At 36.7% G+C, this 70,940-nt stretch overlaps 1 protein-coding gene and 1 pseudogene across 1 annotated transcript; one reads left to right on the top strand and one right to left on the bottom strand.

The window, feature by feature from the left end:
• Positions 1 to 10,412: 10,412 nt before the first annotated feature.
• On the bottom strand, positions 10,413 to 37,261 carry LOC129900021 (uncharacterized; annotated as a pseudogene).
• A 20,290-nt stretch (positions 37,262 to 57,551) lies between these two features.
• LOC129901192 (chlorophyllase-2-like) lies at positions 57,552 to 59,158 on the top strand. Its single transcript, XM_055976313.1, has 2 exons — positions 57,552 to 57,876; positions 58,283 to 59,158. The coding sequence occupies exons 1-2, from the start codon at positions 57,613 to 57,615 to the stop codon at positions 58,967 to 58,969; spliced, it is 951 nt and encodes a 316-aa protein (XP_055832288.1). The 5' UTR covers positions 57,552 to 57,612; the 3' UTR covers positions 58,970 to 59,158.
• The last annotated feature ends 11,782 nt before the right edge of the window (positions 59,159 to 70,940 follow it).

Genomic DNA, 70,940 nt, shown 5'->3' with positions numbered 1-70,940 from the left:
ATGGGAAGCGGAAGCGGATATAATTAAGAGATACCCTCATCTTTTCCCCTCTACCCAAACCTAAGGTATTAAGTTGTCCTTGCTCAATTACATGAAATCTTTACATCTCAACTTTTCTTGTCATATGCTTGCAAAATTATGAAATATGTTTTAAACGGTATTTTAAATTACACTGTTGCATTAATGATAGGTTATTTGTTAACACTCTACTCTACTCAAGCTAAGTCTTTTCTCATTCGAGGACGAATTTTCCCAAGGGGGAGATAATGTAACATCCCCTAAAAATGTTGTATACGATATTTCAATTTTCGCCTAAATATGATACAGCCTCTGTAGTTTGGGCATAACTTTTCATAAGAATATCCAAATTGAGTGATTAAAATTTCTGAGTAACCACAAGATCATTACCTACAACTTTTATGAAGACCATATTTTAATATTCGGAGGTTAAGTAGGTCAAATAAATTAAGTTTTGTAAGGTAGGATGTAGTGACGGAAATGAGTGTTTATAGAAGAAAATTCATATCTCACTATAGATTTATCCAAATTGGTTGATTCTTGAACGATATGAAACTAGACTTCCATATCTACAATACTTATGAAGACACCAAATCCTAATAAGGAATTTATCTTATTCAAACGCAGCTCACAAAAAGAGTATTCTGTCAAAAAATAACTCATTTCACCTACCATAGAAAGATCTAGATACATTTGACATCACTCATGACATAAATTGTCCTCCATTTAACATCATCCATGACATCAATATATTCCACTAAATTTTCAGATTTTTTTTATAATTATTTTATTTATTGTTAGGTCCCTCTTTCTCACCTATAAATACCCACCTTATTTCCTCATTTTATTCATCAAGCTTTCTCAAGCAAATCTTCTCTCTATACACTTCTTTACACATTCTAAAATATAGTTTTAGTTCTTAGTAGTGAAGAAATACTATTCAGGTGATTCATATACTCCGGATAGTACACAAAACGTTCCGGCAAGGAGAGAAGCTAGGACTCAAGAGTGTTTATTAAGTCTTTCGGTACCAACTAAAGCTTCGGTTTCCAGGTATGTAAGGCTTCAATGAGAGTATTCCTTCCACTCTCATGCCTAAATTATTTTGATTATATGATAAATTATGTTTATTTTCTTTAAGCTTTACTCTAAGTTATGTGGGTGTTTATCCATGGGTTCTTCCACCCATGTAGTCCAAAAACTCTTTCAATTAAGTCTTTTGATTTCAAGTAATATTTTCTTATGGTAATTCTTAATTTTACTTAATAGTATGAATCATGGTTAAACTAATGATTATTGCTCTATTTTGATGCAACATAATTTCATATTTATGAATTGATGGTTTACAAGTAATTCCTCTATTTATCTATTTAAAGGCTCTTGAAATTCATGGTGAGTTGTTTAAAGCATAATTTTTAATTAATGGATTTCAAAGTATTTATGAATATTTATTTACATACATATTTGCAAGTTGAAATGATTTTAACCCACCTAGTTTTACTATATTTTTAATAAAATTTGACTTGAAAGCTTTGACTCCAAATAAATGTTTATGAAAGCAATATCTATGATCAAAAAGGGAGTCTTATGAAATGAAAGAATGATGAAATGATATGAATGATGGATTCTTTATGCAATAAGGACAATTCTTGCATATTTGAATTATCAAATGTTTTAATGAGCTATTCTACCGAATATGATGTTTGAATTCTCAAGTTATATGCTATGAATATTTTGAAGTATTAAACTATTCTGTGGGATTGACTTAGCACCGAATGAGGCATTGAGGTGGGATTCGGTAAGGGAATCCTAGTAGCAACCCTTGTCTCATTAACTATGTGCCAACATAGGAGCCCTTGTAGGCTTAGGCTAATGGATCCATAAATAGCCCTTAAAGTTAAAGTTAAAGAAATGAATGAAGTTGACGGAGTTCTACCCGGCAAGTAGTCTCCCCGGCCAACGTAGGGGGTTATGTTGGATTCCATGTAATAGCTCGCATGGTCTTAAATGTCGGTTATGGTTATTTTCCCATAAAATGAATGTTTTAAAGGATATCCATATGATTTATTATGCATGTATTACATTATGTTCCATATTGCATAAATGTTATAATATTTCCTCAATGTTCATGCATCCTTACATACTTAGTACATTCAAAGTACTAACGCATACTCTTTTGCCTACATGATATCACCATGTAGGGATCAGTGCTCCTCCTCGTTCTCCTCCACGTGGCTAGTTGATATTCCATTAAAGACTACTTTTGGTGAGTTCCCATGTTCCGGGAACAATACTCCTTTATCTTTCTAGCTTATGATATGTTAAGATATTTTATTATGGCATTTCTTCTATTATGATTGAGGGTGAGCTAGGGACTTGTCTTAGCCCCGTTAAATCTAATAGTTAGAGGTATTGTTGGACATATGTAAGTTGAAGATTTACTATAATGATTTCCGCTTGTTTATTTATCGTCATTACCTATGAAAGGCTAAAAGAATGCTAAGAGGCTTGTTTGAGGTACTTTCGGGTTCCTCATTCGCCATGTAACATCTAGGCCCTAGGATTGGGTCATGACAAACTTGGTATCAGAGCCCGTGGTTTTGAATGATCCTTGGAAGTCCAACATGCCGCGTCGAATAGGTTCTTGTTCATGGTTGTGAAGCACGCCACAATTATGAATAAGAGACTATGAGGCGTTTAGGAAAATTTTCACTTCTTTCAAATTCATGTCGTGCCTTAGAGTGTCCTAAGCTTTCCTTTAACTAACGACCCATTTTGTGTTCTCTAGATAATGACTCGTGGAAGACCACCTCGAAGAGCAAGGGTTGACGATGAGGACAAAACTCCTCCGATTCCTAATGCCCAACATCATGAGTATGGGGTAACCCATGCCGAGTTTCGCAGTGTTATTACTTTGTTAGCTCAAGTCGAAGCTAACCAAGGGAATCTAGGTGTTCCTCCTCCCCAAATGCAAAATCTAGCCTCTAGAATTCGGGATTTCCAAAGGCTGAATCCACCTGAGTTTGATGGTTCTGAACTAGATGAGGACCCTATGGAGTTCATTAATGAGGTGTACCGGATTGTGGCTATCATGGGTGTGCCACCAAATCAGAAGGCCGAGCTAGTGGCCTATCAACTCAAAGGTGTAGCTCGAGTGTGGTACGAACAATGGGTTGTTGAGAGGGATGAAGAAATAGGATCGATAGGATGGGAAGAGTTCAAAGGTGCCTTCCTAGACCGCTTTTTCCCATTAGAGCTAAGGGAGGCCAAAATCCAAGAGTTCATCAACCTCCATCAAGGGAGTATGAGCGTGAGGGAGTATGCTCTCAAATTCACTAAGTTGTCAAAGTATGCTTCTTTTATGGTCTCCGACCCAAGAGCTAGGATGAGCAAGTTTATTTCCGGTGTCTCAAGCTTGGTGTCCAAGGAGTGCAAAACGGCCATGTTGGTCAAGGAGATGGACATCTCTCGGTTAATGACTTATGCAGAACAAATCGAAGAAGAGAAGCTTAGAGAGAGATCAAGGGGGTTCAAAAAGGCTAGAATGGATGGTGGAGGGTTTAACCCTCAAAGGTCCGATCATGGTAACAATGGCAAAGGTCAAGGTGGGCAACGATTTGTGGGAAAAGGTTCCACCAATACTCCTCCTCCAAAGTTCAACAAGGACAAAAGTGGTAAACCAATGATTCCAAGAGAGAATGTTGCTACTCAAACTTTCCCCACTTGCAAGAAGTATGGAAGGACTCACAAAGGGGAATGCTTAGCCGGATCCAATGCATGCTTTAAGTGTGGCAAGCTGGGCCACCATGCTAAGGATTGTAGAGATGGTGATGGTAGGACTCAAGGACAAATTGCTCATGGTCAACAAGTCCAAGGAGGTGTCCAACGCACCAACCGCTTTTATGCCTTGCATGGGAGACAAGAGGTTGAGGATGCACCCAATGTCATTACCGGTATGTTAAAGGACTTTTCTTTTGATGTGTATGCACTATTAGATCCGGGTGCAAATTTATCTTTTGTTACTCCATTCCTTGCTAATAGATTTGATGTTTTACCTGAAATGTTATTAGTGCCTTATTTGGTGTCTATCCCTGTTGGTGAGTCAGTTATTGCTAGAAAGGTCTATAGGGGTTGCCTTGTGTCTATCTTGCATAAAGTTATTCCTTGTGATCTCATTGAGCTTGATATGATAGATTTCGATGTCATTCTTGGGATAGATTGGTTACATGCATCTTATGCTTCCATAGATTGTAGGAATCGTCGAGTCAAGTTCCAATTTCCAAATGAGCCTGTTATTGAATGGCAGGGTTGTGATTCGGTGGTTAAGGGTCAATTTATTTCTTATCTTAAGGCTCGCAAAATGATTTCTAAGGGATGCATTATCCATATTGTGAGGGTTAGGGATGTCAACTCCAAAAGTCCTTCTCTTGAGTCAGTTCCTATAGTCAATGAATTCCCCGATGTCTTTCCTGATGACCTTCCCGGTGTCCCTCCTGAAAGGGAAGTTGATTTTGGTATTGATCTCCTTCCTGATACCCAACCTATCTCTATTCCTCCTTACCGCATGGCCCCAGCAGAATTGAAAGAGCTGAAGGAACAATTAAAGGACTTGTTAAAGAAGGGGTTCATAAGACCAAGTATTTCGCCATGGGGTGCTCCCGTTCTATTTGTAAGAAAGAAGGATGGGTCACTTCGAATGTGCATAGACTACCGACAATTAAATAAGATGACCATTAAGAACAAGTACCCACTCCCTAGAATAGATGACTTATTTGATCAATTACAAGGGGCAAGTCACTTCTCCAAGATCGACCTTCGGTCCGGCTACCACCAACTACGGGTAAGGGAGTGTGACATTCCCAAAACAGCCTTCTGAACAAGGTATGGTCACTATGAGTTTGTGGTGATGAGTTTTGGATTGACGAATGCACCGGCGGTGTTTATGGACTTGATGAATAGGGTGTTCAAACCTTACCTTGATACCTTTATAGTAATCTTCATTGATGATATTTTAATTTACTCTCGGGGTGAGGAAAAACATAAAAATCACTTGAGAGTTGTGCTTCAAACATTGAGGGATAAACAATTATTTGCAAAATTTAGTAAGTGTGAATTTTGGTTAAAGGAGGTAGCATTTCTTGGTTACGTAGTGTCCGGTGATGGAATCAAGGTTGATTCTAAGAAAATAGAGGCAGTCAAAAATTGGCCTAGATCCTTATCTCCTTTAGACATTAGGAGCTTCTTAGGTCTAGCTGGGTACTATAGACGGTTCGTCAAAGGCTTTTCTTCCATCTCATCTCCTATGACAAAATTGACCCAAAAGAAATCCAAATTCATATGGACAGATGAGTGTGAGAAGAGTTTCCAGACCTTAAAAGATCGATTTACCTCTGCTCCTATTTTGACTCTCCCAGAAGGATTAGAAGGGTTTGTAGTTTATTGTGATGCTTCAAAGATTGGTTTAGGTTGTGTCTTAATGCAAAAAGACAAGGTAATAGCCTATGCTTCTAGGCAATTAAAGGTGCATGAGCGCAACTACCCTACCCATGACCTTGAATTGGCGGCCGTTGTTTTTGCTCTGAAGATTTGGAGGCATTATCTCTATGGGGTGCATGTGGATGTGTATACTGATCATAAGAGTCTTCAATATGTGTTCACCCAAAAGGACCTTAATCTAAGGCAAAGGAGGTAGCTAGAACTCCTTAAGGACTATGACATGAGTGTGCACTATCATCCAGGTAAAGCCAATGTGGTTGCTGATGCACTTAGTAGAATGTCTATGGGGAGTGTGGCCCATGTGGATGAAAGGAAGAGGGAGTTGGTGAAAGATGTTCACCGATTGGCTAGATTAAGGGTGAAGTTGGGTAGTACTAATGATGGGGGTATGGTTGTTCAAAATAGGTCTGAATCCTCTTTGGTGGTGGATGTTAAATCAAAGCAAGATCTTGACCCAAAGTTTATCGAGTTAAAGTAGTTGGTAAAGGAAAATAAGATAGAAGTCTTTTCCCAAGAAGGAGATGGGGTTCTATACTACCAAGGTCGGATATGTGTTCCAGATGTTGATGGCCTAAGGAGTTTGATCTTGATGGAGGCTCATAATTCTAGATACTCCATTCATCTCGGTTCAACAAAAATGTACCAAGACTTAAAGGAGTTGTATTAGTGGGGTGGCATGAAGAAGGACATAGCAAGGTTTGTGTCCGAATGTACAAATTGCCAACAAGTGAAGGCCGAACATCAAAGACCGGGTGGCCTAGCCCAAGACATTGAAATCCCAACTTGGAAGTGGGAAGATGTGAATATGGATTTTGTAGTGGGTTTGCCTCATACCCGGAAACGTCATGACTCAATTTGGGTAATTGTTGATAGAATGACTAAGTCAGCTCACTTCCTACCGGTTAAAACTTCCTATAGTGCCGAAGACTATGCCAAGTTGTATATTCAGGAGTTGGTGAGGTTGCATGGTGTGCCATTATCCATTATTTCGGATCGTGGTACCCAATTCACTTCTCACTTCTGGAGATCATTTCAAAAAGGTCTCGGTACTAAGGTAAAGTTGAGCACAGCATTCCATCCTCAAACGGATGGGCAAGCCGAAAGGACGATTCAAACACTAGAGGATATGTTAAGGGCTTGTGTGTTGGAGTTTAAAGGGAATTGGGATGATCATCTACCTCTCATCGAGTTTGCCTATAATAATAGTTACCACTCAAGTATTGAGATGGCGCCATTTGAGGCTTTGTATGGGAGACGATGTAGATCACCGGTTGGTTGGTTCGAAGTAGGTGAGATGACCTTGTTGGGCCCCGATTTGGTACTTGATGCTTTAGAGAAGGTGAAGATCATTAGAGAAAGGTTGAAGACGGCTCAAAGTCGTCAAAATTCCTATTCTGACACTAGAAGAAGGTATTTTGAGTTTAATGTGGATGATTGGGCCTTATAGAATCGTGAGACGTGTTGGTAAGGTTGCATATGAGTTGGAATTACCATTGGAAATGGCCATGGTTCATCCGGTGTTTCACGTGTCTATGTTGAAAAAAAGTGTGGGTGATCCTAGTTCCATTGTACCTATGGGAGTAGTGAATATTGAAGAAAACTTGACCTATGAAGAAGTTCCTGTGGAAATTTTGGATCGGCAAGTTAAGAGATTGAGGAACAAAGAAGTTGCATCTGTTAAAGTCCTTTGGAGGAATCAACAAATAGAAAGTGCAACATGGGAAGCGGAAACGGATATAATTAAGAGATACCCTCATCTTTTCCCCTCTACCCAAACCTAAGGTATTAAGTTGTCCTTGCTCAATTACATGAAATCTTTACATCTCAACTTTTCTTGTCATATGCTTGCAAAATTATGAAATATGTTTTAAACGGTATTTTAAATTACACTGTTGCATTAATGATAGGTTGTTTGTTAACACTCTAATCTACTCAAGCTAAGTCTTTTCTCATTCAAGGACGAATTTTCCCAAGGGAGAGATAATGTAACATCCCCTAAAAACGTTGTATACGATATTTCAATTTTCGCCTAAATATGATACAGCCTCTGTAGTTTGGGCATAACTTTTCATAGGAATATCCAAATTGAGTGATTAAAATTTCTGAGTAACCACAAGATCATTACCTACAACTTTTATGAAGACAATATTTTAATTGTCACGACCCAAGTCTAGGGCCTAGATGTGACACGGCGAATGAGATACCCGAAGGTACCTCACCCAAGCCTCTTAGCATTTATTAAGCATTTCATAGGTAATGGTAAATAATAATAAGCGGAAATAAAAACATTTATCCATTTATGTCCAAACATACCTCTACTAATAGACTTGGCGGGGGCTAAGACATGTCCCTAGCTCACCCTCAATATAAGTGTCACGAAATGCTTTAAATAAAGTCTTACTATTCCACATAACTAAAGCTTAGAATAAAAGGGATGTTGTTCACGAAACATGGGAACTCACCACTAGCAAATCTTCAACTAATACGAGTTAGCCACGTGGAGGAGATCGAGGGGCGGCGTCGGTTCCTACATAGTGACATCATATAGGCAAAAGTATGCGTTAGTACTTTGAATGTACTAAGTATGTGAGTATGCTATGAAATGAAGAACATAAGAGGGACATGAGAAATCAATATGCATAAGTGAATGCATGCATTAGACATCATCATAGGAAACCTTAAAATATTCATTTTTGTGGGGAAGTGACCATAACCGATATTTAAGACCATGCGAGCTATTACATGGAATCCAACATAACCCCCTACGTTGGCACGGGGGAGACTACTTGCCGGGTAGAACTCCATTCAATTTACATTCATTCATTTAACATTTGGTGGCTACAAGGGCCTAGCCGACAAGGGCTCCTATGGTGGCACATAGTTAATGCAATATGAGACTTTACTTAAGTACTCCTTAGGTCGAGTCCCCATCTACATGCTACATTCGGTGCTAGGTCAAATCCCACGGAATAATATTTATATATCATAATAACATAAGCATTGTATAACTTTAGACATCAAATCATCATCGGTGGAATAGCTCATTAAAACCTTTGGTTTATAATATCATCATGACTACCATGCCCTATTTACCGTTCTACTAATGAACCTTGATTTATAAGAAAATTAGGTCTACAATCAGTGATGGCATTCCGGGTACCATGCTAATCGGACCTTTCATTTTGGGAAAAATGTTCAAAAGCATTGACGGCCTATAGGGAGGTCAAACATGTCATATCATAACCTTAAACATTTCATTTGATTCAATGTGAGAATTATACTTTCACATTGAAACCTCACTTTGGCTAAGAAGCCCTTTTATCGATCAAGCATTCAATCATTTCACAAGACTCCCTTAAACATAGGCATTTGCTTCATAAACTTTCATTTCAACTTCATTTCAACATAAGAAAACTAGGTGGGTTCATTTCATATAACTTTCAAATACATTTAAAGAATACTTGTATGCATGATATGAATGCATCTAATCAAACATCTTAAAATAACCCACCATATGCACTTTAAAACTATTTTCAAACCTTCATACAAGTACCTTGATAAACTATCCATTTCATGTAAATATGAATCAACATAAGTCAATATAGGTAATAAACTTCAAATATTCAAGAATTTATACATTTGAAATCGTAGTATGAAAATCCCTAAAAACTCATCACTTGAAATTAAGAGTCAACATATCCATTTAAACATAATAAGCTTCAAGTATACCATAATATATGCATTTTGAATCATCATGTAAAATACCATAAGATTTCATCATTTAGAATTTATATACAAAGTTGAGAAAAACATTTGGGCTCCATGGGTGGAAGAACCCATGGATGAAAACCCACATACCTTGGGGACATAAAATCTCTATGAGAACTTGAGGAAGAATTGAGACTTGAATGTCTTGAATTGGAAACCCTAACCTTGCCTTGAAGCTCTTGGGAGAGTTTGAGAGGAGAGGAGTTTAGTATATTGAGTCTAATTGTGAGAAAAAATGAGAGAGTTAGAAGGTTTAGGATCTTTAGATAGGGTCAATTTAGTCCCCAAAACGACCTCACTTTGGTTTGAAACAAAAAAGAGACTAAAATGACCTTAAAATCTGGAAAACGAGCCAAAAACCCTGCTGGCGCGATAGCTAGCGCGCTGCGCCAGCACCCAAACTACTGAGGCTAGTTTCGGGCGCTATAGTGGTGCGGGGCGCCACTGCAGCGCCAGGCCAAAAATTTCTGCAGTGATAGTTTGTCGTAAAATGGTCATGACTTTTGACTCCAAACTCCAAAAATTGCAATCTTGGTGGCGTTGGAAAGAAGACTCAAAGACCTTTAATTTGATAGGTCATGGTCCACCCAATTCGCTATATTCCAGTACATATGGTCATTTGAAGTTGACCCTTATACAAACTCATTCGGAAAATTAGCCAAGACGAATTCTTTGGACTTGGCTTGGTTTTAGGGATCCCTTATGACCCTAAATCACATCTAATACCCTTCAATTACTTAGTAATTGATTTTAACTTATATATACAACTAGAATTCATCGAGTTCGATCCTATATGCCTATGAGAAATGGTTCGGGTCGTGGCATAGAAATTTTTGGGGTGTTACAATATCTCCCCCTTGGGAACATTCGTCCTCGAATGAGAACATTAGCATAGAGGGGGACTTGGCACGAGGACTAGCAGCCCAACATATATCCAATGACACTTGAAATACATCAACCATGAAATCATTAAATTTAAGCATAAAACATAACTTTAAAATTCAACTTCATGAACATGCAATATGAGGACTCAAAAGAACTGTATTATAGAAGTCTTAAACATTGAGTGTGAGTAACTTAGTACCTTAGACTTGAGTAGAATGGAAAAGGTGAGGATAACGTTTCATCATATCCGTTTCCGCTTCCCATGTAGCGCTTTCAACTTGTTGATTCCTCCAAAGGACTTTAACAGATGCAACCTCTTTGTTCCTCAACCTCTTAATTTGCCGGTCCAAAATTTCAACCGGGACCTCTTCATAGGTCAAGTTTTCTTCAACATTCACTACTTCCAAAGGAACAATAGAATTAGGATCACCCACACATTTTCTCAATATGGACACATGGAACACTGGGTGAACCATGGCCATTTTCAATGGCAACTCCAACTCATAAGCAACTTTGCCAACGCGCCGTAAGATTTTATACGGCCCTACATACCTAGGGCTCAATTTTCCTTTCTTACCAAATCGAACCACACTCTTCATGGGTAAAACCTTCAAATACACCCAGTCATCCACATTAAACTCAAGATCCCTTCTTCTAGTGTCGGAATATGATTTTTGACGACTTTGCGCCGTTTTTAACCTTTCTCTAATGAGCTTCACCTTCTTTAAAGCATCAAGTACTAAATCGGGGCCCAACAAGGTCATCTCACCTACTTCGAACCAACCAATCGGAGATCTACACCGTCTCCCATACAAAGCCTCAAATGGCGCCATTTCAATACTTGAGTGGTAACTATTATTATAGAAAAACTCGATGAGCGGTAGATGATCATCCCAATTCCCTTTGAACTCCAACACGCAAGCCCTTAACATATCCTCTAGTGTTTGAATTGTCCTTTCGTCTTGTCCATCTGTTTGAGGATGGAATGCGGTGCTCAACTTTACCTTAGTACCGAGGCCCTTTTGAAATGATCTCCAAAAGTGAGAAGTAAATTGGGTACCACGATCCGAAATAATGGACAACGGCACACCATGCAACCTTACTAACTCCCGAATATACAACTTGGCATAGTCTTCGGCACTATAGGAAGTTTTAACCGGTAGGAAGTGAGCTGACTTAGTCATTCTATCAACAATTACCCAAATTGAGTCATGACGTTTCCGGGTATGAGGCAAACCCACTACAAAATCCATATTCACATCTTCCCACTTCCAAGTTGGGATTTCAATGTCTTGGGCTAGGCCACCCGGTCTTTGATGTTCGGCCTTCACTTGTTGGCAATTTGTACATTCGGACACAAACCTTGCTATGTCCTTCTTCATGCCACCCCACTAATACAACTCCTTTAAGTCTTGGTACATTTTTGTTGAACCGGGATGAATGGAGTATGTAGAATTATGAGCCTCCATCAAGATCAAACTCCTTAGCCCATCAACATCCGGAACACATATCCGACCTTGGTAGTATAGAACCCCATCTCCTTCTTGGGAAAAGACTTCTATCTTATTTTCCTTTACCAACTTCTTTAATTCAACAAACGTTGGGTCAAGATCTTGAGTTGACTTAACGTCCACCACCAAAGAGGATTCGGACCCATTTTGAACAACCATGTCACCATTATTGGTACCCCACAACTTCACCCCTAATCTAGCCAACCAGTGAACATCTTTCACCAACTCCCTCTTCCCTTCATCAACATGGGCCACACTCCCCATAGACACTCTACTAAGTGCATCAGCAACCACATTAGCTTTACCCGGATGGTAATGCACACTCATGTCATAGTCTTTGAGGAGTTCTAGCCACCTTCTTTGTCTTAGATTAAGGTCCTTTTGGGTGAACACGTATTGAAGACTTTTGTGATCGGTATACACATCCACATGCACTCCATAGAGGTAATGCCGCCAAATCTTCAAAGCAAAAACAACGGCTGCCAATTCAAGGTCATGGGTAGGGTAGTTACGCTCATGCACCTTCAATTTCCTAGAAGCATAGGCTACGACCTTGCCATTTTGCATTAAGACACAACCCAAACCAATTTTTGAAGCATCACAATAAACCACAAACTCTTCTAATCCTTTCGGTAGAGTCAAAATAGGAGCGGAGGTAAGTCGATCTTTCAAGGTTTGGAAACTCTTTTCACACTCATTTGTCCATATGAATTTCGCTTTCTTTTGGGTCAATTTTGTCATAGGAGATGAGATAGAAGAAAACCCTTCGACGAACCTTCTATAGTATCCGGCTAGACCTAAGAAGCTCCTAATGTCCGAAGGAGACAATGGTCTAGGCCAATTCTTCACAACCTCCATTTTTTTAGGATCAACCTGGATTCCGTCACCGGACACTACGTGACCAAGAAATGCCACCTCCTTCAACTAAAATTCACACTTACTAAATTTTGCAAACAATTGTCTGTCCCTCAACGTTTGAAGTACAACCCTCAAGTGATTTTTATGTTCTTCCTCGCCCCGAGAGTAAATCAAAATATCATCGATGAAGACTACAACAAAAGTATCAAGGTAGGGCTTGAACACTCTATTCATTAGGTCCATAAAAACCGTCGGCGCATTCGTCAACCCAAAACTCATCACCACAAACTCAAAGTGACCATATCTTGTTCGAAAGGCCATTTTGGGAATGTCACACTCTCTCACCTTTAGTTGGTGATAGCCGAACCGAAGGTCAATCTTGGAGAAGTGACTTGCCCCTTGCAATTGATCGAACAAGTCATCTATTCTAGGAATTGGGTACTTGTTCTTAATAGTTACCTTGTTAAATTGCCGGTAGTCTATGCACATGCGAAGCGTCCCATCCTTCTTCCTTACAAATAGCACAGGAGCACCCTACGGTGAAATATTGGGCCTTATGTACCCCTTTTCTAATAAGTCCTTTAATTGTTCCTTCAACTCTTTCAGTTCTGCTGGAGCCATCCGATAAGGAGGAATAAAGATAGGTTGGGTGTCGGGGAGGAGATCGATACCAAAATCAACTTCCTTTTCGGGAGGGACACCGGGAAGGTCATCAGGAAAGACATCGGGGAACTCATTGACTATGGGAACCGACTCAAGAGGAGGACTTTCAGAGTCGACATCCCTCACCCTCACAATGTGGTAAATACAACCCTTAAAAATCATCTTTCGAGCCTTAAGATAAGAAATGAACCTACCCTTTACCACCGAATCATGGCCCTCCCATTCAATAACGGACTCCTTAGGAAATTGGAACTTGACTCGACGAGTCCTACAATTTATGGAAGCATAAGATGCATGTAACCAATCCATCCCAAGGATGACATCGAAATCTATCATATCAAGCTCAATGAGATCACAAGGAATAACTTTCTGAAAAACAGACACGGGACAACCCCTATAGACCTTCCTAGCAATAGCCGATTCACCCATGGGGGTAGATACCAAATAAGGCTCTAATAACATTTTGGGTGACACATCAAACCTATTTTCTAAGAATAGGGTAACAAATGACAAGTTTGCACCGGGATCCAACAATGCATATACATCAAAAGTAAAGACCTTTAACATACCAGTAACAATATTTGGGGCCACCTCAACTCCTTGCCTCCCTTGCAATGCATAGAAATGGTTGGTGCGTTGGCCACTTCCTTGAGCTTGTTGGCCATGAGCAACTTGGCCTTGAGTCCTACCACCACCACCACTTCTACAATCCCGAGCATGATGACCCGGCTTGCCGCATTTGAAGCACGCATTTGAGCCCGCCAAGCACTCCCCTTTGTGGGCCTTCCCACACTTCCCACATGAGGGAAAAGCTTGGGTACCAATATTGTCTCTTGGGGTCATTAAGTTAGGACCCTTGTCTTTGTTGAATTTGGGAGTTGGGGCATTTGTAGAACCTTGCCCCAAGAATCATTGACTACCTTGGCCCTTGCTAATGCCACCATGACCAGACCTTTGAGGGTTGAACCCTCCACCATCCACTCTAACCCTTTTGAACCCTCTAGACCTTTCCCTCAACTTCTCTTGTTCGATTTGTTCGGCATAAGTCATTAACCGGGAGATGTCCATCTTCTTGACCAACATGGCCGTTTTGCACTCTTTGGACACCAAGCTTGAAACACCGGAAACAAACTTACTCATCCTTGCGCGGGAGTCGGAGACCATGAAGGGAGCATATTTGGACAACCTTGTAAATTTGAGGGCATATTCCCTCACACTCATGCTTCCTTGTTGGAGGTTGATGAACTCTTGGACCTTGGCCTCCCTCAACTCCAATAGAAAGAAACGGTCTAAGAAAGCACCTTTGAACTCTTCCCATTCAATCGGCCCAACTTCCTCACCCCTCTCAACAACCCATTGCTCGTACCACACTCGAGCCATACCCTTGAGTTGATAGGCCACTAGCTTGGCCTTTTCATTCGATGGCACATCCAAGATTGCCATAATCCGATACACCTCCTCAATGAACTCCATAGGGTCCTCATCTATTTTAGAACCATCAAAATCCGGTGGATTCATCCTTTGAAACTCCCGAATCCTAGTGGCCGTATTTTGTACTTGGGGAGGGGGAACACATTGATGCCCTTGGTTGGCCACAGCTTGAGCCAATAATGTGATGACGTTTCAGAACTCGACATGGGACACTCCTTCCTCGTAATGTGGGATATTCGGAACCGGAGGAGGTTGGTCCTCATCGTCAACCCTTGCCCTTTGGGGTGGTACCCTTGCGCTTCGAGGTGGTCTTCCACGAGGCATCATTTAAAGAAACACGAAACAGGTTGTTAGTTATAGGAAAGCTTAGGACACTCTAAGGCACGACATGAATTTGAAAAAAGTGAAAAACTTTCCTAAACGTCTCATAGCCTCCCATTCATAATTGTGGCGCGCTTCACAACCATGAACAAGACCCTATTTAATGCGGTATGTTGGACTCCGAGGACCATTTCAAAACCTCGTGCTCTGATACCAAGTTTGTCACAACCCAAGTCTAGGGCCTAGATGTGACACGGCGATTGAGATACCCGAAGGTACCTCACCCAAGCCTCTTAGCATTTATTAAGCATTTCATAGGTAATGGTAAATAATAATAAGCGGAAATAAAAACATTTATCCATTTATGTCCAAACATACCTCTACTAATAGACTTGGCGGGGGCTAAGACATGTCCCTAGCTCACCCTCAATATAAGTGTCACAAAATGCTTTAAATAAAGTCTTACTATTCCACATAACTAAAGCTTAGAATAAAAGGGATGTTGTTCCCGAAACATGGGAACTCACCACTAGCAAATCTTCAACTAATACGAGTTAGCCACGTGGAGGAGATCGAGGGGCGGCGTCGGTTCCTACATGGTGACATCATGTAGGCAAAAGTATGCGTTAGTACTTTGAATGTACTAAGTATGTGAGTATGCTATGAAATGAAGAACATAAGAGGGACATGAGAAATCAATATGCATAAGTGAATGCATGCATTAGACATCATCATAGGAAACCTTAAAATATTCATTTTTATGGGGAAGTGACCATAACTGACATTTAAGGCCATGCGAGCTATTACATGGAATCCAACATAACCCCCTACGTTGGCACGGAGAGACTACTTGCCAGGTAGAACTCCATTCAATTTACATTCATTCATTTAACATTTGGTGGCTACAAGGGCCTAGCCGACAAGGGCTCCTATGGTGGCACATAGTTAATGCAACATGAGACTTTACTTAAGGACTCCTTAGGTCGAGTCCCCATCTATATGCTACATTCGGTGCTAGGTCAAATCCCATGGAATAATATTTATATATCATAATAACATAAGCATTGTATAACTTTAGACATCAAATCATCATCGGTGGAATAGCTCATTAAAACCTTTGGTTTATAATATCATCATAACTACCATGCCCTATTTACCATTCTACTAATGAACCTTGATTTATAAGAAAATTAGGTCTACAATCAGTGATGGCATTTCGGGTACCATGCTAATCGAACCTTTCATTTTGGGAAAAATGTTCAAAAGCATTGACGGCCTATAGGGAGGTCAAACATGTCATATCATAACCTTAAACATTTCATTTGATTCAATGTGAGAATTATACTTTCACATTGAAACCTCACTTTGGCTAAGAAGCCCTTTTATCGATCAAGCATTCAATCATTTCACAAGACTCCCTTAAACATAGACATTTGCTTCATAAACTTTCATTTCAACTTCATTTCAACATAAGAAAACTAGGTGGGTTCATTTCATATAACTTTCAAATACATTTAAAGAATACTTGTATGCATGATATGAATGCATCTAATCAAACATCTTAAAATAACCCACCATATGCACTTTAAAACTACTTTCAAACCTTCATACAAGTACCTTGATAAACTATCCATTTCATGTAAATATGAATCAACATAAGTCAATATAGGTAATAAACTTCAAATATTCAAGAATTTATACATTTGAAATCGTAGTATGAAAATACCTAAAAACTCATCACTTGAAATTAAGAGTCAACATATTCATTTAAACATAATAAGCTTCAAGTATACCATAATATATGCATTTTGAATCATCATGTAAAATACCATAAGATTTCATCATTTAGAATTTATATACAAAGTTGAGAAAAACATTTGGGCTCCATGGGTGGAAGAACCCATGGATGAAAACCCACATACCTTGGGGACATAAAATCTCTATGAGAACTTGAGGAAGAATTGAGACTTGAATGTCTTGAATTGGAAACCCTAACCTTGCCTTGAAGCTCTTGGGAGAGTTTGAGAGGAGAGGAGTTTAGTATATTGAGTCTAATTGTGAGAAAAAATGAGAGAGTTAGAAGGTTTAGGTTCTTTAGATAGGGTCAATTTAGTCCCTAAAACGACCTCACTTTGGTTTGAAACAAAAAAGAGACTAAAATGACCTTAACATCTGGAAAACGAGCCAAAAACCCTGCTGGCGTGATAGCTGGCGCGCCGCGCCAGCACCCAAACTACTGAGGCTAGTTTCGGGCGCTATAGTGGTGCGGGGCGCCACTGCAGCACCAGGCCAAAAATTTCTTCAGTGATAGTTTGTCGTAAAATGGTCATGACTTTTGACTCCAAACTCCAAAAATTGCAATCTTGGTGGCGTTGGAAAGAAGACTCAAAGACCTTTAATTTGATAGGTCATGGTCCACCCAATTCACTATATTCCAGTAGATATGGTCGTTTGAAGTTGACCCTTATACAAACTCATTCGGAAAATTAGCCAAGACGAATTCTTTGGACTTGGCTTGGTTTTAGGAATCCCTTATGATCCTAAATCACATCTAATACCCTTCAATTACTTAGTAATTGATGTTAACTTATATATACAACTAGAATTCATCGAGTTCGATCCTATATGCCTATGAGAAATGGTTCGGGTCTTGGCATAGAAATTTTTGGGGTGTTACATTAATATTCGAAGGTTAAGTAGGTCAAATAAATTAATTTTTGTAAGGTAGGATGCTGTGACGGAAATGAGTGTTTATAGAAGAAAATTCATATCTCACTATAGGTTTATCCAAATTGGTTAAATCTTGAACGATATGAAACTAGACTTCCATATCTACAATACTTATGAAGACACCAAATCCTAATAAGGAATTTATCTTATTCAAACGCAGCTCCCAAAAAGAGTATTCTGTCAAAAAATAACTCATTTCACCTACCATAGAAAGATCTAGATACATTTGACATCACTCATGACATAAATTGTCCTCCATTTAACATCATCCATGACATCAATATATTCCACTAAATTTTCAAATTTTTTTTATAATTATTTTATTTATTGTTAGGTCCCTCTTTCCCACCTATAAATACCCACCTTATTTCCTCATTTTATTCATTAAACTTTCTCAAGCAAATCTTCTCTCTATACACTTCTTTACATATTCTTAAATATAGTTTTAGTTCTTAGTAATGAAGAAATACTATTTCGGTGATTCATATACTCCGGATAGTACACAAAACGTTCCGGCAAGGAGAGAAGCTAGGACTCAAGAGTGGTCATTAAGTCTTCCGGTACCAACTAAAGCTTCAGTTTCCAGGTATGTAAGGCTTCAATGAGAGTATTCCTTCCACTCTCATGCCTAAATTATTTTGAGTATATGATAAATTATATTTATTTTCTTTAAGATTTACTCTAAGTTATGTGGGTGTTTATCCATGGGTTCTTCCACCCATGTAGTCCAAAAACTCTTTCAATTAAGTCTCTTGATTTCAAGTAATATTTTCTTATGGTAATTCTTAATTTTACTTAATAGCATAAATCATGGTTAAACTAATGATTATTGCTCTATTTTGATGCAACATAATTTCATATATATGAATTGATGGTTTACAAGTAATTCCTCTATTTATCTATTTAAAGGCTCTTGAAATTCATGGTGAGTTGTTTAAAGCATAATTTTTAATTAATGGATTTCAAAGTATTTATGAATATTTATTTACATACATATTTGCAAGTTGAAGTGATTTGAACCCACATAGTTTTACTATGTTTTTAATAAAGTTTGACTTGAAAGCTTTGACTCCAAATAAATGTTTATAAAAGCAATATCTATGATCAAAAAGGGAGTCTTATGAAATGAAAGAATGATGAAATAATATGAATGATGGATTCTTTATGCAATAAGAACAATTCTTGCATATTTGAATTATCAAATATTTTAATGAGCTATTCTACCGAATATGATGTTTGAATTCTCAAGTTATATGCTATGAATATTTTGAAGTATTAAACTATTCTGTGGGATTGACTTAGCACCGAATGAGGCATTGAGGTGGGATTCGGTAAGGGAATCCTAGTAGCAACCCCTTGTCTCATTAACTATGTGCCAACATAGGAGCCCTTGTAGGCTTAGGCTAATGGATCCATAAATATCCCTTAAAGTTAAAGTTAAAGAAATGAATGAAGTTGACGGAGTTCTACCTGGCAAGTAGTCTCCCCGGCCAACGTAGGGGGTTATGTTGGATTCCATGTAATAGCTTGCATGGTCTTAAATGTCGGTTATGGTTATTTTCCCATAAAATGAATGTTTTAAAGGATATCCATATGATTTATTATGCATGTATTACATTATGTTCCATATTGCATAAATGTTATAATATTTCCTCAATGTTCATACATCCTTACATACTTAGTACATTCAAAGTACTAACGCATACTCTTTTGCCTACATGATATCACCATGTAGGGATCGGTGCTCCTCCTCGTTTTCCTCCACGTGGCTAGTTGATATTCCATTGAAGACTACTTTTGGTGAGTTCCCATGTTCCGGGAACAATACTCCTTTATCTTTCTAGCTTATGATATGTTAAGATATTTTATTATGGCATTTCTTCTATTATGATTGAGGGTGAGCTAGGAACTTGTCTTAGCCCCATTAAATCTAATAGTTAGAGGTATTGTTAGACATATGTAAGTTGAAGATTTATTATTATGATTTCCGCTTGTCTATTTATCGTCATTACCTATGAAAGGCTAAAAGAATGCTAAGAGGCTTGTTTGAGGTACTTTCAGGTTCCTCATTCGCCATGTCACATCTAGGCCCTAGGCTTGGGTCGAGAACATATAATTTCCCGGTTAATGACTTACGCAGAACAAATTGAAGAAGAGAAGCTTAGAGAGAGATCAAGGGGGTTCAAAAAGGCTAGAGTGGATGGTGGAGGGTTTAACCCTCAAAGGTCCGATCATGGAAACAATGGCAAAGGCCAAGGTGGGCAAATATTTGTGGGACAAGGTTCCACCAATACTCCTCCTCCAAAGTTCAACAAGGACAAGAGTGGTAAACCAATGATTCAAAGAGAGAACGTTGCTACTCAAACTTTCCCCACTTGCAAGAAGTGTGGAAGGACTCACAAAGGGGAATGCTTAGCCGGCTCCAATGCATGCTTTAAGTGTGGCAAGCTGGGCCACCATGCTAAGGATTGTAGAGATGGTGGTGGTGGTAGGACTCAAGGACAAATTGCTCATTGTCAACAAGTCCAAGGAGGTGTCCAACGCACCAATTGCTTTTACGCCTTGAATGGGAGACAAGAGGTTGAGGATGCACCCAATGTCATTACCGGTATGTTAAAGGTCTTTTCTTTTGATGTGTATGCACTATTAGATCCGGGTGCAAATTTATCTTTTGTTACTCCATTCCTTGCTAATAGATTTGATGTTTTACCTGAAATGTTATTAGAGCCCTATTTGGTGTCTACCCCCGTTGGTGAGTCAATTATTGCTAGAAAGGTCTATAGGGGTTGCCTTGTGTCTATCTTGCATAAACTTATTCCTTGTGATCTCATTGAGCTTGACATGATAGATTTTGATGTCATTCTTGGGATGGATTGGTTACATGCATCTTATGCTTCCATAGATTGTAGGAATCGTCGAGTCAAATTCCAATTTCCAAATGAGCCTATTATTGAATGGCAGGGTCATGATTCGGTGGTGAAGGGTCAGTTTATTTCTTATCTTAAGGCCCGCAAAATGATTTCTAAGGGATGTATTTACCACATTGTGAGGGTTAGGGATGTCAACTCCAAAAGTCCTTCTCTTGAGTCAGTTCCTATAGTCAATGAATTTCCCGATGTCTTTCCCGATGACCTTCCTGGTGTCCCTCCCGAAAGGGAAGTTGATTTTGGTATCGATCTCCTCCCTGATACCCAACCTATCTCTATTCCTCCTTACCGTATGGCCCCGGCAGAATTAAAAGAGTTGAAGGAACAGTTAAAGGACTTGTTAGAGAAGGGTTCATAAGACCAAGTATTTCTCCATGGGGTGCTCCCGTTCTATTTGTAAGAAAGAAGGATGGGTCACTTCGAATGTGCATAGACTACCGGCAATTAAATAAGATGACCATTAAGAACAAGTACCCACTCCCTAGAATAGATGACTTGTTTGATCAATTGCAAGGGGCAAGTCACTTCTCCAAGATCGACCTTCGGTCCGGCTATCAACAACTACGGGTAAGGGAGTGTGACATTCTCAAAACAGCCTTCCGAACAAGGTATGGTCACTATGAGTTTGTGGTGATGAGTTTTGGGTTGACGAATGCACCGGCGGTGTTTATGGACTTGATGAATAGGGTGTTCAAACCTTACCTTGATACCTTTGTAGTAGTCTTCATTAATGATATTTTAATTTACTCTCGGGGTGAGGAAGAACATAAAAATCACTTGAGAGTTGTGCTTCAAACATTGAGGGATAGACAATTATTTGCAAAATTTAGTAAGTGTGAATTTTGGTTAAAGGAGGTAGCATTTCTTGGTCACGTAGTGTCTGGTGATGGAATCAAGGTTGATCCTAAGAAAATAGAGGCAGTCAAAAATTTGCCTAGACCATTATCTCCTTTAGACATTAGGAGCTTCTTAGGTCTAGCTGGGTACTATAGACGGTTCGTCAAAGGCTTTTCTTCCATCTCATCTCCTATGACAAAATTGACCCAAAAGAAATCCAAATTCATATGGACAGATGAGTGTGAGAAGAGTTTTCAGACCTTAAAAGATTGACTTACCTCTGCTCCTATTTTAACTCTCCCAGAAGGATTAGAGAGGTTTGTAGTTTATTGTGATGCTTCAAAGATTTGTTTAGGTTGTGTCTTAATGCAAAACGGCAAGGTCATAGCCTATGCTTCTGGGGGATTAAAGGTGCATGAGCGTAACTACCCTACCCATGACCTTGAATTGGCGGCCGTTGTTTTTGCTCTGAAGATTTGGAGGCATTACCTCTATAGGGTGCATGTGGATGTGTATACTGATCATAAGAGTCTTCAGTATGTGTTCACCCAAAAGGACCTTAACCTAAGGCAAATGAGGTGGCTAGAACTCCTTAAGGACTATGACATGAGTGTGCACTATCATTCGGGTAAAGCTAATGTGGTTGCTGATGCACTTAGTAGAGTGTCTATGGGGAGTATGGCCCATGTGGATGAAAGTAAGAGGGAGTTGGTGAAAGATGTTCACCGATTGGCTAGATTAGGGGTGAAGTTGTGTGGTACTAATGATGGGGGTATGGTTGTTCAAAATAGGTCTGCATCCTCTTTGGTGGTGGATGTTAAATCCAAGCAAGATCTTGACCCAAAGTTTATCGAGTTAAAGAAGTTGGTAAAGGAAAAGAAGATAGAGGTCTTTTCCCAAGGGGGAGATGGGGTACTGTACTATCAAGGTCGGATATGTGTTCCAAATGTTGATGGCTTAAGGAGTTTGATCATGATGGAGGCTCATAATTCTATATACTCCATTCATCCGGTTTCAACGAAAATGTACCGAGACTTAAAGGAGTTGTATTGGTGGGGTGGCATGAAGAAGGACATAGCAAGGTTTGTGTCCGAATGTACGAATTGCCAACAAGTGAAGGCCGAACATCAAAGACCGGGTGGCCTAGCCCAAGACATTGAAATCCCAACTTGGAAGTGGGAAGATGTGAATATGGATTTTGTAGTGGGTTTGCCTCATACCCGGAAACGTCTTGACTCAATTTGGGTAATTGTTGATAGAATGACTAAGTCATCTCACTTCCTATCGGTTAAAACTTCCTATAGTGCCGAAGACTATGCCAAGTTGTATATTCGGGAGTTGGTGAGGTTGTATGGTGTGCCATTATCCATTATTTCGGATCGTGGTACCCAATTCACTTCTCACTTCTGGAGATCATTTCAAAAAGGCCTCGGTACTAAGGTAAAGTTGAGCACAGCATTCCATCCTCAAACGGATGGGCAAGCCGAAAGGACGATTCAAACACTAGAGGATATGTTAAGGGCTTGTGTGTTGGAGTTTAAAGGGAATTGGGATGATCATCTACCTCTCATCAAGTTTGCCTATAATAATAGTTACCACTCAAGTTTTGAGATGGCGCCATTTGAGGCTTTGTATGGGAGACGATGTAGATCACCGGTTGGTTGGTTCGAAGTAGGTGAGATGACCTTGTTGGGCCCCGATTTGGTACTTGATGCTTTAGAGAAGGTGAAGATCATTAGAGAAAGGTTGAAGATGGCTCAAAGTCATCAAAAGTCCTATTCTGACACTAGTAGAAGGGATCTTGAGTTTAATGTGGATGATTGGGTGTATCTGAAGGTTTCACCCATGAAAGGTGTGGTTCGATTTGGTAAGAAAGGGAAATTGAGCCCTAGATATTTAGGGCCTTATAGAATCGTGAGACGTGTTGGTAAGGTTGCATATGAGTTGGAATTACCATTGGAAATGGCCATGGTTCATCCGGTGTTTCACGTGTCTATGTTGAAAAAACATGTGGGTGATCCTAGTTCCATTGTACCTATGGGAGTAGTGAATATTGAAGAAAACTTGACCTATGAAGAAGTTCCTGTGGAAATTTTGGACCGGCAAGTTAAGAGATTGAGGAACAAAGAAATTGCATCTGTTAAAGTCCTTTGGAGGAATCAACAAATAGAAATTGCAATATGGGAAGCGGAAGCGGATATGATTAAGAGATACCCTCATCTTTTCCCCTCTACCCAAACCTAAGGTATTAAGTTGTCCTTGCTCAATTACTTGAAATCCTTACATCTCAACTTTTCTTGTCATATGGTTGCAAAATTATGAAATATATTTTAAACGATATTTTAAATTACACGGTTGCATTAATGATAGGTTGTTTGTTAACACTCTACTCTACTCAAGCTAAGTCTTTTCTCATTCGAGGATGAATGTTCCCAAGGGGGAGATAATGTAACATCCCCTAAAAACGTTGTATACGATGTTTCAATTTTTGCCTAAACATGATACAGCCTCTGTATTTTGGTCATAACGTTTCATAGAAATATCCAAATTGAGTTATTCAAATCTCTGAGTAACCACAAGATTATTACCTACAACTTTTTTGAAGACCATATTTTACGATTCGGAGGTTAAGTAGGTCAAATAAATTAATCTTTGTAAGGTAGGATGCTGTGACGGAAATGAGTATTTATAGAAGAAAAATCATATCTCACTATAGATTTATCCAAATTGGTTGATTCTTAAACGATATGAAACTAGACTTCCATATCTACAATACTTATGAAGACACCAAATCCTAATAAGGAATTTATCTTATTCAAACGCAGCTCCCAAAAAGAGTATTCTGTCAAAGATAACTCATTTCACCTACAATAGAAAGATCTAGATACATTTGACATCACTCATGACATAAATTGTCCTCCATTTAACATCATTCATGACATCAATATATTCCACTAAATTTTCAGATTTTTATTTATAATTATTTTATTTATTGTTAGGTCCTCTTTCCCACCTATAAATACCCACCTTATTTCCTCATTTTATTAATCAAGCTTTCTCAAGCAAATCTTCTCTCTATACACTTCCTTACACATTCTCAAATATAGTTTTAGTTCTTAGTAGTGAAGAAATACTATTCCGGTAATTCATATATTCCGGATAGTACACAAAACGTTCCGGCAAGGAGAGAAGCTAGGACTCAAGAGTGGTCATTAAGTCTTCCGGTACCAACTAAAGCTTCAGTTTCCAGGTATGTAAGGCTTCAATGAGAGTATTCCTTCCACTCTCATGCCTAAATTATTTTGAGTATATGATAAATTATATTTATTTTCTTTAAGATTTACTCTAAGTTATGTGCGTATTTATCCATGGGTTCTTCCACCCATGTAGTCCAAAAACTCTTTCAATTAAATCTCTCAATTTCAAGTAATTTTCTTATGGATAATTCTTATTTTTACTTAATAGCATAAATCATGGTTAAACTAATGATTATTGGTCTATTTTTATACAATATTATTTCATATGTATAAATTGATGGTTTGCAAGTAATTTCTCTATTTATCTCTTTAAAGGTTCTTGAAATTAATGGTGGGTTGTCTAAAGCATGACTTTTAAATTAATGGATTTCAAAGTATTTATGAATATTTATTTACATACATATTTGCAAGTTGAAGTGATTTGAACCCACATAGTTTTACTATGTTTTTAATAAAGTTTGACTTGAAAGCTTTGACTCCAAATAAATGTTTATGAAAGCAATATCTATGATCAAAAAGGGAGTCTTATGAAATGAAAGAATGATGAAATGATATGAATGATGGATTCTTTATGCAATAAGGACAATTCTTGCATATTTGAATTATCAAATGTTTTAATGAGTTATTCTAACGAATATGATATTTTGAATTCTCAAGCTATATGTTATGACTATTTTAAAGTATTCCGTGGGATTGACTTAGTACCGAATGAGTCATTGAGGTGGGATTCGGTAAGGGAATCCTAGTAGCAACCCCTTGTCTCATTAACTATGTGCCAACATAGGAACCCTTGTAGGCTTAGGCTAATGGATCCATAAATAGCCCTTAAAGTTAAAGTTAAAGAAATGAATGAAGTTGACGGAGTTCTACCTGGCAAGTAGTCTCCCCGGCCAACGTAGGGGGTTATGTTGGATTCTATGTAATAGCTCGCATGGTCTTAAATGTCGGTTATGGTTAATTTCCCACAAAATGAATGTTTTAAAGGATATATATGATTTATTATGCATACATTAAATTATGTTCCATATTACATAAATGTTTTAATGTTTTCTCAATGTTCATGCATCCTTACATACTTAGTACATTCAAAGTACTAACGCATACTCTTTTGCCTACATGATATCACCATGTAGGGATCAATGCTCCTCCTCATTCTCCTCCACGTGGCTAGTTGATATTCCATTGAAGACTACTTTTGGTGAGTTCCCATGTTCCGGGAACAATAATTCTTTATCTTTCTAGTTTATGATATGTTAAGATATTTTACTATGGAATTTCTTCTATTATGATTGAGAGTGAGCTAGGGACTTGTCTTAGCCCCGTTAAATCTAATAGTTAGAGGTATTGTTGGACATATATAAGTTGAAGATTTATTATGATTTCCGCTTGTTTATTTATCATCATTACCTATGAAAGGCTAAAAGAATGCTAAGAGGCTTGTTTGAGGTACTTTCGGGTTCCTCATTCGCCATGTCACGTCTAGGCCCTAGGCTTGAGTCGTGACAAACTTGGTATCAGAGCCCGAGGTTTTGAATGATCCTTGGAAGTCCAACATACCGCGTCGAATAGGTTCTTGTTCATGGTTGTGAAGCGCGCCACAATTATGAATAAGAGACTATGAGACGTTTAGGAAAATTTTCACTTCTTTCAAATTCATGTCGTGCCTTAGAGTGTCCTAAGCTTTCCTTTAACTAATGACCCATTTTGTGTTCTCTAGATAATGACTCGTGGAAGACCACCTCGAAGAGCAAGGGTTGACGATGAGGACCAAACTCCTCCGATTCCTAATGCCCAACAACATGAGGACGGGGTAACCCATGCCGAGTTTCGCAGTGTTATTACTTTGTTAGCCCAAGTCGTAGCTAACTAAGGGAATCTAGGTGTTCCTCCTCCCCAAATGCAAAATGCAGCCTCTAGGATTCGGGATTTCCAAAGGATGAATCCACCCGAGTTTGATGGTTCTAAACTAGATGAGGACCCTATGGAGTTCATTAATGAGGTGTACCGGATTGTGACTATTATGGGTGTGCCACCAAATGAGAAGGCCGAGCTAGTGGCCTATCAACTCAAAGGTGTGGCTCGAGTGTGGTACGAACAATGGATTATTGAGAGGGATGAAGAAATAGGGTCGATAGGATGGGAAGAGTTCAAAGGTGCCTTCCTAGACCGCTTCTTCCCATTGGAGCTAAGGGAGGCCAAAATCCAAGAGTTTATCAACTTCCGTCAAGGAAGTATGAGCGTGAGGGAGTATGCTCTCAAATTCACTAAGTTGTCAAAGTATGCTCCCTTCATGGTCTCCGAGCCAAGAGCTAGAATGAGCAAGTTTATTTCTGGTGTCTCAAGCTTGGTGTCTAAGGAGTGCAAAACGGCCATGTTGGTCAAGGAGATGGACATCTCTCGGTTAATGACTTACGCAGAACAAATCAAAGAAGAGAAGCTTAGAGAGAGATCAAGGGGGTTCAAAAAGGCTAGAATGGATGGTGGAGGGTTTAACCCTCAAAGGTCCGATCATGGTAACAATGGCAAAGGTCAAGGTGGGCAACGATTTGTGGGAAAAGGTTCCACCAATACTCCTCCTCCAAAGTTCAACAAGGACAAAAGTGGTAAACCAATGATTCCAAGAGAGAATGTTGCTACTCAAACTTTCCCCACTTGCAAGAAGTATGGAAGGACTCACAAAGGGGAATGTTTAACCGGCTCCAATGCATGCTTTAAGTGTGGCAAGCTGGGCCACCATGCTAAGGATTGTAGAGATGGTAGTGGTGGTAGGACTCAAGGACAAATTGCTCATGGTCAACAAGTCTAAGGAGGTTTCCACCGCACCAACCGCTTTTACGCCTTGCATGAGAGACAAGAGGTTGAGGATGCACCCAATGTCATTACCGGTATGTTAAAGGTCTTTTCTTTTGATGTGTATGCACTATTAGATCCGGGTGCAAATTTATCTTTTGTTACTCCATTCCTTGCTAATAGATTTGATGTTTTACCTGAAATGTTATTAGAGCCCTATTTGGTGTCTACCCCCGTTGGTAAGTCAATTATTGCTAGAAAAGTCTATAGGGGTTGCCTTGTGTCTATCTTGCATAAACTTATTCCTTGTGATCTCATTGAGCTTGACATGATAGATTTCGATGTTATTCTTGGGATGGATTGGTTACATGCATCTTATGCTTCCATAGATTGTAGGAATCGTCGAGTCAAATTCCAATTTCCAAATGAGCCTATTATTGAATGGCAGGGTCATGATTCGGTGGTGAAGGGTCAGTTTATTTCTTATCTTAAGGCCCGCAAAATGATTTCTAAGGGATGTATTTACCACATTGTGAGGGTTAGGGATGTCAACTCCAAAAGTCCTTCTCTTGAGTCAGTTCCTATAGTCAATGAATTCCCCGATGTCTTTCCCGATGACCTTCTTGGTGTCCCTCCCGAAAGGGAAGTTGATTTTGGTATCGATCTCCTCCCTGATACCCAACCTATCTCTATTCCTCCTTACCGTATGGCCCCGGCAGAATTAAAAGAGTTGAAGGAACAGTTAAAGGACTTGTTAGAGAAGGAGTTCATAAGACCAAGTATTTCTCCATGGGGTGCTCCCATTCTATTTGTAAGAAAGAAGGATGGGTCACTTCGAATGTGCATAGACTACCGGCAATTAAATAAGATGACCATTAAGAACAAGTACCCACTCCCTAGAATAGATGACTTGTTTGATCAATTGCAAGGGGCAAGTCACTTCTCCAAGATCGACCTTCGGTCCGGCTATCACCAACTACGGGTAAGGGAGTGTGACATTCCCAAAACAGTCTTCCAAACAAGGTATGGTCACTATGAGTTTGTGGTGATGAGTTTTGGGTTGACGAATGCACCGGCGGTGTTTATGGACTTGATGAATAGGGTGTTCAAACCTTACCTTGATACCTTTGTAGTAGTCTTCATTGATGATATTTTAATTTACTCTCGGGGTGAGGAAGAACATAAAAATCACTTGAGAGTTGTGCTTCAAACATTGAGGGATAGACAATTATTTGTAAAATTTAGTAAGTGTGAATTTTAGTTAAAGGAGGTAGCATTTCTTGGTCACGTAGTGTCTGGTGATGGAATCAAGGTTGATCCTAAGAAAATAGAGGCAGTCAAAAATTGGCCTAGACCATTATCTCCTTCAGACATTAGGAGCTTCTTAGGTCTAGCCGGGTACTATAGAAGGTTCGTCAAAGGCTTTTCTTCCATCTCATCTCCTATGACAAAATTGACCCAAAAGAAATCCAAATTCATATGGATAGATGAGTGTGAGAAGAGTTTTCAGACCTTAAAAGATCGACTTACCTCTGCTCCTATTTTAACTCTCCCAGAAGGATTAGAGAGGTTTGTAGTTTATTGTGATGCTTCAAAGATTGGTTTAGGTTGTGTCTTAATGCAAAACGGCAAGGTCATAGCCTATGCTTCTAGGGGATTAAAGGTGCATGAGCGTAACTACCCTACCCATGACCTTGAATTGGCGGCCGTTGTTTTTGCTCTGAAGATTTGGAGGCATTACCTCTATGGGGTGCATGTGGATGTGTATACTGATCATAAGAGTCTTCAGTATGTGTTCACCCAAAAGGACCTTAACCTAAGGCAAAGGAGGTGGCTAGAACTCCTTAAGGACTATGACATGAGTGTGCACTATCATCCGGGTAAAGCTAATGTGGTTGCTGATGTACTTAGTAGAGTGTCTATGGGGAGTATGGCCCATGTGGATGAAAGTAAGAGAGAGTTGGTGAAAGATGTTCACCGATTGGCTAGATTAGGGGTGAAGTTGTGTGGTACTAATGATGGGGGTATGGTTGTTCAAAATAGGTCTGCATCCTCTTTGGTGGTGGATGTTAAATCCAAGCAAGATCTTGACCCAAAGTTTATCGAGTTAAAGAAGTTGGTAAAGGAAAAGAAGATAGAGGTCTTTTCCCAAGGGGGAGATGGGGTACTGTACTATCAAGGTCGGATATGTGTTCCAAATGTTGATGGCTTAAGGATTTTGATCATGATGGAGGCTCATAATTCTACATACTCCATTCATCCGGGTTCAACGAAAATGTACCGAGACTTAAAGGAGTTGTATTGGTGGGGTGGCATGAAGAAGGACATAGCAAGGTTTGTGTCCGAATGTACGAATTGCCAACAAGTGAAGGCCGAACATCAAAGGCCGGGTGGCCTAGCCCAAGACATTGAAATCCCAACTTAGAAGTGGGAAGATGTGAATATGGATTTTGTAGTGGGTCTGCCTCATACCCGGAAGCGTCATGACTCAATTTGGGTAATTGTTGATAGAATGACTAAGTCAGCTCACTTCCTACCGGTTAAAACTTCCTATAGTGCCGAAGACTATGCCAAGTTGTATATTTGGGAGTTGGTGAGGTTGCATGGTGTGCCATTATCCATTATTTCGGATCGTGGTACCCAATTCACTTCTCACTTCTGGAGATCATTTCAAAAAGGTCTCGGTACTAAGGTAAAGTTGAGCACAGCATTCCATCCTCAAACGGATGGGCAAGCCGAAAGGACGATTCAAACACTAGAGGATATGTTAAGGGCTTGTGTGTTGGAGTTTAAAGGGAATTGGGATGATCATCTACCTCTCATCAAGTTTGCCTATAATAATAGTTACCACTCAAGTATTGAGATGGCACCGTTTGAGGCTTTGTATGGGAGACGATGTAGATCACCGGTTGGTTGGTTCGAAGTAGGTGAGATGACCTTGTTGGGCCCCGATTTGGTACTTGATGCTTTAGAGAAGGTGAAGATCATTAGAGAAAGGTTGAAGATGGCTCAAAGTCGTCAAAAGTCCTATTCTGACACTAGAAGAAGGGATCTTGAGTTTAATATGGATGATTGGGTGTATCTGAAGGTTTCACCCATGAAAGGTGTGGTTCGATTTGGTAAGAAAGGGAAATTGAGCCCTAGATATGTAGGGCCTTATAGAATCGTGAGACGTGTTGGTAAGGTTGCATATGAGTTGGAATTACCATTGGAAATGGCCATGGTTCATCCGGTGTTTCACGTGTCTATGTTGAAAAGACATGTGGGTGATACTAGTTCTATTGTACCTATGGGAGTAGTGAATATTGAAGAAAACTTGACCTATGAAGAAGTTCCTGTGGAAATTTTGGACCGGCAAGTTAAGAGATTGAGGAACAAAGAAATTGCATCTGTTAAAGTCCTTTGGAGGAATTAACAAATAGAAAGTGCAACATGGGAAGCGGAAGCGGATATGATTAAGAGATACCCTCATCTTTTCCCCTCTACCCAAACCTAAGGTATTAAGTTGTCCTTGCTAAATTACTTGAAATCCTTACATCTCAACTTTTCTTGTCATATGGTTGCAAAATTATGAAATATATTTTAAATGATATTTTAAATTACACTGTTGCATTAATGATAGGTTGTTTGTTAACACTCTACTCTACTCAAGCTAAGTCTTTTCTCATTCGAGGACGAATGTTCCCAAGGGGGAGATAATGTAACATCCCCTAAAAATGTTGTATACGATGTTTCAATTTTTGCCTAAACATGATACAGCCTCTGTATTTTGGTCATAACTTTTCATAGGAATATCCACATTGAGTGATTCAAATTTCTGAGTAACCACAAGATTATTACCTACAACTTTTCTGAAGACCATATTTTAAGATTCGGAGGTTAAGTAGGTCAAATAAATTAATCTTTGTAAGGTAGGATGCTGTGACGGAAATGAGTGTTTATAGAAGAAAAATCATATCTCACTATAGATTTTTCCAAATTGGTTGATTCTTGAACGATATGAAACTAGACTTCCATATCTACAATTCTTATGAAGACATCAAATCCTAATAAGGAATTTATCTTATTCAAACGTAGCTCCCAAAAAGAGTATTCTGTCAAAGATAACTCATTTCACCTACCATAGAAAGATCTAGATACATTTGACATCACTCATGACATAAATTGTCATCCATTTAACATCATCCATGACATCAATATATTCTACTAAATTTTCAGATTTTTATTTATAATTATTTTATTTATTGTTAGGTCCCTCTTTCCCACCTATAAATACCCACCTTATTTCCTCATTTTATTCATCAAGCTTTCTCAAGCAAATCTTCTCTCTATACACTTCTTTACACATTCTCAAATATAGTTTTAGTTCTTAGTAGTGAAGAAATACTATTCCGGTAATTCATATATTCCGGGTAGTACACAAAACGTTCCGGCAAGGAGAGAAGCTAGGACTCAAGAGTGGTCATTAAGTCTTCCGGTACCAACTAAAGCTTCAGTTTCCAGGTATGTAAGGCTTCAATGAGAGTATTCCTTCCACTCTCATGCCTAAATTATTTTGAGTATATGATAAATTATATTTATTTTCTTTAAGATTTACTCTAAGTTATGTGCGTATTTATCCATGGGTTCTTCTACCCATGTAGTCCAAAAACTCTTTCAATTAAATCTCTCAATTTCAAGTAATTTTCTTATGGATAATTCTTATTTTTACTTAATAGCATGAATCATGGTTGAACTAATGATTATTGGTCTATTTTTATACAATATTATTTCATATGTATAAATTGATGGTTTGCAAGTAATTTCTCTATTTATCTCTTTAAAGGTTCTTGAAATTAATGGTGGGTTGTCTAAAGCATGACTTTTAAACTAATGGATTTCAAAGTATTTATGAATATTTATTTACATACATATTTGCAAGTTGAAGTGATTTGAACCCACCTAGTTTTACTATGTTTTTAATAAAGTTTGACTTGAAAGCTTTGACTCCAAATAAATGTTTATGAAAGCAATATCTATGATCAAAAAGGGAGTCTTATGAAATGAAAGAATGATGAAATGATATGAATGATGGATTCTTTATGCAATAAGGACAATTCTTGCATATTTGAATTATCAAATGTTTTAATGAGCTATTCTAACGAATATGATGTTTTGAATTCTCAAGCTATATGTTATGACTATTTTAAAGTATTCCGTGGGATTGACTTAGCACCGAATGAGTCATTGAGGTGGGATTCGGTAAGGGAATCCTAGTAGCAACCCCTTGTCTCATTAACTATGTGCCAACATAGGAGCCCTTGTAGGCTTAGGCTAATGGATCCATAAATATCCCTTAAAGTTAAAGTTAAAGAAATGAATGAAATTGACGGAGTTCTACCCGGCAAGTAGTCTCCCCGGCCAACGTAGGGGGTTATGTTGGATTCCATGTAATAGCTTGCATGGTCTTAAATGTCGGTTATGGTTATTTTCCCATAAAATGAATGTTTTAAAGGATATCCATATGATTTATTATGCATGTATTACATTATGTTCCATATTGCATAAATGTTATAATATTTCCTCAATGTTCATACATCCTTACATACTTAGTACATTCAAAGTACTAACGCATACTCTTTTGCCTACATGATATCACCATGTAGGGATCAATGCTCCTCCTCATTCTCCTCCACGTGGCTAGTTGATATTCCATTGAAGACTACTTTTGGTGAGTTCTCATGTTCCGGGAACAATACTCCTTTATCTTTCTAGTTTATGATATGTTAAGATATTTTACTATGGAATTTCTTCTATTATGATTGAGGGTGAGCTAGGGACTTGTCTTAGCCCCGTTAAATCTAATAGTTAGAGGTATTGTTGGACATATATAAGTTGAAGATTTATTATGATTTCCGCTTGTTTATTTATCATCATTACCTATGAAAGGCTAAAAGAATGCTAAGAGGCTTGTTTGAGGTACTTTCGGGTTCCTCATTCGCCATGTCACGTCTAGGCCCTAGGCTTGAGTCGTGACAAAACTCATGCCCGAGTCATCGTCTTCATATGGGTCTTGGGCATCTTGATAATTATTATTTCCATAGCCTTCGTCTGAGCTGGGTGTTCTTGCGTTTGCGTCTTCGTCTGATTGAACTCTTTCATTGTCTGGATCTGGACTGTCTTTACTAATAACATGCTTGTCACATCCCTGATCTTTAAAAAATTGTTCTAGGGTCTGTTTAATTATGGCTTCAATTTTATTATTTTTTTTTCTTTTTTATTGCCATATTTCTTTTTGAATTCTCTTGGTAAAAGGTTTTAGGTAATCTTCTTCGTGAGGAAGAAGATTCCTCTTCTTCACTTTTGGGCAAAGTGACAGCCATTAACGGATTTGATTTGTCTTTACCGGCTACCGTTTGAGCCGGACTAGCTATACCTTGATCTGGTATAGTAGATTTCTGAGCATTCAGAGGGGAATGCACACCCTTCTCATCCATTTTTGGTTGAGATGGAGAACTCAAGTCTTCTGTCTGAGTACCTGTATTAGATTTAGAAATAAACTTACCTTGTACCATCTCCAGTTGTTTCCGAAGTTTCATGTTTTCTTGTATAAGAGCCTCATTTTTTGTATTCAATCTTTTGAAGGCTTCGGTCATGGTGGAACAATGGTCATAAAATATGATTTTGTCTGTGTCTTTTTGGATGTTGTATTGGGGTATTTGGGCTTGGCTTTGTCTGAGAGTTGGAGATATGTAATAGTTTGGGCCTAGAATTCCTCTGGCATAGTCTAAGGCTTCTGTAAAATTATTAAATCCTTTGAAAAGCGGGTTTTTAATTCCATTTATAGAGTCTACTACTTCTAACCAAGTCTGTAACACGCCATTTGTTTTTCCATGTATAACTACATAATATTTAAACTTGTTTTCCCTATTTTTGTCTGAAAAATATTGACATAATGCATTATTAGTTGCAATAAAATGTTTAGTGTCTTGTTTATTGTATGCTATCCATAAATTGTCTACTAAACATTTTTGAGTCTTGTCTATATTGCATTCTGGAAGTATTCTAAAAGAGAGGTTACATTGAGGATAGGATATTAGATTAAATTTACCAAAATATATTCGTTCCATCATCTCAATGGTTCCCTGAGGTCTAAAATTAATCTTACCAAGTAATGTCTGGGCGTATGAGTCTGCTGGGGCTATTCCCTTGCCTTTGTCTGCTGGCTGTTGGCCAGTTGGTCTCATGCTGAAACATAGTTTGTTTAATTAGTCTTTAGTTGTAATCTACTTAACTTATCAGCTAAATCGTTATCTTTTCCTTTTACATATTCAAAAACTATATTGTTGTATATAGATATAACATCCATAAAATTAAGCCATCTTCTTTTACTACTTGCTTTACTATTTTTTGTCTGGTGAAATTTAACTATTGCTTCACAATCTGTTCTTACTAATACTTCTGTTTTATTTAATATATATAATTTAAAACTATTTAAATCATATATTATTGCTAAAACTTCTGCGTCTATACTACTCATATTTCCTTTTTCTTTATATTTACCACTTTGATATGCACATATTTTTTCTTCATTTTTACTACTGTATTTATTTGGTCTAGTTTTTAAAACAGCTCCCCATCCTAACTGACTTCCATCAGTTTGTACTATTAAGTAATCTGTTTCTAGGGGAATTTGTAAATCTGGTATATGTTTAACTTTGTCTTTTATTTGCTGAATTAACTTAATATCTTCTATATTAAAATGTTTTTGTCCTTTACTACCTGTTTTAGCATATAGTGGTCCTGCTATTTTTCCTAAATCTTTAATGAAATTTCTAGCATAATTTACTAATCCTAAAAATTTTTGAAGTTCTTTGGTTGTATCTAATCTATCTGGCATTTCTAGTACCTTTTTAGCTATATGTGGTTGTAATTTAATTTTACCTTCTCCTATTGTTACTCCTAAAAAATTAATATGAGTCTTACATAGTTCCATTTTCTTTTTACTAATTATGATTCCATTTTTAACAAACAACCGGAACACTGTTTGTAAATGTCCTAGATGTTCTTGTATGTCTTTACTAAATCCTAATACATCATCTACGTATACTAATACGAAATTTTTATATTCTCCAAATATAGTATTCATCTTTCTTTGAAATATAGGTGGTGCAGTTTTTAACCCGAAAGGCATGGCTAACCATTCGAAATGTCCTTCTGGACATGTGAATGTTGTCCATTCTATACTTTCTGGGTGCATTTTCACCTGCCAATATCCTGATTTACAGTCAAATATGATATTTGAATTCTCAAGTTATATGCTATGAATATTTTGAAGTATTAAACTATTCCGTGGGATTGACTTAGCACCGAATGAGGCATTGAGGTGGGATTTGGTAAGGGAATCCTAGTAGCAACCCCTTGTCTCATTAACTATGTGCCAACATAGGAGCCCTTGTAGGCTTAGGCTAATGGATCCATAAATATCCCTTAAAGTTAAAGTTAAAGAAATGAATGAAATTGACGGAGTTCTACCCGGCAAGTAGTCTCCCCGGCCAACGTAGGGGGTTATGTTGGATTCCATGTAATAGCTTGCATGGTCTTAAATGTCGGTTATGGTTATTTTCCCATAAAATGAATGTTTTAAAGGATATCCATATGATTTATTATGCATGTATTACATTATGTTCCATATTGCATAAATGTTATAATATTTCCTCAATGTTCATACATCCTTACATACTTAGTACATTCAAAGTACTAACGCATACTCTTTTGCCTACATGATATCACCATGTAGGGATCAATGCTCCTCCTCATTCTCCTCCACGTGGCTAGTTGATATTCCATTGAAGACTACTTTTGGTGAGTTCTCATGTTCCGGGAACAATACTCCTTTATCTTTTTAGTTTATGATATGTTAAGATATTTTACTATGGAATTTCTTCTATTATGATTGAGGGTGAGCTAGGGACTTGTCTTAGCCCCGTTAAATCTAATAGTTAGAGGTATTGTTGGACATATATAAGTTGAAGATTTATTATGATTTCCGCTTGTTTATTTATCATCATTACCTATGAAAGGCTAAAAGAATGCTAAGAGGCTTGTTTGAGGTACTTTCGGGTTCCTCATTCGCCATGTCACGTCTAGGCCCTAGGCTTGAGTCGTGACAAAACTCATGCCCGAGTCATCGTCTTCATATGGGTCTTGGGCATCTTGATAATTATTATTTCCATAGCCTTCGTCTGAGCTGGGTGTTCTTGCGTTTGCGTCTTCGTCTGATTGAACTCTTTCATTGTCTGGATCTGGACTGTCTTTACTAATAACATGCTTGTCACATCCCTGATCTTTAAAAAATTGTTCTAGGGTCTGTTTAATTATGGCTTCAATTTTATTATTTTTTTTTCTTTTTTATTGCCATATTTCTTTTTGAATTCTCTTGGTAAAAGGTTTTAGGTAATCTTCTTCGTGAGGAAGAAGATTCCTCTTCTTCACTTTTGGGCAAAGTGACAGCCATTAACGGATTTGATTTGTCTTTACCGGCTACCGTTTGAGCCGGACTAGCTATACCTTGATCTGGTATAGTAGATTTCTGAGCATTCAGAGGGGAATGCACACCCTTCTCATCCATTTTTGGTTGAGATGGAGAACTCAAGTCTTCTGTCTGAGTACCTGTATTAGATTTAGAAATAAACTTACCTTGTACCATCTCCAGTTGTTTCCGAAGTTTCATGTTTTCTTGTATAAGAGCCTCATTTTTTGTATTCAATCTTTTGAAGGCTTCGGTCATGGTGGAACAATGGTCACACAATATGATTTTGTCTGTGTCTTTTTGGATGTTGTATTGGGGTATTTGGGCTTGGCTTTGTCTGAGAGTTGGAGATATGTAATAGTTTGGGCCTAGAATTCCTCTGGCATAGTCTAAGGCTTCTGTAAAATTATTAAATCCTTTGAAAAGCGGGTTTTTAATTCCATTTATAGAGTCTACTACTTCTAACCAAGTCTGTAACACGCCATTTGTTTTTCCATGTATAACTACATAATATTTAAACTTGTTTTCCCTATTTTTGTCTGAAAAATATTGACATAATGCATTATTAGTTGCAATAAAATGTTTAGTGTCTTGTTTATTGTATGCTATCCATAAATTGTCTACTAAACATTTTTGAGTCTTGTCTATATTGCATTCTGGAAGTATTCTAAAAGAGAGGTTACATTGAGGATAGGATATTAGATTAAATTTACCAAAATATATTCGTTCCATCATCTCAATGGTTCCCTGAGGTCTAAAATTAATCTTACCAAGTAATGTCTGGGCGTATGAGTCTGCTGGGGCTATTCCCTTGCCTTTGTCTGCTGGCTGTTGGCCAGTTGGTCTCATGCTGAAACATAGTTTGTTTAATTAGTCTTTAGTTGTAATCTACTTAACTTATCAGCTATTCTACCGAATATGAGCTATTCTACCGAATATGATATTTGAATTCTCAAATTATATGCTATGAATATTTTGAAGTATTAAACTATTCCGTGGGATTGACTTAGCACCGAATGAGGCATTGAGATGGGATTTGGTAAGGGAATCCTAGTAGCAACCCCTTGTCTCATTAACTATATGCCAACATAGGAGCCCTTGTAGGCTTAGGCTAATGGATCCATAAATAGCCCTTAAAGTTAAAGTTAAAGAAATGAATGAAGTTGACGGAGTTCTACCTGGCAAGTAGTCTCCCCGGCCAACGTAGGGGGTTATGTTGGATTCCATGTAATAGCTCGCATGGTCTTAAATGTCGGTTATGGTTATTTTCCCACAAAATGAATGTTTTAAAGAATATCCATATGATTTATTATGCATGTATTACATTATGTTCCATATTATATAAATGTTATAATATTTTCTCAATGTTCATGCATCCTTACATACTTAGTACATTCAAAGTACTAACGCATACTCTTTTGCCTACATGATATCACCATGTAGGGATCGGTGCTCCTCCTCGTTCCCCTCCACGTGGCTAGTTGATATTCCATTGAAGACTACTTTTGGTGAGTTCCATGTTCCGGGAATAATACTCCTTTATCTTTCTAGCTTATGATATGTTAAGATATTTTATTATGGCATTTCTTCTATTATGATTGAGGGTAAGCTAGGAACTTGTCTTAGCCCCATTAAATCTAATAGTTAGAGGTATTGTTGGACATATGTAAGTTGAAGATTTATTATTATGATTTCCGCTTGTCTATTTATCATCATTACCTATGAAAGGCTAAAAGAATGCTAAGAGGCTTGTTTGAGGTACTTTCGGGTTCCTCATTCGCCATGTCACGTCTAGGCCCTAGGCTTGGGTCGTGACAAACTTGGTATCAGAGCCCGAGGTTTTGAATGATCCTTGGAAGTCCAACATACCGCGTCGAATAGGTTCTTGTTCATGGTTGTGAAGTGCGCCACAATTATGAATAAGAGACTATGAGACGTTTAGGAAAATTTTCACTTCTTTCAAATTCATGTCGTGCCTTAGAGTGTCCTAAGTTTTCCTTTAACTAACGACCCATTTTGTGTTCTCTAGATAATGACTCGTGAAAGACCACCTTGAAGAGCAAGGGTTGACGATGAGGACCAAACTCCTCCGATTCCTAATGCCCAACATCATGAGGACGGGGTAACCCATGCCGAGTTTCGCAGTGTTATTACTTTGTTAGCTCAAGTCGTAGCTAACCAAGGGAATCTAGGTGTTCCTCCTCCCCAAATACAAAATCCTGCCTCTAGAATTCGGGATTTCCAAAGGATGAATCCACCCGAGTTCGATGGTTCTAAACTAGATGAGGACCCTATGGAGTTCATTAATGAGGTTTACCGGATTGTGGCTATCATGGGTGTGCCACCAAATGATAAGGCCGAGCTAGTGGCCTATCAACTCAAAGGTGTGGCTCGAGTGTGGTACGAACAATGGATTGTTGAGAGGGATGAAGAAATAGGGTCGATAGGATGGGAAGAGTTCAAAGGTGCCTTCCTAGACCGCTTCTTCCCATTAGAGCTAAGGGAGGCCAAAATCCAAGAGTTCATCAACCTCCGTCAAGGAAGTATGAGCGTGAGGGAGTATGCTCTCAAATTCACTAAATTGTCAAAGTATGCTCCCTTTATGGTCTCCGACCCAAGAGCTAGAATGAGCAAGTTTATTTCCGGTGTCTCAAGCTTGGTGTCCAAGGAGTGCAAAACAGCCATGTTGGTCAAGGAGATGGACATCTCTCGGTTAATGACTTATGCAGAACAAATCGAAGAAAAGAAGCTTAGAAAGAGATCAAGGGGGTTCAAAAAGGCTAGAGTGGATGGTGGAGGGTTTAACCCTCAAAGGTCCGATCATGGAAACAATGGCAAAGGCCAAGGTGGGCAAAGATTTGTGGGACAAGGTTCCACCAATACTCCTCCTCCAAAGTTCAACAAGGACAAGAGTGGTAAACCAATGATTCCAAGAGAGAATGTTGCTACTCAAACTTTCACCACTTGCAAGAAGTATGGAAGGACTCACAAAGGGGAATGCTTAGCTGGCTCCAATGCATGCTTTAAGTGTGACAAGCTGGGCCACCATGCTAAGGATTGTAGAGATGGTGGTGGTGGTAGGACTTAAGGACAAATTGCTCATGGTCAACAAGTCCAAGGAGGTGTCCAACGCACCAACCGCTTTTATGCCTTGCATGGGAGACAAGAGGTTAAGGATGCACCCAATGTCATTACCGGTATGTTAAAGGTCTTTTCTTTTGATGTGTATGCACTATTAGATTCGGGTGCAAATTTATCTTTTGTTACTCCATTCCTTGCTAATAGATTTGATATTTTACCTGAAATGTTATTAGAGCCCTATTTGGTGTCTACCCCCGTTGGTGAGTCAGTTATTGCTAGAAAGGTCTATAGGGGTTGCCTTGTGTCTATCTTGCATAAACTTATTCCTTGTGATCTCATTGAGCTTAACATGATAGATTTCGATATCATTCTTGGGATGGATTGGTTACATGCATCTTATGCTTCCATAGATTGTAGGAATCGTCGAGTCAAATTCCAATTTCCAAATGAGCCTATTATTGAATGGCAGGGTCATGATTCGGTGGTGAAGGGTCAGTTTATTTCTTATCTTAAGGCCCGCAAAATGATTTATAAGGGATGTATTTACCACATTGTGAGGGTTAGGGATGTCAACTCCAAAAGTCCTTCTCTTGAGTCAGTTCCTATAGTCAATGAATTCCTCGATGTCTTTCCCGATGACTTTCCTGGTGTCCCTCCCGAAAGGGAAGTTGATTTTGGTATCGATCTCCTCCCTGATACCCAACATATCTCTATTCCTCCTTACCGTATGGCCCCGACAGAATTAAAAGAGTTGAAGGAACAGTTAAAGGACTTGTTAGAGAAGGGGTTCATAAGACCAAGTATTTCTCCATGGGGTGCTCCCGTTCTATTTGTAAGAAAGAAGGATGGGTCACTTCGAATGTGCATAGACTACCGGCAATTAAATAAGATGACCATTAAGAACAAGTACCCACTCCCTAGAATAGATGACTTGTTTGATCAATTACAAGGGGCAAGTCACTTCTCCAAGATCGACCTTCGGTCCGGCTATCAACAACTACGGGTAAGGGAGTGTGACATTTCCAAAACAGCCTTTCGAATAAGGTATGGTCACTATGAGTTTGTGGTGATGAGTTTTGGGTTGACGAATGCACCGGCGGTGTTTATGGACTTGATGAATAGGGTGTTCAAACCTTACCTTGATACCTTTGTAGTAGTCTTCATTGATGATATTTTAATTTACTCTCGGGGTGAGGAAGAACATAAAAATCACTTGAGAGTTGTGCTTCAAACATTGAGGGATAGACAATTATTTGCAAAATTTAGTAAGTGTAAATTTTGGTTAAAGGAGGTAGCATTTCTTGGTCACGTAGTGTTCGATGATGGAATCAAGGTTGATCCTAAGAAAATAGAGGCAGTCAAAAATTGGCCTAGACCATTATCTCCTTCAGACATTAGGAGCTTCTTAGGTCTAGCCGAGTACTATAGAAGGTTCGTCAAAGGCTTTTCTTCCATCTCATCTCCTATGACAAAATTGACCCAAAAGAAATCCAAATTCATATGGACAGATGAGTGTGAGAAGAGTTTCCAGATCTTAAAAGATCAACTTACCTCTGCTCCTATTTTAACTCTCCCAGAAGGATTAGAGGGGTTTGTAGTTTATTGTGATGCTTCAAAGATTGGTTTAGGTTGTGTCTTAATGCAAAATGGCAAGGTCATAGCCTATGCTTCTAGGCAATTAAAGGTGCATGAGCGTAACTACCCTACTCATGACCTTGAATTGGCGGCCGTTGTTTTTGCTCTGAAGATTTGGAGGCATTACCTCTATGGGGTGCATGTGGATGTGTATACTGATCATAAGAGTCTTCAGTATGTGTTCACCCAAAAGGACCTTAACCTAAGGCAAAGGAGGTGGCTAGAACTCCTTAAGGACTATGACATGAGTGTGCACTATCATCCGGGTAAAGCTAATGTGGTTGCTGATGCACTTAGTAGAGTGTCTATGGGGAGTATGGCCCATGTGGATGAAAGTAAGAGGGAGTTGGTGAAAGATGTTCACTGATTGTCTAGATTAGGGGTGAAGTTGTGTGGTACTAATGATGGGGGTATGGTTGTTCAAAATAGGTCTGAATCCTCTTTGGTGGTGGATGTTAAATCCAAGCAAGATCTTGACCCAAAGTTTATCGAGTTAAAGAAGTTGGTAAAGGAAAAGAAGATAGAGGTCTTTTCCCAAGGGGGAGATGGGGTACTGTACTATCAGGGTCGGATATGTGTTCCAGATGTTGATGGCCTAAGGAGTTTGATCTTGATGGAGGCTCATAATTCTAGATACTCCATTCATCCCGGTTCAACAAAAATGTACCGAGACTTAAAAGAGTTGTATTGGTGGGGTGGCATGAAGAAGGACATAGCAAGGTTTGTGTCCGAATGTACAAATTACCAACAAGTAAAGGCCGAACATCAAAGACCGGGTGGACTAGCTCAAGACATTGAAATCCCTACTTGGAAGTGGGAAGATGTGAATATGGATTTTGTAGTGGGTTTACCTCATACCCGGAAGCATCATGACTCGATTTGGGTAATTGTTGATAGAATGACTAAGTCCGCTCACTTCCTACCGATTAAAACTTCCTATAGTGCTGAAGACTATGCCAAGTTGTATATTCGGGAGTTGGTGAGGTTGCATGGTGTGCCATTATCTATTATTTCGGATCATGGTACCCAATTCACTTCACACTTCTGGAGATCATTTCAAAAAGGTCTCGGTACTAAGGTAAAGTTGAGCACAGCATTCCATCCTCAAACGGATGGGCAAGCCGAAAGGACGATTCAAACACTAGAGGATATGTTAAGGGCTTGTGTGTTGGAGTTTAAAGGGAATTGGGATGATCATCTACCTCTCATCGAGTTTGCCTATAATAATAGTTATCACTCAAGTATTGAGATGGAGCCATTTGAGGCTTTGTATGGGAGACGATGTAGATCACCAGTTGGTTGGTTCGAAGTAGGCGAGATGACCTTGTTGGGCTCCGATTTGGTACTTGATGCTTTAGAGAAGGTGAAGATCATTAGAGAAAGGTTGAAAACAGCTCAAAGTCGTCAAAAGTCCTATTCTAACACTAGAAGAAGGGATCTTGAGTTTAATGTGGATGATTGGGTGTATCTGAAGGTTTCACCCATGAAAGGTGTGGTTCGATTTGGCAAGAAAGGGAAATTGAGCCCTAGATATGTAGGGCCTTATAGAATCGTGAGACGTGTTGGTAAGGTTGCATATGAGTTGGAATTACCATTGGAAATGGCCATGGTTCATCCGGTGTTTCACGTGTCTATGTTGAAAAAAACGTGTGGATGATCCTAGTTCCATTCTACTTATGGGAGTAGTGAATATTGAAGAAAACTTGACCTATGAAGAAGTTCCTGTAGAAATTTTGGACCGGCAAGTTAAGAGATTGAGGAACAAAGAAGTTGCATCTGTTAAAGTCCTTTGGAGGAATCAACAATTAGAAAGTGCAACATGGGAAGCGGAAGCGGATATGATTAAGAGATACCCTCATCTTTTCCCCTCTAACCAAACCTAAGGTATTAAGTTGCCCTTGCTAAATTACTTGAAATCTTTACATCTCAACTTTTCTTGTCATATGCTTGCAAAATTATGAAATATGTTTTAAACGATATTTTAAATTACATTGTTGTATTAATGATAGGTTGTTTGTTAACACTCTACTCTACTCAATCTAAGTCTTTTATCATTCGAGGACGAATGTTCCCAAGGGGGAGATAATGTAACATCCCCTAAAAACATTGTATACGATGTTTCAATTTTTGCCTAAACATGATATAGCCTCTGTATTTTGGGCATAACTTTTTATAGGAATATCCAAATTGAGTGATTCAAATTTCTGAGTAACCACACAATCATTACCTACAACTTTTATGAAGACTATATTTTAAGATTCGGAGGTTAAGTAGGTCAAATAAATTCATTTTTGTAAGGTAGGATGCTGTGACGGAAATGAGTGTTTATAGAAGAAAAATCATATGTCACTGTAGGTTTATTCAAATTGGTTGATTCTTGAACGATATGAAACTAGACTTCCATATCTATAATTTTCATGAAGACACCAAATCCTAATAAGGAATTTATCTTATTCAAACGCAGCTCCCAAAAAGAGTATTCTATCAAAGATAACTCATTTCACCTACCATAGAAAGATCTAGATACATTTGACATCACTCATGACATAAATTGTCCTCCATTTAACATCATCCATGACATCAATATATTCCACTAAATTTCAGATTTTTCTTTATAATTATTTTATTTATTGTTAGGTCATCTTTCCCACCTATAAATACCCACCTTATTTCCTCATTTTATTCATCAAGCTTTCTCAAGCAAATCTTCTCTCTATACACTTCTTTATACATTCTTAAATATAGTTTTAGTTCTTAGTAGTGAAGAAATACTATTCCGGTGATTCATATACTCCGGGTAGTACACAAAACGTTCCGGCGAGGAGAGAAGCTAGGACTCAAGAGTGTTCATTAAGTCTTTCGGTACCAACTAAAGCTTCGGTCTCTAGGTATGTAAGATTTCAATGAGAGTATTCCTTCCACTCTCATGTCTAAATTATTTTGATTATATGATAAATTATGTTTATTTTTTTTAATCTTTACTCTAAGTTATGTGGGTGTTTATCCATGGGTTCTTCCACCCATGTAATCCAAAAACTCTTTCAATTAAATATCTTGATTTCAAGTAATATTTCTTATGTTAATTCTTAATTTTACTTAATAGTATGAATCATGGTTAAACTAATGATTATTGCTCTATTTTGATGCAACATAATTTCATATGTATGAATTGATGGTTTACAAGTAATTCTTTTATTTATCTATTTAAAGGTTCTTGAAATTCATGGTGGGTTGTTTAAAGCATGATTTTTAATTAATGGATTTCAAAGTATTTATGTATATTTATTTACATACATATTTGCAAGTTGAAGTGATTTGAACCCACCTAATTTTACTATGTTTTTAATAAAGTTTGACTTGAAAGCTTTGACTCCAAATAAATATTTATGAAAGCAATATCTATGATAAAAAAGGGAGTCTTATGAAATGGAAGAATGATGAAATGATATGAATCATGGATTCATTATGCAATAAGGACAATTCTTGCATATTTGAATTATCAAATGTTTTAATGAGCTATTCTACCGAATATGATATTTGAATTCTCAAGTTATATGCTATGAATATTTTGAAGTATTAAACTATTCCGTGGGTTTGACTTAGCACCGAATGAGGCATTGAGATGGGATTTGGTAAGGGAATCCTAGTAGCAACCCCTTGTCTCATTAACTATGTGCCAACATAGGAGCCCTTGTAGGCTTAGGCTAATGGATCCATAAATAGCCCTTAAAGTTAAAGTTAAAGAAATGAATGAAGTTGACGGAGTTCTACCTGGCAAGTAGTCTCCCCGGCCAACGTAGGGGGTTATGTTGGATTCCATGTAATAGATCGCATGGTCTTAAATGTCGGTTATGGTTATTTTCCCACAAAATGAATGTTTTAAAGGATATCCATATGATTTATTATGCATGTATTACATTATGTTCCATATTACATAAATGTTATAATATTTTCTCAATGTTCATGCATCCTTACATACTTAGTACATTCAAAGTACTAACGCATACTCTTTTGCCTACATGATATCACCATGTAGGGATCGGTGCTCCTCCTCGTTCCCCTCCACGTGGCTAGTTGATATTCCATTGAAGACTACTTTTGGTGAGTTCCCATGTTTCGGGAACAATACTCCTTTATCTTTCTAGCTTATGATATGTTAAGATATTTTATTATGGCATTTCTTCTATTATGATTGAGGGTAAGCTAGGAACTTGTCTTAGCCCCATTAAATCTAATAGTTAGAGGTATTGTTGGACATATGTAAGTTGAAGATTTATTATTATGATTTCCGCTTGTCTATTTATCATCATTACCTATGAAAGGCTAAAAGAATGCTAAGAGGCTTGTTTGAGGTACTTTCGGGTTCCTCATTCGCCATGTCATGTCTAGGCCCTAGGCTTGGGTCGTGACAGAAGTTTTAAGTTTATATCTCAGCAACCTTCGGGGTTCCCGAAAGGGAAACCTCTCTCAGTCAAAATCATGTAAGTCTTATTAAGCTTTACCTATTTGAATTTTACCTATTAATTCTCCCCAAAATATATGTCTTTATAATTATGCTTATGTTTATGATGTAAATATTTGTATATATATATATATATATATATATATATATATATATATATATATATATACTTCTATAGAAATTGAAAAACATGAAGATTCTACTATGTTTAAGGCGATGGTGATACAAGTGATCATATTCAAACATTATATGATCATTATATCGATTTACTTGATAATGTTATCCCTACTTATACTGTTCATCTATCTCGTCCTTCTGACGAGTCATCATCTTATAAAAGGCAGGCACGTAGTGTTGACACCCAATTGTGGCTATCTGTGGTCAAAATTAACTTCTTTAGACTTCTTGGCCGTTAAAGAACACAAAATATAATTTTTTACACATTTTTTAGTTTTAAATTTTTTTATTAATAATTATCCTTATTTTAGGATTTTCATGAATTTATTCTCATTTTTTTCCTTTTAATAATTTATGGATAAGCATTCTTAGTTTCGTAAATAATAAGATTCTTATCAATTTATTTTCATTGTAAATTTTAATAGTTACACTATTTTTACAGTCATCTTCAAACGTATACAACATAGCACTGTAATTTATTCTTTATGACATACTATATCTTTCAAAATATCGATTAAATTTTTTAGTTTTTAGTTTTTGTGTTATATATCGATACATAGATTATTTTTACATTAATTATATATTTAGCACAGTCCGCAGATATAGAAAGTTGAAACAGTTGATATCAAATTTTGGCCTGATATTTTCAAAGTTCATGCTTTTAAGTATTTTATTTGTTAAATAGTTCAAAAATGCATTATTCGTTAATTTACATTTTACATGCCATTGTTATACTTCTTCATATTGATTTTAGCATTTTTAATACAGTCTAAGAATACGTTGAAACATGAATAAATATTGCATTACTCAAATATTTAAATTAGCTCATGATTTTGGGTTCATAATTTTGAGCCCATAATTTTGCAAAATGTGTAATCTTATATTTTCTTTATGACCCAAAATAAAGTGGTCCAAAATAAGGGAGGGGGATATAAATATTTCCCAAAGGGACAAAACCCAAGCGAACTCTTTCTCTTCTTGTCAAAAAGAGCAAAATCTAAAATTGTCTCTCCCCATTATTTTCTTCCAACAGCCTCCATCCCCAAACACCCTTTTCCCTCACTCTTTTTTTTCTTCCTTCATCTTCTCCAGCAAGAAATCCAACCAAATCCACCACCTATTCTGCAATAAACTATCCGAAACAACACAAAACCACAAAAATCCCTCACCTTACTTTAAACATTGACCCATGGTTACTATTGCTCAGTCATCGAGCACTGCTCGACACCAATAATTTCGATGAACGGAGTAGCAGCAACTGCAGATCGAACGAGCTTCGTCGATCATAACAGTAGCCAGTTTGTCTCCTTCCCTTTTTCCTTATTATTTTCTCACTGATTAATTATTTTAGAACTGGGTTGTCTTTCTTTAGAATGGATTTACAATTTTCTAGTGACACCATTGTTTTCAACAACTACTTTGATGATTTAGTCTTTGTTTGAATTTATTTTAATGTTTCTGTGAATGTGGGTTTGTCATTAGGAGTTTTAGTTGATTTGATGGTGTTTTTATCTTTTTGAATAATATGTGAGTTTTTTGTTTAGTTATTTTATTTATCTAGTGTTGTTCATTTCTCACATTTTTCTATCACTTTTAGTTTATGTTTGGTTCAATTATTGATTGCTTTATTTTATTTATTATTTTGTTAGTTTTCATGCAATTTGTATAAGATTTGCAATAAGTTACTTTTGTTGTCAATGCCACCTGTTGGTTGAGTTTAGCATTTTTCTAGTGGATTTTATGTTTCTTCAGGGAACTTCATTATGCAATCTCTATATTTTTTTATTTTTTTGGGTTTTGTGGTAGTCGTTGATTAGTGATTTGGTGTCTTATTATTTTCTCAGAAACAACATCAATAAATGCTCTCGCAAACAACTAAGAGGCCACAACATGTCGTCTCCAACAACAATTGGAGACGATCACAATAATGATCGTCTCATAAGCAATTGGGAGATCACAACAATAATCATCCCACAAACAGTCGGGAGATACTCTCTCATCAAGGATGTCGTCAACACTCACCATACGAGGCATCGCTCTAAGTTTGTCTATATTTTTTGCATTAATTTTTGAACATATTTTATATTCGGTAATATCTTAATTTTTTGTATCACATTTCTTCTAGAGATGAATTTTTTTACACATATATTTGCTACCGTATTTTCATGAACTATACGTAGGCAGCCTTTCTTAGATTCAGTATTCCTTGGTAGAAAAAAAAGAGTTTCTACATATATTTAGTTTGTATCTTCACGAACTAAGAGAATCTAATTCTCATCTCGATGAGATACATAGAAAATCCTTCCTGGGTTCGGTACTCTTTACAAAAAAAAAATTATTTGCTTGCTTAACATCTTATACTATAGTAGCCTGAACTACGCAGATCTTGTTTTCTACAAGATACGTAGGCAACCCTAATTTGGATTGGTTCCCATTTTTATTTAATTTTTTTAAAATAATCAAAGTCTGAACTTGATTGGTACCAGCATAGTTAGGAGTGTGCACGATGAACAAATATTTGTTATGATAGAGATGATCAACTTCATGGTAAACTATAAATTCTTTTGGTACCTCTTAATTGTACCTTAGTGACACTTGAGAAAATTCTCTTGCATACATCTAATATAAAAACGAAATCAACCTCATTGTTTTATGTGCATTTGTGTGGTGAGCCTTAGATTAATTCATTACGTTGCAATGTTGATGTAGAACTTGGCCCAAATGTTTATTAAGGCAAAATTTTGAGTAGTGTTTGATTTGAAAAATGATTATAGGCCTTCTTTGACCCGTTTGTGCCCTTCAAAGTCTACCAAATGATATTAACCCTTAGCATGCCCTACTTTGAGCCTATGCTTATTCTTTGGATAACCACATTTTAGCCTATATCCTTACTGAATGCTTATATGCACTATCTCTCTCTTGGATTGACCTTTTTGAGCGCACTGAAAATGTGAGTTACAAAAGAATATTCAAGGTTCAAAGTTGTCAAAGACAAAAATTGAGAAGTCCTTCAAAGTTTAGGATGTAAGAATGGCTTCAAAAGAAAAGAAACTTGAAAATTTCCCAAAAGTTCAGGCAAGCAAAATTGCAACAAAAGAAGAAGAATACTCCAAAAAAATAGAGAAACTTCAAAAGATGATTAGAAAGGGAAAAAGCTCAAACACGTTAATGTTCAAAAGAAGTCTAAAAGCAAACAAGAAAGGTACAACAATGAGGATTAAGCGCTAAAAGCATAACAAAATATCGAAAGCACAAATTCAGTGCAATGCTCAAGGAGGAATTAAGTCACTTTTATCCCAAATGATTATCCTAACCGTCCTTAATCCTACATTACAAGCCAATAACAAGTCCTACATGATTTCATTTCAAATGTTCTCACATTAGTGGAGATTTACATGAAGGACAAGCCTATGGTCTTTCTTTGTTGTGAGGGCACTTGAAACATGAGGGACAGATATAGTTCAAAACTTTGTTTTGAAGCAAGACAAACAAATCGTGTCGACGCTTAGGTATGTTTGAGGCACCACTTGAAACTATAGGAATTACTGGACCCCACAATATGCATAGCTAATGTAATTGTTTTACAACTTCAGATACGGTAGTACAAGGAGATAATAAATTTGGGATGTGTTATAAGAGTGCTCTCAAATTTAGTAAGACATGAAATTGCTATAGAGGAATGTTGATATTTGGGCCACATTGTTGATATAGTAATGACGTAGTTTTGTAAAGATCTACTTGGTGATTAATAAAATCCCTTAATTACAAAAAAAACATGAATACCATTGCAGTTTACGTATAGATACATCATATAAATAATATGGACAAATTGAATAAGAGTAAAATGAATTAAATACACATAATAGCAGTTCTTTTCAAGTTTTAAATATCTCATACTAATGCTCTGCCACAAATGTGCGCATATTATACGATTGAGGTGGCTCGGAAATGTGGTCTTGGCTGCTTATTTTGGAGCCTCGCCTATATGACTAAATAATGTCAGTGTTGTTTGCAAGTCATGTTAGTGTAGGAGCAACTTAGTGTCATGATAGCGTTCTATGCAAGACTTGGTGTCATAAGTGTATAACAAAGAAAAAATTTCAAAAATATACGATTACATAACAAAACTTACATTACAATTCTTTTACCAAAACTCACAATAAAATGTACAACATGATATATCTGGTATACAACAATATAGAGAATTTTCATATTTTAGTTTTTACAAAAAGTTTTAAAACTTATATACATTATTATACACCCAATACACAATATTATACAAAACTATAAGAGATATGTATACAAACATATACAATAGAGATAAGTGTCAAAAACATAGCTAAACTATCACATTTTTTGAGTTTCATGCATGTGTGTAATACACTCTCTCTTTTATCTAAAAATATCTTGCCACATGGCATTGTAAATGAACAAAATATTTTACCTTGACAAAATAAAATAAACTTTTAATATTAGCTAAAAGTTAAAGATCAAAGTATTACTATCTAAAAAAAAGAAATATTATTTTTTTAAATAAAATTTAAAATAATTTTCTCACCCAACTCTACCACCTCCCCCTACCTCATCCACCCTGTCCCCCACCCCGACAATCCCCCGCCCTTATATGTTATTAAATTTCTTTATAAAATATTTTTGAAAAATTCGGACTTCACTTCCTCCCCCACTCCTTTCTAAAAAAATTGATATTATTTTTATGTTTTAAAAAAATAAAATTCTACTCACCCCTTCTAACCCTCTGCTCCTAATTTATTTTTATTTTTTTTATAATTTTCTCGTTTGGTGTTAGATATGTACAAACATTTTTAGAAAAATATTTTTTTCTACTTCCATACCGAATATAACAAAAATAAAATTTTATTTTAAAAAAAGTCTTGCGGCAAGTAAAAAAAAAATTTAAAACGAAGGATTAGGTGAGTAGGATAGGATTCTTTCTTTTAAAAAATTAAAATAATATCTACATTATTATATGAGGGGAGGGGGGGAGGGGGGAGACGGAGTAAGAATTTCTTTTACAATTTTTACAAAGAAAATTAAAAAATAAACTAACATTTTGGGGGCGTTGAGGGGGAGAGGGGTATGATGAGAGGATGTGGTGGAGTGGGGTAAGAAAAATATTTATATTTTATTTATAATATTTTTTGGGGATAATAATATTTTAATATTTAACTTTGACTGATACTAATAATTTATTTAATTTTTGTCAATGTAGAGTGTGATATCTCAATTTTTTAAAAATAAAAGAGAGTATAATACACACCATGATGAGAGTGTAATAAAAGAGAGAAGTGTGTTTTTTAAACTAATAAGTGATATTTTAGGTATGAAACTCACACTTCCAATAGTTCAGATATGAAACTTACACTTCCAATAGTTTAGGTATGAAACTTAAACTTTCAATAGTTTAGGTATGAAACTCACACTTCCAGACCCAGAAAAATTCTAACAAAACAGCTACATCGTTTGGGCTTGCGTAGCCCAAATTTCCCTCTTAAATCTATTACTTCAGCCCAAATTTCCCTCTTAAATCTATTGCTTTCAGTCCTTGTGGACTACTGCTGCTGAAAGTTTGGGCTTTTGACCCAATTTCATCCCTGTATCATTGTGTATATGGACATTGTACATCCGTGTATATATTAAGTATTTATTGCACATCGGGGCTGTATATCAACCCATTTTCCACCTGCATATCAGATGTATTCAAGACTGTATACAACCAATTTTATGGCTTTCAGGACTTGTACATCAGCTTCCATTGACGAGATTGAGTCGAGACTCAAAGATATGCGAGGGATGGAGTCCATGATAGGCTTTCTTAGAGTAGCGTTCTGGGACTAGCGAGCTTGACGATGACATGCTTTCCACCACCGGAAAGGGGCTCCGACGGAAGCTTCCAGTTAAGCTCTGAGAAGAAACTCCGAAATTCGCAATCTTAGAATACTGTAATTTTCTTTTGCCTAAAGTTTTCCAATTCACTCTTTTCGTCTAACCCCTCTCAAAGACCGGAAAGGGGGTCTTTTATAGAAGGAAGAAATTAGGGTTTTCAAAATAGGGGGAAATCGATGGAAATTGGGGGTTTACGGATGAAATTTCCAAATTCAAAATTCGAATCTTCTCCTAGGGTAAGAAACCAAAAATGTCAATTCTTCAACAGATTTTGACGAATCCGAAGCGAGGTGGACGGCAAGGATTCAATTGAACCCTCTCGAATTTCTACATGACTCAATCCGCAGGTCAATAATGAATTTCTAGGGTGGGGAAAAACTAGGTTATACTGTTGTCGGGGTTTGTTTGGAGAAGACGACGCGGGGTGTACACATATATTTGTATGTAGCCGTTGGGTATATCGTTGTATGTACGTTTGGGCTGGGTTGGGGGGGGGGGTTGTATAAGTGGGAAATGGGAATTGGGGTTGGGCCGGATGAATTGGAGTGAAAAGGAGTTGGGTCTTTGTTTGGTTTTTCTGTTGACATTGTTAGATTTGGGCTAAAAGGTAAAAGGGAATTGGGGTCGGTTGGGCTGCTGATGTACTGCTGTTGTAAAGTGTAGTAAATGTATATGGTGTTGGATTGTAAATGAGAAATGGGGTTGGGAATTAAGAGGAAATGGGTTGAAATTGGGAGGGCAAGGAGTAAAATGTGGCTAGAATTGCAATTAAGAAAGGACCACGTGGGTTTCAAATATAGTCAATTAGCCGCAATTGAATTTAATTAGTGGATTCAACTAAAATTTAAGTAAGATGAATTAGCACTAATTAATTAATTAGCTTTTTAATTCTAACAAAATAAACTAATTAACTTAATTATAAATTAATTTATTTAAAATTATAAACTACTAGTTTACGAAATAACTAATTAAAAATAAAAAAAATTGAGATCATTTTCGAATATTTATTAAAGCTAATAATTATACAGGTAATTATATAGAAACATATATATTCATTCAAAAATTATAACAATGAAAAAATTACTTTAAAATAACTTGAAAATATTTCGAATTTTATAAAAGCTAATTATTTTAGAATTGTTTAAATTTTGAAATTAGAGAAACTCAATAATTAATCCATATTGTGGAGGGTCAAAATTGGGTGTCAACACCAAGTGAGGGAGTCAGAAGTAATATCTCAGGTCGAGTGTCGGAGTTGGATCCCAATCGATCGTCGAGGTCGTTTCTAGATTCGAATGTCGAGGTCAGAGTTTTCCATGGAAAACATATTCCTATATCTAATTTTACTCCTTAATTATTGGTATGGTGGTGAATTATAATATTTCTCTTTAAGTGTATTTTGTATCTTAAAAAACTTACATTATTTTAAAATTTTTTGTATTTAATAATATAATATACACATAGTAATTTGTTCTTATATATAATGCAATACACACATGCAAAGCACGTACACTTAATTAGTATATGTCAAAAATACGTATAATATTTTTAATCATTCTATGAGATTAATTATGATAGTAATGACTATTAAAGGGGTTTAATATAATTTTTTTATATCTGAATGTTTATATTTTCCTTTTCTTTTGTAAGAAGAAGAATAAAAGAAGAAACCCAACTTATAGGCTCAAAACGAAAATTCAAAATAATCAAATCAATCAATTCCAAGCTAAAATCTAAAAGTTGAATCAAGTTGGATTATATGGTTTGGTTTGTATTGTAATTTCTTAAATTCCAAAACTAAAAATCAAAATCAAAATTTTCATAATTCAAACCGATATGTCAGACGATCACTCCTAAATGAAGGGGCTCATTTTCTGTGTATGATGTAATTATCATTCATCTTTGCAAAAATAAAGTGTTAGAAGGAAAATTCTTGAAGAAGGAAAAATATAACTGAAAATTTTAATTTTTTGATTTATTCCTGATATTACATTTTTTTGGTTGTCAAACAGCATATATAAAAGCATAGCCAAAAAGATTAGAAGTGAAAAATATCACTTGGTTAATATGTTCTAGGTATTCATGTCATGGTCCCTGACAATATTTCTACATTCTCTTATCACACTCTCTTCAGTCGCACCAAGTTTCATGCCATTTTCGTAGCATTCTTTATACGCAACTTCTTGTTGTGCCACAACCACGTTTGAAGCAGCAAACATTGTCACCATGGCGATGAACAACACAGCAATGACCTTGTTTGATGCCATTTTATTCTGTTTGACACAATTTATTATTTGAATGAAATATAATGTATTGATATATATAGTTGAATGTTCATTCGAATTTACAGACTTGTGTCACCTTACGTTATAGCTTTTGAGGCTTGAATTAATTTTAGGTGTATTTATGGAGTGGAGACAATTATTCTTTTGAGAATGGGAAAATTCATAGGTTGTCATTGATTATTGGTTTAATCAAGGCATTGTGTATTAGTTGGATTTAGACTGTTCCCTTCTTCTTTTTTTGTGTTATGTATAAATTTTCAACCAACTCAATTTATTGAATTAAATTAGGACATCATTTGTTGTACTGGATTTTACATTTCTATTAATCGTGAGAAATAATTAGGTGGCCAATTAATATTTACATATTTAGATAATTAAGAATTACAAAGACGAAGATGTCTTGTTATAGATATTGGTATTGTTAAACATTTTCTTCTTCCTTACCAAGTGGAGTGAATAACCTCATGAAATATACATAACTCGTGCCAAACTATGGGTGTGTTTGGTACGAAAGAAAATGTTTTCTATGGAAAATAAGTTGGTTTCTAACTTATTTTCTCATGTTTAGTTGGTGAGTGAAAAATATTTTCTAATATATGATTCGTGAATGAAAAATATCTTTCAGAAAATATATTTTATATAATCTGACCTCGACACCTGACCCCGACTCCCGACCTGATATTCGACTCGAGATCCAATCCTAACTTGAGATTCGGCCCCGACCTCAACGCAAGACCTAATCTCGACCTCGACTGAGATTCCAATACGAGATCTGATCCTGACCACGACACCCATACTAACACACGACCCGAGACTCAACCCCGACCCAAACTCTAGTCTCAACCCCGATAACCAACCCCTACCTCGACTCTCGACCACGACTCTAGACTCGAGACTCGACACCCAACTCCAACTCTGACTTTGACCCCGACCCAAATTTGGCCCGACTCCGATATGACACCAAACCCGAGACCTAATTCTGACCTCGACCCCAACCCTAACTCGAGACTTAACCCCGACCCCGACTTTGACACCCGACCCCGACTTCCGATCTGAGACCTGACACCTAACCCTGACCCTAACCTCAACCTTAACTCGAGACCCCGACCTAAAACAAGACCTCGACCCAAGATTAGAGACCCGACCTCGACTTTCGATCCGAGATCCGACCCAAGACCCCGACCACGATTGAGATCCAAGACCCAATCCTGATCCCGTCTCCTTACTCGAGACCTGACACCCGACCCTAATTCGAGACCCCAAACCAAGATTCGATACCAAACACCAGCCCCGACACCCGACCCCGACTCTTGACCAGAGACTTAACACCCTACCTCGACCCGAGACGGACTCGAATCCGACCTCGATCCGAGGCCTGATCTCAACCTCGACCCAAGAACTAGACCTTGACCCTGACATCTAATTTGAGACCTGACCCTCACCCCAATTCGAGACTTAACCCCGACCCCGACCTCGATTCTGACACCCGACACCAACTCCTGACTCAAGACCCGACCCGAGACCCTAACCCAAGATCTGAGACCCAACTCTTGACCCTGACTTCCAACTCGACCTCAATCCGACACCTTGACCTCGACCTCGATACCCAACCCCGACCCTAATCCTGACACCCGACTCAAGACTCGACTTCGACCCGAGACCCGACATCAACACTTAACTTTCGACTCTTGGCTCTCGACTCGAGACTCCGACCCAAGACCCGACCCCGATACTCGATCCAAAATTCGACCTCTAATCCTAAATCGAGATCCAACCCCGACTCAATTCGAAACTCGAGAGTTGGGTCTCGAATCGAGATTGAGAGTTGGATCTTGAATTGAGAATCATGAGTCGGATCTAGGATTAGTATTGTAAATCAATATCCGATACTTAAGTTAGAATGGAAAGTTGAGGTATGAGGTTCAAAATAATTTTGGAAAATGTTTTTCTTACTTTTAAGGGAAGTCATTTTCCTTGAATTTGAGGAAAATAAGTTAATTTGAAAAACATTTTCTAAAACTTTTAAGCCAACCAAACATAAGAAAATTTTCCTTCCTACCAAACACACCCTATATAGCAATTCTTTTCTCCTTAAATCAGTCTTCCCAACCAGTCAGTCCGACCAATCTTATAAGATCACTTAATTAGAAGGGGTTATCATTGTACTAAAAATGATCTTTAGCGGTAATTAATTAACGATAATAGCTTAATTGTTGTTAAATATGTTTGTTTAGAGGCAATTACTAGTAACAATTAACTTGTAGCACTCTTTGTAAATGTCCCTGAAGCATATAGCAACATTGAATTCAATTACAATTAACTATTATTGAATGTAAAGACTTTAACACTCTTTATTAATGTACATATTTATTAGAGCTAAAAGTTATTTTGTGGCCCTGTATACTAATTTGAATCTGTTAGAAAGAACTGTTTGCCTGTTGTAAGGCATATTTGAGCCAAAAAAGTGTAACGGCAAGGGTAAAAGTGACTCATTTTAAATAGTTCAGAGGGTATACTTGCCCTCTCCCCGAATATATATAACATGGGATTTCCTCATGAGTAAATTTTACTAGCGTACTAGTTCTTGCCTCATTTAAGAATTACTCATTCTAATGGAGAAAGACGAAGAAAAAATCATCAAAAGATATGATGCAGTGGATGAAATTGTTTCTTCTTTAATTAGAGATGTCAGATTTGAGCCTTAGGTATGAAAAAATCCTTGATATGAAGCGCCTTCCCCCAAGTGTACCCTACGCAATGTAAATCCAATTTAACCGGACTTCAATATGAGTACTTGATTAAAAAAAGAAAACAAAAGAAGGTCCAAGAAAATGGTGACCATTTCACAAGGACAAAAATGCCATAAATATCTAACAGATTCTAGTTAATTTCTTGCTTTCCCATTGCCAAAGTCCCTAAGTCATCCAGCACTAAAAAGACACACTAAGGTGGATCTATGAGGACCACAAAACTGACCTTTATCTTAAAGAAAAAAGTATGGAAAAAAATATATATGTAAAACAACATAGTACAGAGTAAAAAATAAACAGAGAGACACAGAAATAATGGTGATAACTGGCACTTGTTCTGTTACTTGTTCAACTGTTTTTGATATTGGAAATTATAAGACTAAGTTGGTGAAAGTTGAGGCACAAACATGTTGTACCAAGCAAAACTCTCCTCCAAAGGCTATGTTGATTGGCACTCCATCAGAAGCAGGAAACTTCCCAGTATTGATATTTCTTCATGGCTATCTTCTTTACAATTCTTTCTATTCTCAGCTTATCCAACATATCTCTTCTCATGGCTTCATTGTTATAGCTCCTCAGGTTTCTTCAATTCCTCTCTCTCTTTTTTCGCTTTCCTAGTTTTAATGTTCATAGTGAAATTGATTGTGAAATTTGATCTTTACAAACCTAAAATTAAATAAGCACTTTAGGCAATATGTAGCTCTAATTACTACTTACATGTTATTTACAACTGTCAGCAGCAACTTTTGGATTGGGAAATTAGTCACTGTTTTGCTGGTGAACAATTTATTTGATATCTTTGAGTTTAAGTTTATGCATAGACAATACTGTTATAAGTTAATTATCCGCAAATCTCTATGATAAGTATTAGTAATTGGTAACAATGGTAACTAACCTTGTATCACAGTGTAAAAAGATCTTTATATTAACTTGAATCCATTTTCATTTGTGATTCTCATGTAACATTTCATTTGGCTTGTACTAGTTATATTTAGTAGAAGGAGCAGATGCAACTGAGGATATCAAATCCACCGCTGAAATCACAAACTGGTTAGCTGAAGGATTGCAGCATTACCTTCCACCTGAAGTTGAGCCAAACTTGAAGAAACTTGGACTAGCAGGCCACAGCCGTGGAGGAAAAGTTGCATTCTCGCTAGCTCTTGGCAAACTTCCTAATATTTCTACTGACCTGAAAATTTCAGCGTTGATCGGTGTTGATCCTGTTGATGGAATGAACCAAGGAAAGCAAACTCCACCATCAGTTCTCACATACATTCCACATTCCTTCAATAATCTTGATATGCCAGTGATGGTAATTGGCTCGGGTTTGGGAGAAGTTAAAAAGAATCCTCTCTTCCCTGCTTGTGCTCCTAAAGGGGTGAATCATCGCGATTTCTACAATGAATGTTGCAAGCCAGCTTGTTACTTTGTGGCAAAGGATTATGGACATAATGATATGTTAGATGATGAAACGAAAGGGATTCGAGGCAAGGCTACTTATTGTTTGTGCAAGAAAGGGAAATCTAGAGAGCCCATGAGGAGATTTGTTGGAGGGGTTTTGGTTGCATTTTTGGAAGCTTATCTGGAAGGAAATTCGAGCGACTTGATAGCTATTAGAGATGGGCATGTTACACTGCCTGTTGAGCTCCAAGATTCTGATTTTCTTGTCTAAGTTATGGGATATGATTTAGAACTTTGGTTGTGGTTACAATTGGTAAGTTAGGTTAGCTTCTTTACGCTTCTTGATGTCTCGAGATCACAATGATGTTTAGTTGTACTGTAAATTGGTGAGTTACTAATCATTGTCCAAGTTTGGATAATGTAATGGTCAAACTGGGAACATGTTTAGTACTTGTTGAAATGATCTGAATACTATCTCAGAAATAGGCTCCCAACTATAGATGGCGCAACGGTTGAAGTGATTCAAAAGGCTTTAATTTAGCGCATATTATCAGGATGGAGTCCACGAGTCATCACATATAAGGGTCAAGACTAATCCGCCAAAGATATTTGTTATAAAAACATCATCATTTAGCAGTAGGCTTAGTCATGCATATTGTAATGAAGAAGCAATTGTTGCAGATAAAATTCTTGAAATGCTGGATAGGATCTCCATTAGTAAATAGATAGGACTAGCAATAACTGAATGCAAATTGGATAATGATAATAATAGTCACCTGGTTGTGCACAACATTACATCATCGATTTGAGGTGCACAAACAACTGCTCCTTCGAAATTAGAACCTTCTCAGTAGGCGTGCAGAAAAACTCTGATCCATTTTAAAGTTTTCTATCATATCGTTAATTTGGAGAAAGTTGTTCATGTTGTATCCGACCATGACCTGCACTACTGAGTCCTTCTAGAGTAACGCGGACACTGTCCCATGGAGATGAGCAGGAACTTTCCAAGTCCTTGTGTGCGGAGAACAGAGCTCAGAATTTTCATCATAAGCAGCTTCCTCCAAGGCAATAAAAGAAGAGTTGGCATTGCAATCAGGGAATTCCCTTGGAAAGCACTACAACCCACCTAATCAGAAGTGTACTGTCAAAGAAGAAAATTAAGGAAAGATATGAACATAGTACGTAATGGTGAAGTTTAATTTTATGTTATCGAGAGCAATACGTGATATGAGGATAATGACATCCACCAAGCCACAAAAGTTGAAAGGTTGGAGACATCAAAACGCGAAAACAGGTGTTGATAGCATGATTGTCCCAGTTTCACCACATGTTATATGTATTCTACTCATGTGAATATATTGAGCAACCATTATAAATATAAATCAGACTTATTTTCATTTCCATACCCTAGGCAGGGAAATTCAGCTTATAATAGAAGTTTTCTGATTATCACTTTTCAGAAGCAGTATAGGGCAGAATCTAGAAAATCGTCTCTTGATAGAAGTCTGTGGTCTGCATGAGTTCATTGTAGGGTTTAAGTGAAGTGTGAATGGAAAAATAAAAATTGGGAAATGTGGAAACCAAGTGAAGAGAAAATGAAAAATCATTTCTCCCTTATTGGCAGCAGAAAGGAAAAATCTTGTCTTATATTAGGAAAGATTTCCTTTTAACTCATAAGGGTTAAGTAGAGGGTGCCCACTCATGCCGTTGTTGCTCGGCTACGGCTTTGGCTTTGGCAAATGATTTGATTGATAATTTTTTAGACAAAATTTATTTATTAATCTCATTATTTTATTTCCTTTTTCTGAATATTAATTCAGAATTATTGATTATTAATTAATTAATTCACATATTAATTTGAATTAATTAAATTCGCGGAATTAACTAAATAACCGAATTAACTAAAATGAGATTTATTTAAATTTCGCAGAAATATTTCGAAAAGGACCTGTTCCTTCAGAAAAGACATTTATTTCCCAAAAGACACTATGCATATTCTAAACAGATGAGATTGTATTGAACAGACATATTCTAACTCATTGTTGGTTATAAAAAGAGAGACCTCCTCTCAGTTTTCGACATCGAAAATCTCTCCATCTTCTGCATATATTTTCTTACAAACAAAGTTGTATTTTTGTGTGATTACGTTGCTGCTTTCTGAGTTCGCTGAAATTGAAGAAGTTTGAGGTACCTCTACTTCTTTAATGTTCTATTTATTTTATCCTTAATCCATTATCTTGAGTACAGTGAGGGGATTAAATTTCTTAAGGACTCACAGTGAATTTTGTGGACTCGGATACTGTATCTGAGGTTTCTGAAGATTAAAACCTTTTGGGTTTTCTACTCTGTGTGAATCTTATACTAATTCGAAGAATATAAAAAATTTATCAGTATTCAAGATTCATTCGATTAACGATTAGAAGAATATTAAAACTTCATTGTTAAACTAGAAACAAGTTATACATTTCTGGTTCATCTTATATCCTGTTTGAGGGCTGAAGACTAAAATCAAAAGATTTTCTACTCAACTGATTAATTTGGTTCGAAAAAATAAAATCTTCATCAAGTTAATTAAGTTTTTATTTCTCTCGGTTCGAAGAATATAAAACTTCATCGACTTGAACAAAAATTTCTATTTGGTCATTTTGTTGTTTAAATACGATTTTTGTTTTATCAAACAGAATGGGAGATACCAATGAATATGTTTCTGGAGCAAATACAATGGCTTCATCTAGTCGACCAACACATGTGCCTGCTCTGACTGCTGCAGAAAATCTAGAAAAAAATTGTGGTGTTGATTTCAAAAGGTAGCAACAAAAGCTGCTTTTCTATCTAACAACTTTGAGCCTTCAAAGGTTCGTCACTAAAGAGGTTCCAATCCTATCAGACGAAACTCCAGATAGTGAGCTCTATCCGATAACAGAAGCATCGAAGCATTCTGACTTCTTATGTAGGAATTATATTCTGAGTAGTTTGGAGGACTGTCTATATAATGTCTACAGCGTGAGTAAAATTTCAAAAGAGTTGTGGGATACGTTAGAAAAGAAATATAAGACAGAGGATGTAAGACTTAAGAAATTTGTGGCAGCCAAATTTCTAGAGTTCAAAATGGTAGACAGTAAGACACAGTAATGTCTCAAGTGGAGGAATTGCAAGTTATTGTACACGATCTCCTCGCTGAAGGTATGACCCATGTCATTATTTTTCTTAAAATTATTAATTGTATTATTAATAATAATTTTATTATTATTGAAGGGATGGTCATCAATGAAACTTTTTAAGTAGTAGCCTTCATTGAAAAGTTGCCTTAACAATTGAGGGACTTCAAGAACTATTTGAAACACAATGAAAGGAGATGACTCTAGAATATCTTATTGTTCGTCTTAGAATTGAAGAGGACAATAGATCCGCAGAAAAGAAGACAAATGGTAAATCGACAATTATGGGAGCCAATATTGTTGAAACTGCTCCAACAAATTCGAAGAAGAGAAAAAAGCTTCTGGACTGAAAAATCTTTCAACTAAGACGAAGTTTAAGGGAAATTGCTACAACTGTGGCAAGGCTGGACATAAGTCTGTTGATTGTCATGCACCCAAGAATGAAAAGAAGAAAGGTCAAGCCAACATGGTTGATACAAATAGAGATGTTGAAAACTTGTGTGCAATGCTGATCGAATGCAACCTAGTAGGGAATCTCAAAGAATGGTGGTTTGATTCAAGAGCAACGTCACACGTTTGTGCGGTTTGAGAAGCCTTCACTACTTATTCCCCTGTTGCACTTGATGAGACTATCAATATGGGAAATTCTTGAAGGCTAAGGTTGAAGAATATGGTAGATTATTCCTGAACAAAGTTTGTCATGTTCAAGAAATGAGAAAGAACTTAGTTTTAGTCGGTCTTCTAATCAAAAATGGATTCAAGTGTGTTCTGATTTCAGACAAAGTAGTAGTTAGTAAAAATGAAATGTATTTAGAAAAAGACTACCTCAATGAGGGTCTTTTCAAACTGAATGTAATGATTGTTGATAATAATAAAGTTCAAGCTTCTTCTTACTTACTTGAGTCAAACAATTTATGGCATTCACGCTTAGGACATGTCAATTATAAAACCTTGCAAAAACTGATCAACTTAAATGTATTGCCTAACTTTGAATGCAATAAATCAAAATGTCAAGTGTGTGTTGAATCTAAGTATGCTAAGCATCCTTATAAATCAGTTGAAAGGAATTCCAGTCTCATAGAATTAGTTCACACAGATACTTGTGACATGAATTCAACACTAACTCATGGTGGGAAAAAGTATTTTATAGTATTTTATAAATTTTATTGACGATTGCACTAGATACTGTTATGTCTATTTGTTGAATAGTAAGGATGAAGCAATAGAAGTATGTAGACAATACAAAACTGAAGTTGAAAATTAGTTGGATAAAAAGATAAAAATGATAAGAAGTAATAGAGGTGGAGAGTATGAATCTCCTTTTGCAGAAATATGTTTGGAAAATGAAACCATCCATCAAACTACTGTCCCTTACTCACCTCATTCTAACGGGATTGCAAAAAGAAAAAATCAAACTTTAAAGGAAATGATGAATGCCTTACTTATAAGTTCAGGTTTACCACAAAACTTGTGGGGGAAGTCATTCTTACAACAAATTGAATACTCAATAGAGTTTCCCACAGCAAAATACAGTCTATTCCATATGAGAAATGGAAAGGAAGAAAATCAAACTTGAAATATTTCAAAGTGTGGGTGTCTAGCCAAAGTCCAAGTTCCTAAACCTAAGAGGGTCATAATAGGATCTAAGACTGTGGACTGTGTTTTCATTGGATATGCTACAAATACTAAAGCATGTCGATTTTTTATTCATAAGTCTGAACATCCGAATAGTCATGACAATACGGTAATAGAATCAGATAATGCTGAATATTTTGAACATATCTATCCGTATAAAACTAGACTTGAAATATCTAGTGAAGGGTCTAAACGACCTCAAGAACAACCAAAGGAGAATGTATCTAATAAAAAGAATCCAAGATGTAGTAAATGTCAAAGGACATCTACCTCATTTGGATATGATTATGTAACGTTTCTTCTTAAACATGAGCCTCAAACATTCAAATAAGCTATGTCCGCTGTGGACTCATCCTTTTAGAAATAGCCTGTCAATAGTGACATTGGTTCAATCTTGATCAATCATACTTGGAAATTAGTTGATCTTCCTCCAGGAAACAAACCTTGGATTCAAAATGGTTTTTCTAAAGAAAAATGAAAGTTGATCCAACTATTGACAAATACGAGGCAAGACTTGTCATCAAAGCATTTAGATAGAAAGAAGGCCTTGATTATTTTGATACATACTCACCTGTAACTAGGATTACATCCATTCGGATGTTAATTGCACTAGCTATGGTATATGACCTAGAAATCCATCTAATGAATGTAAAAATAGCTTTCTTAAACGGAGAATTGGAGGAAGAAATTTATATGGAACAACCCTAGGGCTTTGCGGTTCCTGGTAAAGAAAATAAAGTATGCAAACTTGTTAAGTTACTTTATGGACTAAAACAAGCACTCAAACAATGACATGCAAAGTTTGACCAAACCATGTTGGCAAATGGATTTAAGATTAATGAGTGTGATAAATGTATTTATATTAAAGACACTCCAAACAAACTTGTCATTATTTGTTTATATGTGGATGATATGCTAATAATGAGTAACGACATTGCAAACATAAATGCTACAAAACGTATGCTTTCTAGTAAGTTTGATATAAAAGATCTAGGAGTTGCCGATTTGGTATTTGGAATTAAGATTCACAAAACTCCTTAAGGTTTAGCATTGTCTCAAACTCATGATATTCAAAAGGTACTTAAAAAATATAAGTACTTAAACTTCAAAAGTGCAAAAACACCAATTGATGTGAACCTTGATCTTACTAAGAATAAAGGTGAAAGTCAAGCTCAATTGGATTATGCAAGAGTGTTGGAAAGTTTGATGTACATCATGAACTATACACAACCAGACATAGCTTGTACTATAAGGAAATTGAGTCGATACACAAGTAATCCCAATCAAAATCATTAGATGGCAATGAAACGAGTTTGGGGTATTTAGAACACACTCAAAACTTTATTTTGCATTATAATAAGTATCCAGCAGTTGTTGAAGGATATAGTGATGTAAATTGGATTACCGGGACTGAAACTAAGTCCACAAGTGGATACGTTTTCACCATTGGTAGAGGAGAAATATTTTGGAAATCATCCAAACAAAAATGTATAGCTCATTCTACAATGGAGTTTGAGTTCATAGCCTTAGACAAGGCCGGTGAAGAAGTAGAATGGCTCCAAAATTTCTTAGAAGATATTTCATTTAGGCCTAAACCAATGGCTCCTATATGCATACATTGTGATAGTCAAGTTGTAATAAAAAGAGATGGGAGCATTATATATAACGGTAAGTCTCGTCACATATGATGAAGGCATAATACTGTTAGGCAACCACTCTCTAGTGAAATTATCACAATTAGATAAGTAAAGTCAAAGAATAATGTGTCGGATCCACTTACAAAAGGCCTAACTAGAGAGGGAGTTGAGAGATCATCAAAGAAAATGGGACTATAGCTAAGGACAAATTATTGTGGCAGTAACTCTACCTAGAAGACTGGAGATCCTAAGATCGAAGTTCAAGGAGATCAAATAAAGTCATTGATGATGGTTCAATATTGTCAAAATATTTTTTATAATCCATTCTCATGATGCGACAATGTTCAGTAACAAAGATAATGCATTATGACCTTTTAATGATATCTAAATTTGATACAGGACATATCAAATGGTGTTTCTAGGGATGACACATTTAGATATCACCTATGTAAGTGTGAAGTGTAAGTCGCTTCAAGGAGAATCCGGTAAGCCAGTTCTCTACGCACTTATGAACCAGGAAGTGTTCATGGCTGAAACAAACAAAACAATGAGAACCAGAAACAGTTAAAGGGTTAATTTGTGACTTATGTTGTCTAGGTATACATCAAAGCTCGATGGTTCAAAGATATCAAATCTACCAATTGACCAAGTGTATCCGATATATATTCACTATGAAAAATTCAAAGGGAAACCTACTTATCCAGATGTAGTTACTCTATACTTAGGAATCACACAGTTTTTCATGCATATGTTTTAAACAATAGTCACTTTCCATTTATGTGGGGGATTGTTGGGTTTAAGTAAAGTGTGAATGAGAAATAAGAATTGGGAAATATGCGGGAAAAATCATTTCTCTCTTATTGGTAGAAGAAAGGAAAAGTCTTGTCCATATATTAGGAAAGACTTCCTTTAACTAATAAAGGATTAAGTAGAGTGTGTCCCTCGCGTCGCCGTTGTTGTCGCTCGCTCGGCTTCGGCTTAGATTTTGACAAATGATGTGATTGATTGATTATTTTTTAGACAAAATTTATTTATTAATCTCATTATTTGATTTCTTTTTTCTGAATATTAATTCAGTATTAATTCAAAATTATTAATTATTAATTAATTAATGGATTAATTTGAATTAATTAAATTTACAGAATTAAGTAAAGGCCTAATCTATCGGTGGCCCCTTAAAGTTGGCACCAACTTTTACTTAGACACCTAAACCAGGAGATGTTCATTTTAGATCTGATGTGTCATTTTGATATTTTTTACACAGCTGGCACTTCGCATTTTTTCCACTTACCTGAGGCGCGTAGAAGTTATTTTTTTATATGATGTGGGATCAAACAAGGCCTATAACGGTCATATCTCTCTTATCTATATATTCATGCCCCTTCTTCTTCATTTTTTTCCTAATTTCTTAGCTTGTTTCTCTGATTTTGGAAAAGAAAAAGGCAAAAATCAGTTCTCTCTTCTTCTTTGTTTTTCTCTCTTTCATGTCACTCTTCTCCTACACTTTCATGTCGAGCTTCTCCAACTCTTCCATGGCCTCTTTGGATAAATGTCGATATTGTAAATATGGTAATGAAACACTATTAAAGACTTCTTGTACCCAACTAAATCCAGGTCGTAGATTTTTTACTTGTAAACTTTTAAAGGTAAAGTAATTCCTTATGTTAATATTTTTACTCATATATTGCAACTTTTATTCAATGTGAATATTAAAGCTCCATTTATTTCTAGTAAGTACAAAAAAAAAGGAATAAGTATTTTCTGTTAATTGTGGGCTTCTAATTATTTTTTTTTGATTGATTTTATAGAAAATAGGAGGCTGTGATTTTTTTTATTGGTATGAAGATCAACACCCTCTTCAAGAAAATAAGGTAATCTGGGGTTTGTTGAAGAAAGTCAAAGTTTTTGATAAAAAAATAAATCGAGCAAGAAATATATTTATTGTTGGTGTGATCGCTACTGGGTTGGTAATGTTTGGAATATGGAGACTGAAGCCTAATTGTTAAAATGTGTTGTGTTGTTGTTGTAAAGTTGTCTATGTTTTGGATAGGTGGTGGTGTAGTATTATTTTGATGTTGTTATTGCTGTAAAGTTATCTATGTTTTGGATGAAATGAATCTTCATGTTGTTGTTGCTGTAAATTTCTAGCTAGGCCACATTTGTATGTATTTTGATGTTATTGTTGTATACAATTCAAAATTCATATCTTGTTGAAGTGAATACATATTTCACTTATTAAAGGTTCAACATCCTACAAATTATTGGATATTGTGGTAGCTTTTCATTGCCTTCATCAATGGTATTTTGCAGCATCTCTATTTGAGAAACAAGGAGACAATTGCATTATGTGTTATGATAATTTAATACCAAAAATATTTAATAATATCACAATGTAACTCAAAAACATAATTCACAATGAACTCAAAGTTAGCATTATGCTAAATACCACGATCAGTGGACTGGTTTAATAATGTTACAATTCTCAAAAATGATTACGTTACATAGCAAAAAGTATTCAAAACTTCAAGCTACCGTTACTTCTTCTTTTTGTTTGTCATTTGCTGCAATTGGGAGGTAGTGACAACATCTCTATTTTTCCATCTCAAACCTCTAGGCTTAAAATCAAGGTTTATGCCTGTTGAACTTGCATCCTTAAAATTTGAACCTGTTGGTAGAATCCTTTGACTTGAAGTCCCTAGCTATTTTAACAGAAAAAGAGAAATCAAAATTAGTAAGTAAGTTGCACTAGTGAAGATTAGTATGTAACCAAAGGAGAAAATAACATACATTGAGTATTTGAGTTCCACTTGCACTTGTGAATATGCCAAATCCAATATTACTTTATCCACCATATTATGGCTTCTTTGTCCCCCCTCTTGTAGAGTCTTCTTCAGTTGCTGCAACTCTTCTCTTTTGTCCAATAGTCTATTTTCTCCTCCGAGGTAGTTGACTTGCTATTCCTCTTGTAAAAGGAATACTTGTATCCACATATGATGGTGGTTGGCATGAGCTTGTATCATTCACCCTCTTAACTCTACTTGTATCAACACAAACTGTTATTGAAGAAGCATGCTTGCTTGATGTTGTTGATGCAGATTGGCTGAAGTTTTTTGGTTCAGGTTGACTAATTTCTTATGAGCTTTGACCAGTAAATTGTGAATTATGGATAGCTGTTTCTGAACTTTGACTAGTAACCTAAATATTTAAGCACAAAATATATGTTCATTAAAAATTCAACAAGTGATTAAAAAATACACAAGCAAGTATAAATTATGTTACCTTGCAATATCTCTTGTTATAACCTTGTTGTTTACACATGGAACAAGTCTGTTTCAACCCTTGTTTGGATATTTTTCCATACTTCTTTCTTGGTTCATCTTTGCCCTTTCTTTTATTTCTTGCAGGTTTGTCAGGCATTGGTTTAGGTTCAGGAGCTTCAATCCTTGGACTGTTAGTTTCAGGCCACATCTTCATATTTGAAATTGGTTGGATGAAATAACTATAAGCCTTTAAGAAGGTATCCTTCTTATACCAATGCTCCACAAGAGGTTCAGGCTCTTGTTTTATGTGGAACAAAGCAGCAATAGCATGTTGGCATGGAATGCCTCTCAGTTGCCAAGTTCTACAACTACAAACTCTATCAGCCAAGTTAACTGTATGCTTGTACTCCCCTTCTCCAATCCCAAACCCAACATCAGCATTCCAAAGCACCTTGCATATCCTAGACTTGTCCTTATTATCCTCTAAGATAAGTCTAGCCATAGGTGCAATATCAGGTATTCGGGTGTTGACAAACTTAATTATGTCCATAATTCTTGTCATTATCTTTCTCCTAATTTCCTCCAACATGATTATTATAGATTTGTGTCTACATGATATGATCCATGAGTTAAAGATCTCACACATATTATTTGCAACTACATCACATTTGGAATGTTCTTGAAAGAATGCCCCAACCCATGACACCTTTGGATAATGCAATAAGTCAGCACAAATATCCTTACCAAGTTTGCTCATTTTATGAATCTCATCCTTGAACTTCACTTCAAACTTGCCTTTGAACATCTCCAAAATTATTTTCTCCTTTCCTCTCCCTTCCAGGTTTGATTCCAATTAGACCAAATGTGTCTAGCACACCTTCTAACTTCAGCATTTGGTAGCAGTTCATCAACAGCTACATGAAAACCCTGCAAAAAAAATAAAATGCAATTCAATACTTAATAGATAATATAATAGCTTTAGCAAATATAATATGTAATTACCTTTTACATATCTGTCATCACAGTAAGACCCTGTCTAGTACCCAACTGCAGGTACTCTTTCAAGTAATTGATAAACAAACTCCAACTATGCTTAGTTTCCTTATCTATAACTGCCCAGGCTATAGAAAACATCTGATTATTTTCATTCTTGCCAACTGCTACTAGAAGTTCACCCTTGCAAGCACCCTTTAAGAAACATCCATCAAATCTTATTATTCTTCTATATCCTTCCTTCCATCCCCTTTTTAATGCATTCAAGCACACATAGAAGTATACAAACAAATTCTTTCCTGGTGCAGTTTCTTTATTCATTCTTAAAAAAAATAGAACTATCAAGATTGATCTGTTTTATCACCTCAGCATAATCACATAATCTTACAAATTCCATATTTCAGTCACCCAAGAATTCTCTAATAATCATTAGCTTTTTCTTGTAACAGATGGTCCTACCCACATACAATCATAACGTCTCCCTGCATAATTCTTGTATTTTCCAAATTTTTATGGATGATTATTTAGTTATTTCATCCCTGAATTTGTTTGCTAGGAATTTACTTGTACACATTTTATTCTTATTTGATGGAGAACACTTATGTATAGGATGGTAGTTCTTGATAAAAAAAAGTTACCAAAATCTCTATCAATTGCACCATAACGCAACCATTTGCATTTTTCTTTGAATTTACATTTAGCCCTCACTCTATGAATTTCATTAGGCCTTAACTTAATCTGATAATTATTTTCTACTGTATAATTTGACAAAGTCTTTCTAAATTATTTAGCATTTTCAAAAATCATTCCAAGTTCAAAAATAAAGACTTCACATTCAGCATCATACCTGACATTTTTACTCTTCCTTCTTCCTGGTTGATCAACACCCCTAACAGCTTCTACATCTACCATATTTGTGCTATTATCACTATCACAGTCTGAGCTATCAATATACTCTTCATCTCCTCCTAATTTGCCAACATATCTATCCTTCTTATTTCTTTCAATATCTTCAAAGCCTCTATCAATACCAGCTTCACCTACTGGTATTTCTTCAGGTACTTTCTTTTTTCTCTTAGGATTAAGAGAACTTTTGTTCCTCCTTTCAGATCTAAAGGATCTCAATTCTTCATCAATATCTGAACCATCTTCATCAGGAATGACACTTATATCTGAGTCATTACTATGCAGATTTGACTCATTCACATCTGAAACATCCTCAGTCTCATTCACATCTGAAACAACCTCATTATCCACATTTCCAACATCAACAGAGTCTGGCCATGGTAAAAGATTAGCTGGAGTTGGCAATTCCTCTAACACATTAATTTCATGGACCACGTAAACATGAAGGTCATCACCATCTATTAAGTCTTTCACATAGTCTAACAACTGAATATCAGAAGTAACTTGGACAAATTCATTGTTAATTTCATTTTGACAGTAAAAATCATTCACATTGGTGTACCCAAGGTCTTCAGTGTATGAAAAAAACTCGACAAGGCTAAAATGATCTTTATCAATGGCAACGGCAAATACATCTACTTCTCCTTTGTAAG

The sequence above is a fragment of the Solanum dulcamara genome, chromosome 8, assembly GCF_947179165.1.
Source record: "Solanum dulcamara chromosome 8, daSolDulc1.2, whole genome shotgun sequence".
Classification (NCBI taxonomy): domain Eukaryota; kingdom Viridiplantae; phylum Streptophyta; class Magnoliopsida; order Solanales; family Solanaceae; genus Solanum; species Solanum dulcamara.
Note: the sequence above shows the minus strand (reverse complement) of the source record. Positions and strands in the feature narration are given on the sequence as shown.

Bases quoted from the DNA above. Each gene is read 5' to 3' on its own strand.
- LOC129901192 (XM_055976313.1), top strand. From the start codon at position 57,613: ATGGTGATAACTGGCACTTGTTCTGTTACTTGTTCAACTGTTTTTGAT. The intron at 57,877-58,282 runs GTTTCTTCAATT...GGCTTGTACTAG, and splicing joins TCATTGTTATAGCTCCTCAG to TTATATTTAGTAGAAGGAGC.